The sequence below is a fragment of the Budorcas taxicolor genome, chromosome 3 (assembly GCF_023091745.1).
Source record: "Budorcas taxicolor isolate Tak-1 chromosome 3, Takin1.1, whole genome shotgun sequence".
NCBI lineage: Eukaryota > Metazoa > Chordata > Mammalia > Artiodactyla > Bovidae > Budorcas > Budorcas taxicolor.
The window spans coordinates 64186345-64258433 of record NC_068912.1 but is presented as its reverse complement, the minus strand read 5'-3'; positions in this window follow the sequence as shown (position 1 = coordinate 64258433).

Here is a 72089-nt window from a genome sequence, read left to right as displayed (position 1 = left end):
GGGAGCCTGTTATATTTGGGGAACTGTATTTCCCTTGAGCTATGGTGTCCATGACTGTAGGACGAGTGAACAGCCGTGGATATGTTACTCAAGTGAATTAAATCCTACTTCTCTTTGCACTGAAACTTAACAGATGTCTGCCTTGTAGTGATGACTGTCTTAAATATAAGCTATCAAGCTTGGGATATTTTACTATTGACCACCTCACATGCTCTGACAATGTGTACTGAAAAACTAAGAAATCTAGTTATCTATGTGAAAAAGGAGTTAAATAGAAATAAAAAGAGATATGGAGTAACTTAGAAACATGGCAAACTAAACTATTCCACTACCAACCCTGTCATACAAATACAGAGATATTTTGAATATCTTATACTATTTTGTAAATATTTAACATTAATATTTAACTTACACATAATTATGTGACTTTTGATTCCACTTTTTCTAAATGTAAGTGCTATTTTAGAATATTCTGTAGGAAATCAATATAAATTTTTCTTTAATTATGACAAAATATTGAGACTTTTGCTATAGAAGTCAGGTCAATGCAGAGCAAAAAAAAATGTGGTGAATCTAGAATCACCATGAGGAAGTAAGTTATTATTTACCTACAAACAGGGAAATTAAGAAAATGATCTTTTTATTAGTAGAAGGTATTTCCCTAAACAACAACAACAATAACCAACCAAACAAAAAGCATATTATCATTTTAGTATTGAGTAAGGTCTCCAAAATGAAGGCAGAGAAACCATAATATAAAGTCATGTTCAGCTGCTCGTTAAATCCAAATGAGAAAAATTATGTCCATAGGTTTATGGAAGTAGGCAACAAAATGAAAACTGAGAGGACAGAATAAAAAATGGATTAAGATCTTCAGAGTCAGAAAGAGAAATAGAATTTTAATAGAAGGAAAAACAGTCAGTAGACAGATGATTTGGATAATCTTTACCAATTAGCTAAATTGCCAAAATTTTGTTTAATGAATTTTCTTCCTTTTGATTCACTTAAAATCAACTCATTTAACTATATTTAATCAGCTGTATTTTCATTATTAGAACTGTCTAAATTTAAGAAGATCATACTGTGAATATTCTGATACTACCATACTATAAATACAAATGAAATATGATGGCATATTAGAAAAAATATAAACTTATGAATTTAGCATCAACAAATTTGTACTCAAATTCTAGAGCCAGTATTTCACAGCTTAAGTGAAACTGTAAAATATGCCATCTGCTCAATCTGCATCACATGTTTAAATGCATCATATGAAATTTCTGCAAATGTATAATGCCTGCCATTGACCTATCTATGTTTGAGAGAACAAAGAGAGTTACTACAGCAATAATGATGCCGTAAGAAAATTTACAAAAGAATTATCATGAAGTGTGAATATAAGCAATATTATTTTTCTCTAAGGACACTGGGAATATAGCAGGTGAACAGAGTTAAGACTTTCTGCATCCCAAGAGTTACTGTTAAATTTGCTCTTGGCATTTAAAAAAATATATATACTATCCTTAGGACAGAAAATTGCAGAAAGTTGTCAGTGTTCAAGTTAGAGCTAGTGAGTTCATATTTTCAAGATCTAATCAACATATATCAAATTTACTTACATCTGAAAATCTAGTTTCAAATTTTGAAATATTTTAAATATTTTATTTATCTAAGATAAACATTATATTCTATAAATTAGAATGGCATTGATTTTTTTCCTGTTTTACTCCAAACAAATATACAATAAAATAATACCTTCAGAAACAATAAGCTATTCTTTTATTAATTCAACAAATGTTCCTTGAGCATCTACCATGTGCCAGCCACTATGACACATAATAATTATAGTGCAAGTGTACAATTAAGATCTTTGCTTTTAATTATAGTTGGGGTAGGAAAAGGCTTAGCAAACATTCCATGTCAGGTAGGTGATATGTACAGTGAAGTAAAATAAAACAAAAGATATAGGATAATGAAGTTCAGTTCAGTTCAGTCACTCAGTCATGTCCTACGCTTTGCGAGTCGATGGACCCGAGCACGCCAGGCCACCCTGTCCATCACCAACTCCTGGAGTTTACCTAAACTCATGTCCATCAAGTCAGTGATACCATCCAAACATCTCAACCTCTGTCGTTCCGTTCCTCCCCTGCCGTCAGGCTTTCCCAGGATCAGGGTCTTTTCTTTTTTCTTTTTTTTTTAATCCTTTTTTTTTTTTAATTAATTAATTTATTTATTTTACTTTACAATATTGCATGTGTACACCCATGGTGGATTCAGTGTCTTTTCAAATTAGTTAGCTCTTTGCATCAGGTGACCAAAGTATTGGAGCTTCAGCTACAACATCAGTCCTTCCAATGAACACCCAGGACTGATCTCCTTTAGGATGGACTGGTTGGATCTCCTTGGGAAGTACCATTTTAGATAGTCTGGTGTTGAAAGCCTCTTCTGATTAGGTGATGCTTTGGCAGAAACCTAAATAAAGTGAAAAATGAGGCAAAATAGGTACCTAGGGGAAAAGAAATCTGGATAGAGAGAATCTTCCACAGATATTTACTGAGGCTCAAGTAAGTGTCCTTTCATAGTGTTATGAAAGCAGTGTTTGTAATCTTGTCATCAGCCAGGATATGCATAAAAAGATATTTGCTGTTATAAGTGGCTGGATAAACTCAGTAAAAAAAAATTCACAGACTATGGCATTTCTATAGGACAGAGAAGTCTTTTCTATATTATATATTGCAGAGAAAGTTCTGAACCTTTGAGTAGTTACTATTGAAAGGCAAGTCTTGTTCACTGTCATTTAGTGGATATTTAATATTGGATGGATGGGTGAGAAAAATGTGGCTATATCTTTAAGAAAGCATTGTGTAAGTGGCAAGGAGATAATCAAGTATTTCAGGTAAAGAAACAACATCAAAGGAGTGGAGGGCATATAGCAGGTAGAATTGATGTTATTTGTGTCAGAAGCAGAGAGATAAATTAACAAAAGATTTATTTTAGAACTCAATGATATCCATAATCTAATTTTTAAGTAGTATTAGTAAATGTAGGAATATAATTAGGATCAAAATAAATCTACACAGTTTGAATATTAAGAGTTTTATTGAAACAGAATGCAATAACACTAGGGTAAGTACACTGCTAATTAGTCTAATATATTTTTTAAATAAAGATAATATATGACCTAAGTTGGATGAGATGGTTGGATGGCACACTGACATGGTGGTTATGAATCTGAGTAGGCTCCAGGAGTTGGTGATGGACAGGGAAGCCTGGCATGTGCAGTCCATGGGGTCTCAAAGAGTTGGACATGACTGAGCAACTGAACAGATGACCTAAGTGGTTATTTTTCAGTTCTATTAATCCAATACATTCCCTATATATTCATTTTAATTTGAGTTAAAAATAGTAATGAAGATGAAGAATCCAACCACTCTGCTTGCATTATCATGAACTATTTTAACTACTCCTGACAAAACTCAAATGATTTTGTAAACAATTCATTTTAATTTATAATAAGTTAGAAGTTTTACTTACAGATTATAATACATATTTATAATAGAACTTCAGTCTATGAAGTTCACCTTTCACTAAACTTGTTATCATTGTTTTAGCTTGTACTATACACAGGAATCATTGCAAAATGTATTTCCTTAATTAAGCAAATATCATTTTATTTGCTTTCAGTAAAAACTAATAATTACAAGCAAACAATATTATTTACTGCTGATTTTATGAAATTAATTTTATTTCAAATGAAATATTTTTGAATGATACAAACATCTTCTTATAATGTTTGAAATCAGATTTCTTAACATATTGGCAAAAAGAAAATAAAGCTTATGATGTGCTTTATGTTTTTATTTATGTATGTTTTATGTTTTACTTGCTTTATGTATCATTTATTTTCAGAGCTTGAAAATTTTACCAGCTGTGCTGATGCTCAAAATGTATTCAGTGAACTCATTGTGATTACAATGTTTTAAATTGTTTCTTAAACACTAGATAATAATAATATTAAAGGAAACATTAGCTACTTAGAGTGTTTCCTTACTTAGACATGGGAAATCATCACTGTCCAAATGTCACATAACAGTTTAGAGGTGAGTTCATGTTTGTGAAATTCCCTGGTCACTGTTGTGTAACCAAATAGTTTAGTATTCTAGCTGATTCTAGTTCTGCCTTGCAAACAAGTGCACAGCTGGGAATTGCAGTATATATGGTACTTTGGGGAAATTTCAAGGAAAGTTCTTCCCTATATTTTAACTGACAATAGAAGAGAAAGACTGTCATAGGAATGTCAGGCTGAATTGGAAGTATCTATTGTTCCAAGCACAGACAAGACAAGCTAGTCCTGGTGTTGAAAACACTTCATCTCAGCAGGGAACTCTGTTCTTTTACTTCACATTATATATTCTTTTACATTTTCATATGCAGATGCTGGCATCCATCAGCTCTGAAATGAGCTTCATAAAGAGTACATTATTTTCAGCTAGGACAATCATCAGAGCTTAAGAACTTTGAATAAATGCATACACTGCTGCTATTGTTAAGTCACTTCAAGTCGTGTCCAACTCTGTGTGACCCCATAGATGGCAGCCCACCAGGCTCCCCCGTCCCTGGGATTCTCCAGGCAAGAACACTGGAGTGGGTTGCCATTTCCTTCTCCGATGCATGAAAGTGAAAAGTGAAAGGGAAGTTGCGCAGTCGTGTCCGACTCTTTGCGACCCCATAGACTGCAGCAGACCAGGCTCCTCCATCCATGGGATTTTCCAGGCAAGAGTACTGGAGTGGGGTGCCATTGCCTTCTCTGATAAATGCATATGCTGCTGCTGCTAAGTCGCTTCAGTCGTGTCCGACTCTGTGCGACCCCATAGATGGTAGCCCACCAGACTCCCTGTCCCTGGGATTCTCCAGGCAAGAACACTGGAGTGGGTTGCCAGTTCCTTCTCCAATGCATGAAAGTGAAAAGTGAAAGGGAAGTCACTCAGTCATGTCCGACTCTTCGTGACCCCATGGACTGCAGCCTACGAGGCTCCCCCATCCATGGGATTTTCCAGGCAAGAGTACCGGAGTGGGGTGCCATTGCCTTTTCCAGATGAATGCATATAGTTTCATGCAATTTTGAAAAAGTGTAATTTTAATATAAAATATTTATTTATAAGTAATTTTGACAAGTAAAGCTTTTAAAGTCAGAAATGTTCATCATGGTTTTAAATAAAATTTCTTAGAATATGGTAGTCAAATGACATACATTAATCCTGTTATAATCAGTTTAGTAATATTACAGAAGAGTGATCTAGCAAGTTTATTTGCCAGGAGCAAACAAGGAGCAAACTAAACAAGGAGCAAAATTTAAACGCTGTGGTGCAATCACTGTTTAAAATGAGATATTTTATTTATTTGAGTCTTGCACAATGTAACATGTAAGAACATAAATTATTTTTTAAGGAAAATACAATAAAAGTGCTTACTTCAAAAAAGGTATGATTGAAGAACAGTACATATGCCAAGACATTGACTCTGTATAGGGTTGAAACTGTAAGTCAGATAGACTTTCTTTAAAAACCTACTCAATATATAAAATTGGTATACATAGCACACCCAAAATATAGCTATTAACAGAGAAAAATTATTTATTAAATTTGGAAAATAATATTTATTAACCTTATTTGACCTACGATTACACTACAATTTGAATTTCAAAAAGTCTTTGAATATGAATGATTTAAAATTTAAAAAGGTATAAGATCACATTGCTTTATTCTGAATATTTAAATGTACCTGAATATATCATATTTTATATTAATCAGTTATAAAATGACACAATGCCAAAAATAATAGCAAGAATTGAAATGAAATTGAAACTAGGTACTATTTTTTAATGAATTGAATTAAGTGATTATATTTCCTTTATTGAGTATACAAAAGATTAATTCAGAAACAATATATAAATGCTTGTGATCACAGAAGAGATATGTCAAAATATCACAGGTGCTGAGAAGGTAATGACAGAAGGTTGAAAAAAAGGAACAAATCTCAGTTTTGTTGCTTTACTTGAAAATTGAAATCCTGAAAGTTTTTGTTGAACATGAACCTGCCTCTCACAATTTTTAAAGCATTTGACATTTTCTGTGACTAGAAGTGCATCAACATTTAAAAAAAATATTGCTCCTCAAGCAAATCACATGCATGATGCTTCAAACAACAATAGTTTTGTGGAAGACCTAAACACAGTGCTACATAAACTTGTGAGTAATTAAATACAGAATTAAATGTATAAATTTAATCATAATTAAATTTAATTATACAGAGTTAAATTCTACGATGAAGAAGGTGTAGACAATCAAAGTCCACTTTTACAATATCTAATGTCAAATATTTTTCCTTTATTTTAGAAAGGAGTTCTCTGAATTTTGTAGTTGAAAACTAAGTGATCTAAACTTTACATGTGGCAAACAATAAAGGTGTATTAAGACAGGATGTATTAAATAATGAGGGGTATTTATCTTAGAAATGTTATGTTTGTAGTAGCATATCTAATTTCTAATAGTAATCTCTAATGTCAGCCATTAACAAGCACACAAAAAGGCAGGGAAAAAAAAGACCACCTTTTTCTATTTAGCAAATGTGTTTTATGCAACCATTCTGTTTTCACAAAATCATTTATATGCATAGAATTTAGAAGTTTGACTTTTTCTTTGCAATGTTTTTTTGATGAAATTGCAAAGCCTTGAAGATATTTGTGAAAAAACAATTCAATATACCAGTAGAGATACAAACATCTACATTCTTTAAATTTGGTATATTCAGAAGTTAAAGTGAAAATAAGAGGTTTATTTAGTTTGAATCTTATTTGTATTGATATTGTTCAGTCACTCAGTTGTGTCCGACTCTTTGAGATCCCACGTACTGCAGCACGCCAGGCTTCCCTGTCTATCACCAACTCCCGGAGCTTGTTCAAACTCATGTCCATCGAGTTGGTGATGCCATCCAACCACCTCATCCTCTCTTGTTCCCTACTCCTCCTGCCTTCAATCTTTCCAGGATCAGGGTCTTTTCCAATAAGGCAGTTCTTTGTATCAGGTGTTCATCATCAGTCCTTCCAATGAATATTCAGAACTGATTTCCTTTCGGTTTGACTGATTTTATCTCTTACAGTCCAAGGGACTCTCAAGAGTCTTCTGCAACACCACAGTTCAAAAGCATCAATTCTTTGGCATTCAGCTTTCTTTATATTCCAAATTGTCACATCCATACATGACTACTAGAAAAACCGTTAACTTTGACTAGATGGAACTTTGTCAGCAAAGTAACGTCTATGCTTTTTAATGTGCTATTTAGGATGGTCATAGCTTTTTTTTCCAAGGAGCAAGCTTCTTTTCATTTCATGGCTGCAGTCACTTTCTGCAGTGATTTTGGAACCCCCAAAAATAAAGTCTGTCACTGTTTCCATTGTTTCCCCATCAACTTACCATGAAGTGATAGGACCAGATGCCATGCTCTTAGTTTTTGAATGTTTTATACTATATTAATCCGAATACAAATATGAACAAATTAGAATAGTGGGAAAACTCTTAATTGCCAAGAAAATAATTCACCTTAACCTATGGAATAATCCCACCTAAAGGGAAACATTTATCATAAGAAAAATTACTGCTTATTTCCAGACTAATACCAGCAATAGCAAAACAGACTCTGCTTTATTGAGCTCATTATAGTTTAAAACACACAGTACAGAGTAACTTTTCCCAGTCTCTATAGAAGCAGAGAAAAGAAATAGAAATTTACTTTTTACATTCTGTAGTTAGAAGAACCAGATAACTTTTAATAAGGAAATAAATATTTAAGCTAGTTTCAGGTTAAGAAAAGATATCTACCATATAATCTCTCAGAGACAAACTTTTATTCAATCAGCATAGATTTATTGATCACTTGATATGTTAAAGGCACTGTCCTGTTTCTCAGGATATATCAAGAAATGAAAACAGAATGGATATCCTTGCCACTGTAGTCTGAAGATTATATTCTAGTTAGCTTGTATTACAGACAAAAGAGTATGGCTGACCATGTTCAAAATGACAAATTTTGTCTATTATTAAATATTCTAAAATTATGTTAGAGACTTGGGACAGGAAAAAGATACCCTGGCATAGTGTCTTTTTTTCATAATAATCAGTTATGTTTGCTAAGTTTCTCACAATCTTGAAATAACTACTAAATTGCATGAAATCAATTACCACTTCAGTAATTTCATACCAAGAAAAATCACTTTAAAGCTGCGAAGACACAATTCTCTGAGTTTTATCCCACAAATACCTGCCCCCAACTCTTTTAAACGAGTTTTATTTAGCCCATCAACTTATCAGCAATGTTAGTCAATGTGACTCCACATTTGTAACTTACCTCTGTTTCTACTTAGTGGTTGAGTCATCACCCTAAGACATAAAGAGCCCCCTATTCTGAGCAAATAGAACTAGTGTGGCTATATTAGATGCCCAGTTATGTAAGATTTATGTGCTTACATAGCTAAGTAGGTGATCAGATTTTGATAATTGAACAGAGATATGGTTCATGCATTAGAGGTTAAAACTAAACTATTGCTTTAGAAACCTAGATTTTTTTTTTTAATTGCACTATAAAAGTCCAAAGAACTCATGAAAGCTTCTTTAACTCTGGGCTTTCTTTTCAGAAACAAGGTATGCAAACTGCGGTTACCCTCTAATAGGTTACCCTCCTAATTTTTCTACTCTTAGAGCCCTAAGGTGACAATTATTTCTGAATTCATTAGTAAACGGAAATATAGTATGATGACAAAACCAGAAGAGCTCTATGTGTGTGTTTTTCCTGGCTGCCTGAAGAATCCCTTGTGGCTGATAATAATATATCACCTCTAATCTTATTTCCTATTTCTAAGATGTATTTTCATTAGCACTCATTGTATATGGTATTTTTCATTCCAAAATATGATTTATTTTGTTTTTACAGTAATTTTGAGTGACTTCATTGAAGGCTAAAGTGATGGAATAAATTATCATGTGTGCAAAAATAGAGGGAAAAAAAAGACCCTCAATCAAGACCGTTTAACTGAAAAAAAAGTCATACTCAGCTTTAAGTAAATTTTCTCCAAAATTTACAAAGATACCAGTAAATGTTAGAGGATAAATGACCATGATGTCATGTGATACAGCAATAATTTTATCTAACAAATAAGAAAACCGATGAAGGAAGTGTCCAAGTGTTACTTTCTCCATAGAATGTAAGATTTCAGATAGGCCCTAGAGAAAAAGAAACTGCATAATCTGAAATATTATAGTCTTCCCAGGTGTTGCAGTGGTAAAGAATCCACCTACCAATGCAGGGGCACCAGAGATGTGGGTTTTATCCCTGAGCCCAGAACATCCCCTAGAGTAGGAAACGGCAACCCACTGCAGTGTTCTTGCCTGGAAAATTCCATGGACTGAGGAGCCTGGTGGGCTACAGTCCATGGGTTGCAAAGAGTCAGACATGACTGAGCACAGCATAACAATAATGAAAACATATATATACAAGGAAAGGAAACATAACTAAAGCCTAGTGTCTGTTATTTAATCACATGCATATGCAAGGAAGTGTCAGAAGCAGCACCCAGCTCAGGAAGAAGTCTTAGTGGGGAAGGAAGGTATGTGCCAAAAAAGCCAATTTAAAATCAGCCAGTTTAGGAGAACCTGTCAGTTTGCAAAGGGATATTTTGCATTCCTTGGACAAACAATGCTCTTCTTCTGTTAAAAATAACATTACTTGGCTTGACATAACAAGATGATTTAAACATGGAACTTCGAGGAAGAAGCATTTCTTTAATTAACTTGAAGACATTGAAACAAGGTAAGATGGTTGAAAAGAGGAAAAAAAATAAAACAGACTAGCTCATTGAAGTGAGCAGCAGATTGACATACATAGGAAATGCTGTAATGGAGAAGAGGAGAAATGCTGCTTGTGACTAATAACCTAGTTTGACCTACTGCAGAACCAAGTATAACCATTTATGGTAAAAATAAAATGAAAATAAAAATTGTGGTTGACTAAACCTGACTTATTAAACAGTACTATTTTTAAAAAAAAAACAGAATTATCACATATTCTAAATAATAATGGTTTCATACATCTCATATTTTATTATTTATTGATATCAATAATACCAATAAGTGAAGTGAAGTCGCTCAGTCGTGTCTGACTCTTTGCAACCCCATGGTCTGTAGCCCACCAGGCTCCTCCATCCATGGAATTTTCTAGGCAAGAATAATGGAGTGGGTTGTCATTTCCTTCTCCATGGGATCTTCCCAACCCAGGGATCGAACCCAGGTCTCCCGCATTGCTGGCAGACACTTTACCGTCTGAGCCACCAGGGAATCGTGGCAATAATACCAATAGTGAACATTTATTAAGTTTTGAGCATTGTGCTTAACATGTGTAATTCTCTCAAAACTCATAAAATGGGCACTGAACTCATCTTCATTTTAGAGGTAGGAAATTTAATTCTTACAGAGACTGTCAATTGCCAAAATCACAGAGCTAGCAACTTGATTGGGAAATTGGTGTCAAGACTTCTCACTTTTAACCATCTTCCTGGCAAAAATGGTTGAAACTGTTGGGATGCTTCTCCTCCTTTGTCCTCAACATCATCTAACATATACAAAATAATATTAATGATCATTTTCTTGAAAACTTAATGTTTTAGCCTGATGTAAGCTTTCCCTCAGAGGTTTTCTTATTTTTGCTTCTTTCTTTCTTTCTTTTTTTTTAATGTATCAGTAGACACTTCACATTTTCAAGAAAGAATGTATAGCAATTCACATCTGGGAGATAGTTATGAAGGCCTTTGTCTTCAATGAGGGAAGCTCATGGTGATTCACAATCAGTGGACTTTATTTGCTGCTAAATTGTGGTGGAATTCCTATGGCATCACATATTATATTCACATTAGAGTCAAACGAGCTCATCATGATTAATGTAACTAGAGTGAATGCCAAAGAAATTAATAGTGATTATCTGCTCATTGTAAAGGGTGGCTGATAATTAGTGCTATTACACAAAAAGGTATATTTTAAGCAGTCATCACCACGCAGTCATTTAGTACCATTACAATTCTGATCAGAATGAGTTCATTTGATAATCTTGCAGCCCAAACTCAGAAGCTCTCCGAGGAAATATCCTCAGGTTTGAATAAAGACCAATTCCATCAAGTTTTTTGAATCTTATTTAAATATACAAAACACAGTTTTCTTTTCTGAATATGTCACTTTGTGATGTATGACTGCAAATGATATATCTACTTTGGTCATTTTTTTTTTTAATGCAAGACACTGATACAGCTACAAGGCCACATTCACACATTAAGACTTATGAGCTCAACATACACTCTAAACACTAAGATAATCAAGTGTTTTATTATTAATTGTGCTATATATTCATTCATAATTCTGTGTCATCTTAAACAGCAGTATCTGCTTTAAGGATGATAAAATGTGAGGAGAAATAGGCATTCATGTATAACTCTGGGTACTTTTTAAACAGTGTAGGGAGATGCGTTTGTAATGTTAGGAAGATGGACTCTCTCTTTCTTTTTTCTTTTTTTTAATCAAGATTATAAATTGAATATTTGATTTACTTCTCTGATGCAATGACCCTTTGGACAGACTAATATGATGGTTTTATCCAGCAACCAAAATGTCTCATAAGTAAAGTGATTGTCATCATTCTCTCCAAAATAACAACTTGCAAGGATCGTAAGTATGGCCATCATCTTTTTTTTTTTTTTCAATTCAGTGAATTCTTTAAAATTGTCTTAAAGAATACATAAAATGAAATCGATACCTCAACATATTTTTAAATGTGCACTACAGTGTTGTGAATATACACATATTGTTATACAGCAGATGTCTAAAACTAAAGTAAATTCTCATTTGACAAAAATTGTATATGTTTTTGGTTGCATAAATTATGGCCTTCTCCATTAGGAATTCTGATGTTAGAGAAGCCAGCTAGACTGCAGCTTTTTAATTAATTCAGTCACCTACAAATCATAGTCAAGAAGTGAAGCATGGACATCGTTTAAAGAAGACATACGGATAGCTAACAAACACGTGAAAAGATGCTCAGCATCACTCATTATCAGAGAAGTGCAAATCAAGACCACAATGAGATGCCATTTCACACCAGTCAGAATGGCTGTGATCCAAAAGTCTACAAGCAATAAATGCTGGAGAGGGTGTGGAGAAAAGGGCACCCTCTTACACTGTTGGTGGGAAGGCAAACTAGTACAGCCACTATGGAGAACAGTGTGGAGATTCCTTAAAAAACTGGAAATAGAACTGCCTTATGACCCAGCAATCCCACTGCTGGGCATACACACCGAGGAAACAAGAATTGAAAGAGACACATGTACCCCAATGTTCATTGCAGCACTGTTTATAATAGCCAGGACATGGAAGCAACCTACATGTCCATCAGCAGACGAATGGATAAGAAAGCTGTGGTACATATACACAATGGAGTATTACTCAGCCATTAGAAAGAATACATTGGAATCAGTTCTAACGAGGTGGATGAAACTGGAGCCGATTCTACAGAGTGAAGTAAGCCAGAAAGAAAGACACCAATACAGTATACGAACACATATATATTGAATTTAGAAAGATGGTAACGATAACCCTGTATGCGAGACAGCAAAAGAGACGCAGATGTACAGAACAGACTTTTGGACTCTGTGGGAGAGGGAGAGGGCACGATGATTTGGGAGAATGGCATTGAAACATGTATAATATCGCATAAGAAACACATCGCCAGCCTAGGTTTGATGCAGGATACAGGATGCTTGGGGCTGGTGCACTGGGATAACCCAGATGGATGGTATGGGGAGGGAGGTGGGAGGGGGGTTCAGGAGTGGGAACTTATGTACCCCCCGTGGCGGATTCATGTTGATGTATGGCAAAACCAATACAGTATTTAAAGTAAAATAATAATAATAATAAAAGAGATAATATCCTAAAACTTTCAGAATTTAGCATCTATCCAAAAGTCTATTTCCATGAGCCCTTTTCTCAAGTGAAATTCAGCTGTTTCCTTTGGATTTCCTCAAGTCATTATTGGCAAAGGAAACTATACAGTGGCACCACACAGACCTGTATTTGCTGAGTAAACTGACTCCTCAGGCAGGGTGTTATTTCTGAATGTGACATGATCTTCACTACCTCAGTTTGAAAACTTCTGTCTTTTAAGTGAGAATATTCCTGAGAAAATTCTGTACTTGACTGAAATGCTCTATTTGCCCTCATTTTAAATGATGAATTTTTTCTCGCTCAAGCAGAAGGAAAAAGGTTAATAGTTGTATTACTCATTCCCCTGAAAACGTCATTTGATTAGAAAGAAAGTGAAATAAAGTAGCCCACAGGAAAATCAAATGTTATGTGTTTATGTATTGCAACATCTGCTGCAGAACACACAGTTAACCCTGCAAAATTTTTAGCAAATTTGGGAGGAGGGAAGAGTATAGACTTAAAAAAATTAAATAAATGTACGAATTAATTGTATTTGAAAGTTTCTATTTGAGGGAGTTGAAGGCAGCTTATTAGAACTACATCTTATCTGTCTTCCATTTGAAGAAATATTTAATGGCATATGCAGTATGAAGTTCTGCAGAATTTCAGTTGGAAACTGGGCCCTGGAATCAAGCTGACCAATTCTGAAAACGGATTCTTCCTCTTCTTATAGGACCTGTGGAAAGATACTTAATTACTCTAGCTCTCAGTTTTCTCACTTGCAAAAATGGGCAGAGAATATGATGCTTGTTCCTAAATAAGAGGGTCTTTTGCATGCTGAAATGCAAAGTTCATGGAACAAATCCTAGCACAGACCACTTGGAAAACATGAATGTTAAGCTTATTATTGTATAGTTGTCTAAACCTGAGGTCAGCAAACTATAACCCTTTGACTAAATCCAGCTCATAGCTTCTTTTATTTTTTTTTTCTTAAAGTTTTTCTAGACTTCATGTAAAAAGAGATCATGTAGTATTTGTCTTTCTCTGTCTGACTTATTTCACTCATGTTGCCGTGAGGGCATAATGCCCTTAAGGGTTCATCTATGTCATCACAAATGATAAGATTTCATTCTTTTATATGGCTGAAATATATATATGTGTGCATATATATATATATATATATATATATATATATATATCAGCTTCCCTGGTGGTAAAGAGTCTGCCTGCAATGCAGGAGACCCAGGTTTGATCCCTGGGTCAGGAAGATCCCCTGGAGGACAGCATTGCAACCCACTCTAGTATTCTTCCCTGAAGAATCCCATGGACACAGGAACCTGGCAGGCTAAAGTCTATACCGTCGCAAAGAGTGGGACACAATTGAAGCGACTAAACACACGTGCATGCATATACATATTTTTATACCATATATTCTTTATCAATGGACACTTAGGTTGTTTCCATATCTTGGCTATTATAAATTATGCTTCAATGAATATAAGGGTGCATATATTTTTTAAGGATAGTAGTGTTTGTTTTTTTGGAGAAATACCCAAAAGTAGAATGCTGGATCATATGGTGTTTTTATTTTTAATTTTATGAGCAAATCTCATTATGTTTTCCATAGTGGCTGCACCAAATTGCATTTTCACCAACAGTGCACGAGTGTATTTTTTTTTCTCCACATCTTCCCTGATGCTTGTTATTTCTGTTTTCTTCTTCTTTTTCTAAGTAACAGTCATTCTAAGAACTTTGAGGCTCTATCTCACTATTGTTTTGATTTTCATTTCCCTGATGATTAGTGATCATCTTTTCATGTGATTTTGACTACCTTTGTTTCTTTGGAGATCACCTTTTCAGTTGTCCCTGCAGGTCCAACTGGAAAGCTGATCTTAGACCAAAATCTAGCAAAGGGAAATTAGTGAACCTAATTACTTGACCAACTAAGGTCTGTCTAGTCAAGGCTATGGTTTTTCCTGTGGTCATGTATGGACGTCAGAATTGGACTGTGAAGAAGGCTGAGCGCCAAAGAATTGATGCTTTTGAACTGTGGTGTTGGAGAAGACTCTTGAGAGTCCCTTGGACTTCAAGGAGATAGCCAGTCCAACCTGAAGGAGATCAACCCTGGGATTTCTTTGGAAGGAATGATGCTAAAGCTGAAGCTCCAGTACTTTGGCCACCTCATGCGAAGAGTTGACTCATTGGAAAAGACTCTAATGCTGGGAGGAACTGGGGGCAGGAGGAGAAGGGGACGACAGAGGATGAGATGGCTGGATGGCATCACGGACTCGATGGACGTGAGTCTGAGTGAACTCCGTGAGATGGTGACGGACAAGGAGGACTGGTGTGCTGCGATTCATGGGGTCACAAAGAGTCGGACATGACTGAGTGACTGAACTGAACTGAACTGAAGCCCCTTATGGCAGAAAGTGAAGAGGAACTAAAAGCCTGTTGATGAAAGTGAAAGAGGAGAGTGAAAAAGTTGGCTTAAAGCTCAACATTCAGAAAACTAAGATCATGGCATCTGGTCCCATCACTTCATGGGAAATAGATGGAGAAACAGTGTCAGCCTTTATTTTTGTGGGCTCCAAAATCACTGCAGATGGTGATTGCAGCCATGAAATTAAAAAATGCTTACTCCTTGGAAGGAAAGTTATGACCAACCTAGATAGCATATTGAAAAGCAGAGACATTACTTTGCCAACAAAGGTCCATCTAGTCAAGGCTGTGGTTTTTCCTGTGGTCATGTATGGATGTGAGAGTTGGACTGTGGAGAAAGCTGAGCACCAAAGAATTGATGCTTTTGAACTGTGGTGTTGGAGAAGACTCTTGACAGTCCCTTGGACTGCAAGGAGATCTGACCAGTCCATTCTAAAGGAGATCAGTCCTAGGTGTTCTTTGGAAGAAATGATGCTAAAGCTGAAACTCCAGTACTTTGGCCACCTCATGAGAAGAGTTGACTCATTGGAAAAGACTCTGATACTGGGAAGGATTGGGGGCAGGAGGCGAAGGGAACGACAGAGAATGAGATGGCTGGATGGCATCACCGACTCGATGGACGTGAGTCTGAGTGAACTCCAGGATTCGGTGATGGACAGGGAGGTCTGGCATGCTGCAATTCCTGGGGTCACAAAGAGTTGGACACGACTGAATGACTGAAATGAACTGAACTGAACTGAAGCTATTTTGGAAACCAATGATCCAGGTATAGACAAGTGCAGGTAAGAAGAACCTGAGATGTGAATGTGGCTGGAGTATTACAGGAAGAAAAGGGATACCAGCAGGGTGGGAGCTTAGACAATAAGGGGAAGAATGGGGACAAAATTATCAGAGGATATATTGTTATTTTAAGGCTCCGGGCATTATTCTGAGTGATAATAAAAACCTCTGGAGGGGTTTGAAATTTATTATGCTTGTTGTTGTATGTGCGTGTCCTAAATTTGCTTCTTTCCCCTACCATCTTATATTTTTAGATATGCCTCATGATTCTTCCTAACTGATCTTCAGTATATATGACACAATACATTTGCTTTGGGTTTTCGGCTACTTACTCTTTAAATATTTAATAATCTGTGACAAAGGTCACATTCATAGAAGATAATTTTCCTTTTTCTCCTCACTAAATGATTGCTGTTTTAATATTATCACTCTATATTTCTGATGCTTTATATTTTTACACATCTAATGTTCATATGTAGTCATAGCAAATTTTAAATATTCTGACAATTTTATTTTATTTATTCACATCTTTTTTCTATTCATATAAATAAATATATATGTATTGCTTGTATGTATGACATGTAATATGTTACAATATCACCTCTTTTTCTTTTTCAAAAAATGCCTTCTTAGGTTAATAAGACATTGTTCTAACATTTCAATGAAAAATTGTTTGCCAGGAGTATAATCAATCAATTAATTTTAATTTTATTGAACAAATTTGACATGTAATGTTGTTGAAGTTTAAGAAGTACAGAATGTTACTTTAGTATATTTATTTACTGTAATATGATTCCCATTGTTACAATATTTATCACATTCCATTATTATAGTACAATATTATTGTCTGCATTCATTATATTGTGCATTTAATATGTATATGCATTAGATCTCTACTTGTTGCAGGTTTGTAACCTTAAAAATGGTCACTGTCTCCCACTCCCACACCAGTCCCTTGGTAACCATCATTTTACTCTCTGTTTTTCACACAATTGACTCTTTTGGATTCCACAAGCAAGTGATAACGTACAGTATTTGTCTTTCTCTGCCTGACTTATCTCTTTTATCATACTGTGTTTGAGGTCCATTTATATTGTTGCAATATGGATGCAACAATATATCCTCCTTTCTTATTACAATGGCACAAGGAGCTCTACTCAATACTCTGTAACGACCTATATGGGGAAAGAATCTATAAAATGAATACATGTATGCATATGTATAACTGATTTATATTTCTGTACCGCTGAAACTAATACAACATTGTAAATCAACTATACTCTGATAAAAATTAAAAATAAAAAAAACACAGGCAACAAGTGCTGGCATAGTTGTGAAAAGGGAATCTTTTTACATTGTTGATGGAAATATGAACTTGTTCAGCCACTGAGGAAAACAATATAAAAATTAATCAAAATTGAAAATAGATTTACTAATCCAGCAATCCCTCTTCTGTATATATACCCAAAGGGAAAGAAAGCTAGATTTTAATGAGATATCTGAACTTCAATGCAATTTTTATTAAAACTTTACTCATAATAGACAAGGTATGGAAACAACTCAAATGTCCATCAACAGATGAGTGGATAAAAATAGATGTGATACATGTATACATTTTCTGTATTGTAAATTTATTTTTGTGAAAATCTATGGTACACACTTGGAGAAGGCATTGGCACTCCACGCCAGTACTCGTGCCTGGAAAATCCCATGGATGGAAGAGCCTGGTGGGCTACAGTCCACGGGGTCACTAAGAGTCAGACATGACTGAGAGACTTCACTTTCACTTTTCACTTTCATGCATTGGAGAAGGAAATGGCAACCCACTCCAGTGTTCTTGCCTGGAGAATCCCAGGGACCGTGGAGCCTGGTGGGCTGCCGTCTATGGGGTCGCACAGAGTCAGACACGACTGAAGCGACTTAGCAGCAGCATAGTACACAATATTTGAAAATAAATTGTGGCCGTCATTTAGGATTCAGAAATCTATATGAATATCAGAGAGAGCTTTTCAGTGAGAAAAAAAAAAATTGCTTTCATTAAGAAAATCAAATTTTAACTTTTGATGGCTAGATGAAAGGAAATAAAACAAGAGTTCCAATCTTCCCTAAGTGACCAAGTAATTCTAGTGCGTGACCAAGTGAAAATGTAGTCATTTTGACACAAAAATTTTACACTGTGATATGACAGATTGCTAACTGAAATATTTTATGTGTCTTATGTCATTTCCCTGTTTTTCTCAAAATGATTTCTTCAATCATATTTGGTTCAAAAGTTTAGAATCCTTTTCCCTGATCACATGTTCTGCTTTATAGAATTTTCAATTCTATTGTAAATTAATTATGCCTATATATTTCTGCTTTAATTCTCGTAAAACATTTTAATAATATTTTAATTTAATTGCTCTAGTTCTCATTTTTTCAGTCTGATTTGTTGATCAAAATAAAAATCAATGAACTATTGTTTCAAACCTGTGGAAAAAGTTTGTTGTGTCTAGACGCAAGGCATAGTGAATATTATCAGAACTATCTTATGATTCTTTTATGTATTTTCAGGTTTCCAGCTCAGTTCAGTTCAGTTCAGTCACTCAGTTGTGTACGACTCTTTGTGACCCCGTGAATTGCATCATGCCAGGCCTCCCTGTCCACCATCAAATCCCGGAGTTCACTCAAACTCATGTCCATCAAGTTGGAGATGCCATCCAGCCATCTCATCCTATGTCGTTCCCTTCTCCTCCTGCCCCCAATCCCTCCCAGTATCAGAGTCTTTTCCAATGATTCAACTCTTCATGTGAGGTGCCCAAAGTACTGGAGTTTCAGCTTCAGTATCATTCCTTCCAAAGAATATCCAGGACTGATCTCCTTTAGAATGGACTGGTTGGATCTCCTTGTAGTCCAAGAGACTCTCAAGAGTCTTCAGCTTATGTTAAATAAATTGAACATAGTTATCTTAATATTCAAATGAACACTTTAAAGCAATTTAAATATCAATGATAAAAATTTAAAAATTTCTAGTGAAATTGAATGTTAATCAGTACCAAGCAAACTAAGGTTTCCATCTTACATGGTCATTAAGTTGGTATCAACAATAACATTGATCTCACTGGGTTGCTGTTAGGATTAAATTTAATTCATCTTAATAAATACTTAGAATCAAGCAAGCAAATAGCAGATATTCAGTGACATGTGTTGTGATGAAGAAAAGGAGGAGGATGATGATGGAACACATAACAATAAAAGATGAGAATTCTTCTAAGCAGAAATGGAGTTTTCTGTTATGGTTGTTGCTTGTAAGTTAGTTTTTAAACAACTTTCCTATGAATTTACAATTATTTCATCTGAGTCCTCAGGGTGTTTCTGATAATTTTGTAGGGAGCTGCCAAAAATTAGTTATTGTTCTGTTAATCATTGCTAATAAGAACAGAGAATTTTTATAGTTGTCCCATGAAAATTATACTAATTAGAAATGTCTGAATTTTTGCATCTCCTTGGAGATTAATTTATTCATCATAATCAGTTAATCACTTTTCTTTACATAATTAGACAGCTTCTGGGAAAGAAAAATACCCTTTAGTTTTATGAGAATGAAGAAGGCTATTTTAGCCGACACTAGTGAAACCTGGAAGTCAGCTCAAGACCTTCTTAACATGTAGCATCTATAATTGCATACTGATTAGTGCTGGTACCATTGTTGTCCCAAGTAAGAGAAGGCTCCAGGAAATGTTTAGAAAATTGACTCTGAAAAAGTACAGTGGATTTGTTGATGGGCAATATTTTTTATTTTATGAATTATTCATAAATACCACTAGTAGAGAATCACTTTATAAATAGGATCAGTCTCTACTATTTTCCTCAGTCAGCTTAACAAGCTAGATCCCTCCAAATTATCCCTGAATGAGACACCATTACTATTGTATTATTCTGCTTCTTCAATAGAAAAGGAAGAGTAAAAGGGAGTCACATATTTTAAGGGTGAAAAAAATTAATTGTTTGGGCAATATGGAGTCAAAGAATAAGTATGCACAGGAAGAAGTCAACTGATATTAGCAAATGATCATTATTGTAATAAGATAGCCATTATGTGCATGTTGGAACATTCTCATTTATTTAATCCTAAATTTCTTTTTTAACTTAACCAAAATAATATAAAAATATATATCTCTCAAAATTTCATGAGTAAGCCAGAAAGAAAATCACCAATACAGTATACTAACGCATATATATGGAATTTAGAAATATGGTAACGATAACCCTGTATGCGAGACAGCAAAAGAGACACAGATGTATAGAACAGTCTTTTGGACTCTGTGGGAGAGGGAGAGGGTGGGATGATTTGGGAGAATAGCATTGAAACATGAATAATATCATATAAGAAACGAATCGCCAGTCCAGGTTCGATGCATGATACAGGATGCTCGGTGATGGTGCACTGCGATGACCCAAAGGGATGGTATGCAGAGGGAGGTGGGAGGGGAGTTCAGGATGGGGAACACATGTACACCTGTGGTGGATTCATGTTGATGTACGGCAAAACCAATACAATATTGTAAAGTAAAAAAAATAATAACTAATAAAAGAAAAAAGTCAGTAAAATATACATTTCAGGGGAAAAAGAAACAAATTCAACTCAAAAATTTGTACTGAAGACAGAAAGGACAAGTATTTAAAAGTATGGTAAAATTTGGGTATATCTAACATGCATCTATGGAGAAGGAAATGGCAACCCACTCCAGCGTTCTTACAGAAGAATCCCAGGGACGGTGGAGCCTGGTGGGCTGCCGTCTATGGGGTCGCACAGGGTCGGACACGACTGAAGTGACTTAGCAATATGCATCTATGAAAATAGTTGATAATTCTGGCTAATGTAGGGTATGAAAGCAGTGTGCCACTAAAGAATTGGAAGTTCATAACATGTAAGTTTGGCAAAAAGGAAGTGCTAACAGTTTTAAAGAATTTCAGCTCATTTTATTAGTATTGGAGAAGTGCTGAAACACACAAAATAATTGAATTGATTGCAAATATTTTAATTACCTTACTGATACCTATATACAATTCTAATATTTCCCATTAAGTTAAAACAAGTGCAGTATTAATAAAATATTATTAGTAAAAATGGCATTCCAGGCATTTCTATGCACTAGTAAAATTTGCACATAAATTGAATTTTTAAAATCTAAAAACCACTACTTTCTTTGAAAATATTTATTCTTATATGTGTGTGCTAAGTCACTTCAGTCATGTCCAACTCTACGACCCCATGGACTGCAGCCCACCCAGTTCCTCTGTCCATGGGATTCTCTAGGCAAGGATCCTGGAGACGGTGGCCACGCCCTTCTCCAGTGGATCTTCCTAACCCAGGGATGGAATCCGTATCTGTCTCCTGCATTCGCAGGTGGGTTCTTTACCACTAGTGCCACCTAACAAATGTGTAGAGATAGCATGTGCACTTCTCTTCCTTTGCATTTATAATTGTATGTGTAGTCATCCCTTGTTGTCTCTTGGGGATTAGTTCCAGGACGTACTTTGGATACCAAATACCATGGGTACTCAAGTCCCATAGTCAACCCTCTGTATTTGTGGTTCCATATCAGCAGATTCTGTCGTTTTTGAGATTGCATCCAAATACTGCATATCGGACTCTTCTGTTGACCATGATGGCTACTCCATTTCTTCTGAGGGATTCCTGCCCACAGTAGTAGATGTAATGGTCATCTGAGTTAAATTCACCCATTCCAGTCCATTTTAGTTCGCTGATTCCTAGATTGACGTTCACCCTTGCCATCTCTTGTTTGACCACTTCCAATTTGCCTTGATTCATTGACCTGACATTCCAGATTCCTGTGCAATATTGCTCTTTACAACAGCAGATCTTGCTTCTATCACCAGTCACATCCACAACTGGGTATAGTTTTTGCTGTGGCTCCATCCCTTCATTCTTTCTGGAGTTATTTCTCCACTAATCTCCAGTAGCATTTTGGGCACCTAATGACCTGGGGAGTTCCTCTGTTGATATCATATCATTTTGCCTTTTCCTACTGTTTGTGGGGTTCTCAAGTCAAGAATACTGAAGTGGCTTGCCATTCCCTTCTCCAGTGGACCACATTCAATATCACAGTTATCCAAGTCTATGCCCGAACCAGTAATGCTGAAGAAGCTGAAGTTGAACAGTTCTATGAAGACCTACAAGACCTTGTAGAACTAACACCCAAATAAGATGTCCTTTTCATTATAGGAGACTGGAATGCAAACACCTAGAGTAACAGGCAAATTTGGCCTTGGAATGCGGAATGAAGCAGGGCAAAGACTAATAGACTTTTGCCAAGAAAATGCACTGGTTATAGCACACACCCTCTTCCAACAACACAAGAGAAGACTCTACACATAGACATCACCAGATGGTCAAAACCAAAATCGGATTGACTATATTCTTTGCAGCCAAAGATGGAGGAGCTCTATACAGTCAGCAAAAACAAGAACGGGAGCTGACTGTGGCTCAGATCATGAACTCCTTATTGCCAAATTCAGACTTAAATTGAAAAAGTAGGGAAAACCACTAGACCATTCAGGTATGAACTAAATCAAATCCCTTATGATTATACAGTGGAAGTGAGAAATAGATTTAAAGGCCTAGATCTGATAGATAGAGTGCCTGATGAACTATGGAATGAGGTTCATGACATTGTACAGGAGATAGGGATCAAGACCATCCCCATGGAAAAGAAATGCAAAAAAGCAAAATGGCTGTCTGGGGAGGACTTACAAATAGCTGTCAAAAGAAGAGAGGCGAAAAGCAAAGGAGAAAAGGAAAGATCTAAGCAACTGAATGCAGAGTTCCAGAGAATAGCAAGAAGAGATAAGAAAGCCTTCTACAGTGATCAATGCAAAGAAATAGAGGAAAAGAACAGAATGGGAAAGACTAGAGATCACTTCAAGAAAATTAGAGATACCAAGGGAACATTTCATGCAAAGGTGGGCTTGATAAAGGACAGAAATGGTATGGACCTAACAGTAGCAGAAGATATTAAGAAGAGGTTGCAAGAATACACAGAAGAACTGTACAAAAAAGATTTTCACGACCCAGATAATCACGATGGTGTGATCACTCATCTAGAGCCAGACATCTTGGAATGTGAAGTCAAGTGGGCCTTAGAAAGCATCACTACGAACAAAGCTAGTGGAGGTGATGGAATTCCAGTGGAGCTGTTTCAAATCCTGAAAGATGATGCTGTGAAAGTGCTGCACTCAATATGCAAGCAAGTTTGGAAAACTCAGCAGTGGCCACAGGACTGGAAAAGGTCAGTTTTCATTCCAATCCCAAAGAAAGGCAATGCCAAAGAATGCTCAAACTACCACACAATTGCACTCATCTCACATGCTAGTAAAGTAATGCTCAAAATTCTCCAAGCCACGCTTCAGCAATACGTGAACCATGAACTTCCTGATGTTCAAGCTGGTTTTAGAAAAGGCAGAGGAACCAGAGAGCAAATTGCCAACATATGCTGGATCATGGAAAAAGCAAGAGAGTTCCAGAAAAACATCTATTTCTGCTTTATTGACTATGCCAAAGCCTTTGACCGTGTGGATCACAATAAACTGTGGAAAATTCTGAAAGAGAAGGGAATACCAGACCACCTGACCTGCCTCTTGAGAAATCTGTATGCAGGTCAGGAAGCAACAGTTAGAACTGGACATGGAACAACAGACTGGTTCCAAATAGGAAAAGGAGTACGTCAAGGCTGTATATTGTCACCCTGCTTATTTAACTTCTATGCAGAGTACATCATGAGAAATGCTGGACTGGAAGAAACACAAGCTGGAATCAAGATTGCCGGGAGAAATATCATTCACCTCAGGTATGCAGATGACACCACCCTTATGGCAGAAAGTGAAGAGGAACTAAAAAGCCTCTTGATGAAAGTCAAAGAGGAGAGCAAAAAAGTTGGCTTAAAGCTCAACATTCAGAAAATGAATATTATGGCATCTGGTCCCATCACTTCATGGGATATAGAGGGGGAAACAGTGTCAGACTTTATTTTTTGGGCTCCAAAATCACTGCAGATGGTGATTGCAGCCATGAAATTAAGACACTTACTCCTCGGAAGAAAAGTTATGACGAACCTAGATAGTATATTCAAAAGCAGAGACATTACTTTGCCGTCTAAGGTCCGTCTAGTCAAGGTTATGGTTTTTAAAGTAGTCATGTATGGATGTGAGAGTTGGACTGTGAAGAAGGCTGAGCGCCGAGGAATTAATGCGTTTGAACTGTGGTGTTGAAGAAGACTCTTGAGGGTCCCTTGGACTGCAAGGAGATCCAACCAGTTCATTCTGAAGGAGATCAACCCTGGGATTTCTTTGGAAGGAACGATGCTGAAGCTGAAACTCCAGTACTTTGGCCACCTCATGGGAATAGATGACTCATTGGAAAAGACTCTGATGCTGGGAGGGATTGGGGGTAGGAGGAGAAGGGGACGACCGAGTATGAGATGGCTGAATGGCTTCACAGACTCGATGGACATGAGTCTGAGTGAACTCTGGGAGATGGTGATGGACAGGGAGGCCTGGAGTGCTGCGATTCATGGGGTCACGAAGAGTCGGACACGACTGAGCGACTGAACTGAACTGAACTGATAAGCAGATTCAACCAATTGTAGGTCGTGGAGCACTTTAATTACTAGTGAAAAAAAGATCTGCTTATATATTGACCTGAACAGTTCAAACCCACATTGTTCAAGGGTCTGCTGTCTTTTTCTTGTTTCTTAAGAAAGCTTTAGATCTTTAAAATATATTTCTTTATATTGTGGAAGATTAATTATTTAAATTATATTTAGCAATTATAATTTCATAAGAATCACAAAATTATTATTCTCTCTCACGGCAATGAGGAGGACATATAGGCTGAAATATAATGACTGCTTTTAAATTCAATAGCTGATCATCAGAGTTTTTGATGATCATTTATCAGTCAGGTACTTAATAGTAAACATAATCCTATAAAAGCCACAATATAAAATTTATTCTAACAGTATTTTAAAATATCAATATATTAAATACACTCTGTACATTTATTGTATACATTAATCTGCATAAAACATAACTCTCACAAGGATTACTTTGAAAACTACTCAGATGATTGCACCAAGTTTTGTCAATGACACATGAAATTTCAGTTGTACTGTATGTGTAAAATTTTCATGAAAAGTTGAATAGTTTTCAGATGTGTAAGTCTGCATATTGTCACAATGTGGACAAATCATATTTAAAATGTAGACAAATCAATATTACAAATCATATTTAAAATGATCCATTAAAATATTTGATATTTCAAGTAAATTGTCATTCAGTAAATAGGAAGGCTATAATATGACAACAGTGGATAATGTTAATACTGTGCAAACTGAGGTGAGAAAAAAGTCTGTATAGATTCTTCCATAGGAATTCCTGTTATTTTTGGTCATCTTCACCACAGATTCCTGTACAAAGAAAACTGTGTGTAAAGTTGGAGCAGAGATGGTCCAACTCTATATATATCCAAACACTGACACACCTATCCGATGTTTAGTTTACTCATTAAACATTTATTGAGCACCTACTTTATGATGGAAGGTATAGTACAAGAGAAAGCTAACCTCATCCATGTGGGGATACACAGTGTACTGGCAAGAAGACATGTAAGCACATTTTGTTGGTGCAACAACATATTTTATATATATTTAATGATCACTGCAATGGGGGCCAAAGGATGAGATGTAGTCAATCTGGCATGAAGAAGACTGGGAATCATGGATGTAAGGGATATCAATTTACCTAGATTAAAAAAAGATAGAATATTGCAAGTTGGAGAAGGGGCTAGAAAAGTTAATTATAGGATAACTGTCTCACTCACACACACAGGTCCAGAGACTGTGGTTAAGTAAAGAGTAAGAAGGATAAAAAGTAATCTGCAAACAAATTATACTTGAATGTAGGGTTTATGCATTGTTACTTGGGTAATGATTATCTGCTGAATTGTCTATGCAGAGGCTTTCATCATCAAAATTGTTTTAGAAAGATCACTTTGATAGCATTTAGGATGATGGATTGGAGAGAGAAGAGTGAATACAAGGACCTCACTTCCTCTACTTATTCTATCTCAGTGGATAATATGATTTTCCAGGCTCTTGCTCAAATAGGAAAACTGGTGGACTTTTAGATTCCTTTCTCTCTTTCAATTCATTACCAAATTCTTTCTTATCATTGCATATACATCTAAAACCCTGTAATTCACAGGATCAGTACAATTCAGTTGCTCAGCCATGTCCAATTCTTTGCAACACCATGGACAGCAGCATGCCAGTCTTCCCTGTCCATCACCAACTCCTGAAACTTACTCAAGCTCATGTCCATTGAGTTGGTGATCATCCAACCATCTCATCTTCTGTCATCCCCTTCTTCCTCTGCCTTCAGTCTTTCACAGCATGAGGGTCTTTTTCAATAAGTCAGTTATTCATATCACGTGGCCAAAGTATTGGAGTTTCAGCTTTAGCTTCAGTCCTTCCAAAGAATTTTCAGGACTGATTTCCATTAGGATTGACTAGTTTGATCTCCTTGCAGTCCAAGAGACTCTCAAGAGTCTTCTCCAACACCACAGTTTAAAAACATCAATTCTTCAGTGCTCATCTTTCTTTATAGTCCAACTCTCACACCCGTACATGACTACTGGAAAACTATAGCTTTGACTAGATGGACCTTTGTTGGCAAAGTAATGTCTCTGCTTTTTTAATATGCTGTCTAGGTTGATCATAGCTTGTCTTCCAAGAAGCAAGTGTCTTTTAATTTAATGGCATCAATTTTTACCATTGGCAGTCATTTTGGAGCGCCCCCCCCCCCCAAATAAAGTCTCTCACTGTTTCCATTGTTTCCCCATCTATTTGCCATGAATGATGGGATCAGATGCCATGATCTTAGTTTTCTGAATGTTGAGTTTTAAGCCAACTTTTTCACTCTCCTTTTTCATTTTCATCAAGAGGCTCTTTAGCTCTTCTTTGCTTTCTGCTGTAAGGGTAGTGTCATCTGCAAATGGTGGAGTAGAAGGACATATGTTCATATTCTCCTGTAATAACTCCAAAATTACAACTTCCTGCTGAACAACTGTTAACAAGAGAATGTCAGATACCTCCAAAAAAACATATCCCATGTCCAAGAGCAAAGAAGAAGACTCAAGAAGATGGTAGGAGGGGTGAAATCATGTTTAGAATCAAACCCCATACACTCCAGAGATGCTCACAGGGAACAAATAAAACCTTGTGTGAACCAGGATACCCTACAGACTGAGCCAAAACTGTCTTTGGGTGTTCAGTTCAGTTCAGTCACTCAGTCGTGTCCGACTCTTTGTGACCACAAGAATTGCAGCACGCCAGACCTCCCTGTCCATCACCAACTCCCGGAGTTCACTCAGACTCAAGTCCATCAAGTTCGTGAAGCCATCCAGCAATCTCATCCTCTGTCATCACCTTCTCCTTCTGCTCCCAATCCCTCCCAGCATCAGAGTCTTTTCCAATGAGTCAACTCTTCGCATGAGGTGGCCAAAGCACTGGAGTTTTAGCTTTAGCATCAGTCCTTCCAAAGAAATACCAGGGCTGACCTCCTTCAGAATGGACTAGTTGGATCCCCTTGCAGTCCAAGGAACTCTCAAGAGTCTTCTCCAACACCACAGTTCAAAAGCATCAATTCCTCGGTGCTCAGCCTTCTGCACAGTCCAACTCTCACATCCATACATAACCACTGGAAAAACCATAGCCTTGACTAGATGGACGTTAGTCAGCAAAGTAATGTCTCTGCTTTTGAATATCCTATCTAGGTTGGTCGTAACTTTTCTTCCGAGGAGTAAGGGTCTTTTAATTTCATGGCTGCAATCACCATCTGCAGTGATTTTGGAGCAACCCAAAAGAAAGTCTGACACTGTTTCCACTGTTTCCCCATCTATTTCCCATGAAGTGATGGGACCGGATGCCATGATCTTCGTTTTCTGAATGTTGAGCTTTAAGCCAACATTTTCACTCTCCGCTTTCACTTTCATCAAGAGGCTTTTTAGTTCCTCTTCACTTTCTGCCATAAGGGTGGTGTCATCTGCATATCTGAGGTGATTCATATTTCTCCCAGCAATCTTGATTCCAGCTTGTGTTTCTTCCAGTCCAGCATTTCTCATGATGTACTCTGCATAGAAGTTAAATAAGCAGGGTGACAATATACAGCCTTGACGTACTCCTTTTCCTATTTGGAACCAGTCTGTTGTTCCATGTCCAGTTCTAACTGTTGCTTCCTGACCTGCATACAGATTTCTCAAGAGGCAGGTCAGGTGGTCTGGTATTCCCATCTCTTTCAGAATTTTCCACAGTTTATTGTGATACACAGTCAAAGGCTTGGCATAGTCAAAAAACAGAAATGGATGTTTTTCTGGAACTCTCTTGCTTTTTCCATGATCCAGTGGATGTTGGCAATTTAATCTCTGGTTCCTCTACCTTTTCTAAAACCAGCTTGAACATCAGTGAGTTCACGGTTCACATATTGCTGAAGCCTGGCTTGGAGAATTTTGAACATGACTCTACTAGCATGCGAGATGAGTGCAATTGTGCGGTAGTTTGAGCATTCTTTGGCATTGCCTTTCTTTGGGATTGGAATGAAAACTGACCTTTTCCAGTCCTGTGGCCACTGCTGAGTTTTCCAAACTTGCTTGCATATTGAGTGCAGCACTTTCACAGCATCATCTTTCAGGATTTGAAACAGCTCCACTGGAATTCCATCACCTCCACTAGCTTTGTTCGTAGTGATGCTTTCTAAGGCCCACATGACTTCACATTCCAGAATGTCTGGCTCTAGATGAGTGATCACACCATCGTGATTATCTGGGTCATGAAAATCTGTTTGTACAGTTCTGTGTATTCTTGCCACCTCTTCTTAACATCTTCTGCTACTGTTAGGTCCATACCATTTCTGTCCTTTATCGAGCCCATCTTTGCATGAAATGTTCCCTTGGTATCTCTAATTTTCTTGAAGTGATCTCTAGTCTTTCCCATTCTGTTCTTTTCCTCTATTTCTTTGCATTGATCAATGAAGAAGGCTTTCTTATCTCTTCTTGCTATTCTTTGGAACTCTGCATTCAGATGCTTATATCTTCTTTCCTTTTCGCCTTGCTTTTCACTTCTCTTCTTTTCACAGCTATTTGTAAGTCCTCCCCAGACAGCCATTTTGCTTTTTTGCATTTCTTTTCCATGGGGGTGGTTTTGATCCCTGTCTCCTATATGATGTCATGAACCTCATTCCATAGTTCATCAGGCACTTTATCTATCAGATCTAGGCCTTTAAATCTATTTATCACTTCCACTGTATAATCATAAGGGATTTGATTTAGGTCAAACCTGAATGGTCTATCAGTTTTCCCTACTTTCTTCAATTTAAGTCTGAATTTGGCAATAAGGAGATCATGATCTGAGTCACAGTCTGCTCCCAGTCTTGTTTTTGCTGACTGTATAGAGCTTCTCCATCTTTGGCTGCAAAGAATATAATCAATCTGATTTTGGTGTTGACCATCTGGTGATGTCCATGTGTAGAGTCTTCTCTTGTGTTGTTGGAAGAGGGTGTTTGCTATGATCAGTGCATTTTCCTGGCAAAATTCTATTAGTCTTTGCCCTGCTTCATTCCGCATTCCAAGGCCAAATTTGCCTGTTACTCCAGGTGTTTCTTGACTTCCTACTTTTGCATTCCAGTCCCCTATAATGAAAAGGACATCTTATTTGGGTGTTAGTTCTACAAGGTCTTGTAGGTCTTCATAGAACTCTTCAACTTTAGCTTCTTTAGCGTTACTGGTTGGGGCATTGACTTGGATTACTGTGTTATTGTATGGTTTGACTTGGAAAGGAACAGAGATCATTCTGTCATTTTTGAGACTGCATCCAAGTACTGCATTTTAGACTCTTTTGTTGACCATGATGACTATTCCATTTCTTCTGAGGGATTCCTGCCCACAGTAGTAGATATAATGGTCATCTGAGTTAAGTTCACCCATTCAAGTCCATTTTAGTTCGCTGATTCCTAGAATGTTGACGTTCACTCTTGCCATCTCTTGTTTGACCACTCCCAATTTGCCTTGATTCATGGACCTGACATTTCAGGTTCCTATGCAATATTGCTCTTTACAGCATCGGTTTTGTTTCTATCACCAGTCACATCCACAGCTGGATATTGTTTTTGCTTTGGCTCCATCCCTTCATTCTTTCTGGAGTTATTTCTCCACTGATCTCCAGTAGCATATTGGGCAACTACTGACCTGGGGAGTTCCTCTTTCAGTATCCTATTATTTTGCCTTTTCATACTGTTCATGGGGTTCTCAAGGCAAGAATACTGAGATGGTTTACCATTCCCTTCTCCATATTTGGGTGCTAGAGTGCCTCTTGCAGAGGTGCAGGTCAGCAGTGGCCCGCTGCAGAGGCAGGGGCTCTGAATGCAGCAGTCCTGGGTATGGCATAACCCTCTTGGAGGAGGTTGCCATTAACCCCACCATAGAGCCACCAGAACTTACACAGGACTTGGGAAACAGACTCTTGGAGGGCACAAACAAAACATTTCTGTGTACCAGGACCCAGGAGAAAGGAGTAGCAACCCCATTAAAGACTGACCCATACTTGCCTGTGAGTGTCCAGAAGTCTCTGGTGGAAGCATGGGTCAGTGTTGGCCTGCTGAGGGTCGGGGGCACTGAGTGTGGCAGTGCATGCACAGAACCTTATAAAGGAGGTCCCCATTATCTTCATTACAATAGGGAGGGAACACAGCCCTGCCCATCAACAGAAAATTGGCTTAAAGATTTACTGAGCATGGCCCTGCACATAAGAGCAAGACCCAGTTTCCCCCACAGTCAGTCTCTCCCATCAGGAAACCCCCATAAGCCTCTTATCCTTATCCATCAGAGGGCAGACAGAATGAAAACAACAATCACAGAAAACTAATCAAACTGATCACATGGACCATGGCCCTGTCTAATTCACTGGAACTATGAGCCATGCCATGTAGGGGCACCCAAGACAGACAGGTCATGGTTGAGATTTATGACAAAATGTGGTCCACTGGAGAAGGGAATGGCCAACCGCTTCAGTATTCTAGCCTTGAGAACACCGTGAACAGTATGAAAAGGCAAAAAGATAAGACACTGAAAGATGAACTACCCAGGATGGTAGGTGCCTAATATGCTACTGAAGAATTGTGGAGAAATAACTCTAGAAAGAATGAAGAGATGGGAACCAAAGCAAAAACAATGCCCACTTGTGGATGTGACTGGTGATGGAAGTAAAGCCCAATATTGTAAAGAATGTTGCCTAGGAACCTGGAATGTTAGGTTCATGAATCAAGTGGTCCATGACCACTTCCAATTTGTGGTCAAATAGGATATGGCAAGAGTAAACCTTGACATTTTATGAATCAGTGAACTAAAATAGACTGGAATGGGCAAATTTAACTCTGATGACCATCATATCTACTGCTGTGGGCAAGAATCCCTTAGAAGAAATGGAGTAGCCATCATAGTCAAAAAAGGAGTTCAAAATGCAGTACTTGGATGCAGTCTCAAAACGGACAGAATGATCTCTGTTCATTTCCAAGGCAAACCATTCAATATCATGGTATTCCAAGTCTATTCCCTGACCAGAAATGCTGAAGAAGCTAAAGCTGAATGGTTCTATGAAGACCTACAAGACCTTTTAGAACTAACACCCAAAAGAGATGTCCTTTTATTTATAGGGGAATGGAATGTAAAAGTAGGAAGTCAAGAGATACCTGGAGTAACAGGCAAATTTGCCATTGGAGTACAAATTGAAGCAGGGCAAAGGCTAACAATACGTGAACCGTGAAATCCCTGATGTTCAAGCTGGTTTCAGAAAACGCAGAGGAAGCAGAGATCAAATTGCCAACATCCGCTGGATCATGGAAAAAGCAAGAGAGTTCCAGAAAAACATCTATTTCTGCTTTATTGACTATGCCAAAGCCTTTGACTGTGTGGATCACAATAAACTGTGGAAAATTCTGAAAGAGATGGGAATACCAGACCACCTAACCTGCCTCTTGAGAAACCTGTCTGCAGGTCAGGAAGCAACAGTTAGAACTGGACATGGAACAACAGACTGGCTCCAAATAGGAAAAGGAGAATGTCAAGGCTGTATATTGTCACCCTGCTTATTTAACTCCTATGCAGAGTACATCATGAGAAACGCTGGACTGGAAGAAACACAAGCTGGAATCAAGATTGCCGGGAGAAATATGAATCACCTCAGATATGCAGATGACACCACCCTTATGGCAGAAAGTGAAGAGGAGCTAAAAAGCCTCTTGATGAGAGTGAAAGAGGAGAGTGAAAAGTTGGCTTAAAGCTCAACATTCAGAAAATGAATATTATGGCATCCGCTCCCATCACTTCATGGGAAATAGATGGGGAAACAGTGGAAACAGTGTCAGACTTTATTTTTGGGGTCTCCAAAATCACTGCAGATGGTATGAAATTAAAAGACCCTTACTCCTTGGAAGAAAAGTTATGACAAACCTAGATAGTATATTCAAAAGCAGAGACATTACTTCGCCGACTAAGGTCCGCCTAGTCAAGGCTATGGTTTTTCCAGTGGTCATGTATGGATGTGAGAGTTGGACTGTGAAGAAGGCTGAGCACTGAAGAATTAATGCGTTTGAACTGTGGTGTTGGAGAAGACTCTTGAGGGTCCCTTGGACTGCAAGGAGATCCAACCAGTTCATTCTGAAGGAGATCAACCCTGGGATTTCTTTGGAAGGAATGATGCTAAAGCTGAAATTTTGGACACCTCATGCTAGGAGTTGACTCATTGGAAAAGACTCTGATGCTGGGAGCGATTGGGGGCAGGATGAGAAGGGGACGATCCAGGATGAGATGGCTGGATGGCATCATGAACTCGATGGACGTGAGTCTGGGTGAACTCCGGGAGATGGTAATGGACAAGGAGGTCTGGCGTGCTGTGAATCATGGGGTCGCAAAGAGTCGGACACGACTGAGCGACTGAACTGAACTGAACTGAACTGAACTGAAAGGCTAACAGAGTTTTGCCAAGAGAATGCACTAGTGATAGCAACACCATCTTCTAACAACACAAGAGAGGACTCTACACATGGACATCACCAGGTGGTCAATACCAAAATCAGACTGATTATATTCTTTGCAGCCAAAGATAGAGAATCTCTATACAATCAGCAAAAATAAGACCATGAGCTGACTGGTCATGAACTCCTTATTACCAGATTCATACTTCAATTGAAGAAAGTGGGGAAAACCACTAGACCATTCAGGTATGACCTAAATCAAATCTCTTATGATTATACAGTGGAAGTGACAAATAGATTCAAGGGATTAGATCTGATAGAGTGCCTGAATAATTATGGACAGAAATTCTTGACATTGTACAGGAGGCAGTTATCAAGACCATCCCCAAGAAAAAGAAATGCAACAAGGCAGAATGGTTGTCTGAGGAGGCCTTACAAATAGCGGACAAAAGAAGAGAAGCTAAAGGCAAAGGAGAAAAGGAAAGATATACCCATTTGAATGCAGAGTTCCAAAGAATAGCAAGGAGAGATAAGAAAGCCCTCCTCAGTGATCAATGCAAAGAAATAGATGAAACCTCACAGGATAGATGACAATTTTTTCCACCAAGATAGATTAGTAACAAACTAATTGAGCCTCATATCTTCATTCTCACCTTTGTTTTTCTAACCATTCTTTTATGCAACCATACAGATATTGCTAAAACACAACTTATCTGAAGAAATTCCCTTAATATTTTGTTGCTACACTTAGAAAAAATTCATGAATATATCATCTTTACTATAGCCTAAATTTGCCAAGTATTAGATTGAACATGAATGGCTGTAAAAAGAGTCAGTTCTTAGGTATCATTCTTTGTAACTTGTTGTTCAACTAACAGATAATATAAATAATTATGATGCCCATAATAAATGACATTTACTTTGTACTAAGCTCAGTACTTTATATGTACTCTGCTTGGTCTTTACAATAACTCTAATTTTATTGAGATTTTATAGATCAGGGAATCAAATTGTACTATATTTAATTAAGGGTCAGATCTGGGAAAAGAAATCAAATTTGTCTGACTTCAAGTCCTCTACTCAACCACCAGTTTATGTTGCCTGCTAAATGTAATATGAGAGGGAAGTGATTAAAAATAATAATAATAATACAAGTCTGAGAATAATTCCTAGCTTTAAGTCAAAAGAAAGCCTGGTTCTACCAAAAATATAAATTTGAGACTAAATTGGAAATCAAATGAGAAACCAGGAAACTATGAATAATAGCAAGAAACATATTATTTTAGAGGATTTTTAGCCTCAAATTATACCCTGGTAAGTGTGGGCATCTATTTCTATTCCAGGCATTGTTATCAATCTGATTAATGCCTGTCCAGAGTCTCTTTCTGAGAGAAACTAGCAGTAATATTAACCAGATGCTAAAGATAGTTATCACACTCAGTGGATGCTACCCATGAAAGAAATTCAGAGTACCTATGTAAGATGCATGGGCATCCTTCAGTTCAGTTCAGTCACTCGGTTGTGTCTGACTCTTTGCGATACCATGAGCTGCAGCAGGCCAGGCATCCCTGTCCTTCAACTCCCAGAGCCTGCTCAAACTTATGTCCATTGAGTCACTGATGACATCCAACCATCTTATCCTCTGTCATCCCCTTCTCCTCTTGGAGAAAATGCTGGTTGAAAATATTCTCATTCTGCCATTTACAGTCTAATGCAAATGACTCCTTCTTCTGATGAATTTTCTTATTCAGAGGAGAAATTAGCCCCCCTCCTAAACTAACACACTAAGATAAGGAACTTTCACTGAGTCCCCAATTAATTTATGGTAGATGTGGATGGAGTTCAGTCAGAGCATATGTGCATGCTGTCACTCAGTCGTGTCCGACTCTTTCAACCCCAGTGGGCTGTACCTTGCCAGGCTCCTCTCTTCATGGAATTTTCCAGGGAAGAATACTGGAGTGGGTCAGTCAGCGTATGACTCTTTACGATTTAGTTTTGTTTCATTTTCTGAGATGGGCATTTCGTATTTGTTGCCTCAATAGACAGATATTCCCTCTTCTGGCAACTGAATCTACAGTTTGAGAGTGGAATGTGAGGAGAATGAAACTCCATCTTCACATCAACTCAAGGTCTAGTGGTATTACACTTCCAGACAACTTCCAGGATAAAAAAAAATGTCAGCAGATTGCATTAGAAAGGCCTAATGTGAAACTCAAACTTTGTCAGGTATACAGTGGACAGTTGCAACACTCTTCCACCAGAAATGAACTTATAAGTATATGGTCCCTCAAGCTGCTGATTGCCATCATGGAGCTTGAAGGAGGCAAAGGAAGTAGAACAAAAAGTAGAAAAATCTGGGCCCCTGGATGCCATTTCAAAACTTATCCCCAAATGCTCTGAAGCCTCATCTCTCAAAAGACTATTCAAGATATGTACGTCAGTAAATTCTCTTCCTTTGTTTGTTGTTGTTGTTGCTCAGTTGCCAAGCCATGTCCGACTCTTCACAACCACATGGACTGCAGCAGGACAGCATTCCTTGTCCCTCACCATCTTCCAGAGTGTGCTCAAGTTCATGTCCATTGAATCGGTGATGCCATCCAACCATCTTAACCATTGTTGCCCTCTTTTCCTTCTGCCTTTAATCTTTCCCAAAGTCAGGGTCTTTTCCTTTGCTTTTACATTAGTTTAAGTGAGGCTTCATGCAACTTGCAATGTAAAGCATTCTTAAGGAATGTTAACATTTCCAATTAGGCTTTTAACTGCCTTTCAGATAGTTTTTGTTTGTTTGTTTGTTTTTACCAGTGAATGATTTTCTAAAGATTTCTGCTTTGTTATTCACCCATTCATCCATTCATTCATTTGTTTGCTATGTCATCTTCATCATATCTGTTTTGTACCTATTATTACTTTGGCACTTTTCAAAGCATGGAGGTGGTTTAGTTGCTTCAGTCATGTGGAATCTTTGTGATCCCATGGACTGTGGCCCACCAGGATCGTCTGTCTATGTGATTTTCCAGGCAAGAATACTGGAATGGGCTGCCATTTTCTTCTCTAGGACATTTTCCTGACCCAGGAATTAAACCTGGGTCTCCTGCATTGCATGCAGATTTTTTACCATCTGAGCTACAGGGCACTGGGGAGTTTACAGTAATGCCTGGGCCATCATTTATGTGAAGCATATGATCTTGGAGAGTGAGGGAAAGGTGTATTTTTCACTGCAAAAATATAAGTACGTTCTGGAAAAAATCATTTAAGGAAAATGGAATAAAGAAAACCAGGGATAAGATGGCATTAATATGAACATTAAAGATCAGATATGCTTTCGGTGTGTAAAGTTGTGAGGAAAGGTGCTTCAGGCAGAGAAAACTGTATGAAAAAAAGTTATGTATCAGGAAAAATGGAGTTTGTTGGAGAAAAGCACATCATTTTACTTTGGCTGTCCACAATAACTGAAATTTTATGTCAGTTTAAGGAATCTGTATTATAGCACATCCAGAAAAAGACAAAAGGTTTATCCCCTCCCCTCCTTTGGCATCTCCCCAAGAGCAAGTCTTTAAGTTAAAAAACAAAAACAAAAACAAAAAACTATCTACTGCTTAAAAGTCTCTTGTCTTGAAAACAATTCTGCAATGTGCGCAGATTATCATTCTTTCTTTCCCAAAACAGCAAATTTTGAAAGTGAGAATCTGAACTTTCACAATAGTGGTTTCTTCATTTCTCTGCCAAGTAAGTTTACTTTATACACTTTGAAAGCTATCTCTTCACTCAGTTCATAAGGAATGACATGAAATAACAAGAACATAATCACTATGGCCATTAGGAGCTTGAGTCAGTTTGGAAGTTATTTAAGGTTAACCCCACAGGAAACAACCTTGTATGTGCCATTACACAAGCTCTCAATTTGGATAGCATTGTTGCCATCTTTCTTTCTTACCAGTCACATAAAAAATGTAACATGTCTGGTATCCAGGATGTCACTTTACTAAGGAAAATTCTTTGTAATGGTGGCATTAAAGGTATGTTCAGAGGGTCAGCAAGCCTTGTGGTTGCTGATCTGAAATGTCTAAAATTCACAGTCCCAGTCAGTCACTCAGTCGTGTCCGACTGTTTGCCACCCCATGAATTGCAGCACGCCAGGCCTCCTTGTCCATCACCAACTCCTGGATTTCACTCAGACTCATGTCCATCGAGTCAGAGATGCCATCCAGCCATCTCATCCTCTGTCGTTCCCTTCTCCTCCTGCTCCCAATCCCTCCTAGCATCAGAGTCTTTTCCAATTAGTCAACACTTCGCATGAGGTGGCCAAAGTACTGGAGTTTCAGCTTTAGCATCAGTCATTCCAAAGAACACCCAGGACTGATCTCCTTTAGGATGGACTGGTTGGATCTCCTTGCAATCCAAGGGTCTCACGAGTCTTCTCCAACACCACAGTTCAAAAGCATCAATTTTTCGGTGCTCAGCTTTCTTCACAGTCCAACTCACATCCATACATGACCACTGGAAAAACCATAGCCTTGACTAGACGGACCTTTGATGGCAAAGTAATGTCTCTGCTTTTGAATATGCTATTTAGGTTGGTCATAACTTTCCCTCCAAGGAGTATGCGTCTTTTAATTTCATGGCTGCACTCACCATCTGCAGTGATTTTGGAGCAACCCAAAATAAAGTCTGACACTGTTTCCAGTGTTTCCCCATCTATTTCCCATGAAGTTATGGGACCAGATGCCATGATCTTCTGAATGTTGAGCTTTAAGCCAACTTTTTCACTCTTCTCTTTCACTTTCATCAAGAGGCTTTTGAGTTCCTCTTCACTTTCTGCCATAAGGGTGGTGTCATCTGCATATCTGAGGTTATTGATATTTCTCCCGGCAGTCTTGATTCCAGTTTGTGTTTCCTCCAGCCCAGTGTTTCTCATGTTGTACTCTGAATAGAAGTTAAATAAGCAGGGTGACAGTATACAGCCTTGACATACTCCTTTCCCTATTTGGAACCAGTCTGTTGTTTCATGTCCAGTTCTAACTGTTGCTTCCTGACCTGCATGCAAGTTTCTCAAGAGACGGGTCAGGTGGTCTGGTATTCCCATCTCTTTCAGAATTATCCACAGTTTATTGTGATCCACACAGTCAAAGGCTTTGGCATAGTCAATAAAGCAAAAAGGATGTTTTTGATTTTGGTGTTGACCATCTGGTGATGTCCATGTGTATGTAGAGTCTTCTCTTGTGTTGTTGGAAGAGGGTGTTTGCTATGACCAGTGCATTTTCTTGGCAAAACTCTATTAGCCTTTGCCCTACTTCATTCTGTATTCCAAGGCCAAATTTGCCTGTTACCCCAGGTGTTTCTTGACTTCCTACTTTTTCATTCCAGTCCCCTATAAAGAAAGGACATTTTTGGGGGGTGTTAGTTCTAAAAGGTCTTGGAAGTCTTCACAAAACTATTCAGCTTCAGCTTCTTCAGCGTTACTGATTTGGGCATACGCTTGGATTACTGTGATATTGAATGGTTTGCCGTGGAAATGTGTGGCGATCATTCTGTCGTTTTTGAGAGTGCATCCAAATACTGCATTTTGGTCTCTTTTGATGACCATGATAGCTACTCCATTTCTTCTAAGGGATTCCTGCCCACAGTAGTAGAAATAATGGTCATCTGAGTTAAATTCACCCATTCCAGTCCATTTTAGTTCGCTGATTCCTAGAATGTCGACATCACTCTTGCCATCTCTTGTTTGACCACTTCCAATTTGCCTTGATTCATGGACCTAACATTCCAGGTTCCCATGCAATATTGCTCTTTACAGCATCGGATCTTGCTTCTATCACCAGTCACATCCACAACTGGGTATTGTTTTTGATTTGGCTTCGTCCCTTCATTTTTTCTTGAGTTATTTCTCCACTGATCTCCAGTAGCATATTGGGCACTTACTGATCTGGGGAGTTCCAGGTAGGAGTTTCAGTACTCCACATTCAAGGTCAAGAGGGGCGGCCATGAGGAGATACCCCACGTCCAAGGAAAGAGAAACCCAAGTAAGATGGTAGGTGTTGCAAGAGGGCATCAGAGGGAAGACACACTGAAACCATAATCACAGAAAACTAGTCAATCTAATCACATGGACCATAGCCTTGTCTAACTCAATGAAACTAAGTCATGCCATGTGGGGCCACCCGAGACGGATGGGCCATGGTGGAGAGGTCTGACAGAATGTGATCCGCTCGAGAAGGGAATGGCAAACCACTTCAGCATTCTTGCCTTGAGAACCCCATGAACAGTATGAAAAAACACACAGAAGCAATCTTAAACACCTCATGTGACTTTTGTTTGAATACAAGTGGTAAATTGCTGTCTGATATAATCCAGCTCCAGTATTTGGCCACCTGATGTGAAGAACTGACTCATTGGAAAAGACCCTGATTCTGGGAAAGATTGATGTCAGGAGGAGAAGAGGACGACAGAGGATGAGATGTTTGGATGGCATCACTGACTTGAAGGAGATGAGTTTGAGTTAGCTCCGGGAATTGGTGATGGACAGGGAAGCCTGGCATGCTGCTGTCCGTGGGGTCACGAAGTCAGACATGACTGAGGGACTGAAATGAATTGAACTGATAATCGTCATAGTCACTCACAACTATTGAAAATCAAATTTATATTAATTAAAATGAAAAATTCAGCCCCTTAGCCACATTATTCACTTTTCAAATGTTTCATAATGTGTTTTAGAAACTCGAGATTAGAAGCACAGATAATGTTCTCTTCATTGCAGAAAGTTTTATTTGATAAGGTTCTTTATAGCATCCCACAAGTGCTTTCAGTTAGTACTTCTGTAACATGGTAGTCACCATCCACTGAGCATTGCCTGCATTTGGGGGATGCTGCTTTCACCTATTTCAGAAAGAAAGTATGTCTCATACACGCTTAATACTTTCCATTCCTGATCAGGTTCCTTACAGACATATAAACTGAAACCTTTATAAACCATATAAACAAAATTTTCAGTTTTCAGTACTTTATGAGACCGAATTTAAAGTCTGTAAGAAAATACTTTAGATGTTGAGCATCTCATATTTCTCTAATTCAAGCTTCTTTAGAAACCAAATGCAAGGAAGGGAAGCATAAATAAACAATTCCTGGCAATTTCAGCATCAAAATACAACAGAAATTTAGTAATAATTATCATTGTTTTGGGCTTCCTGGGTGGCTCAGTGGAAAAGAATGCGCTTGTCAATGCAGGAGATGCAAGAGATCTTGGTTTGATCCCTGGAGTCTGGAAGATTCCATACAGAAGGAAATGCCAACGGACTTCAGTATTGTTGCCTGGATAACCCCATGGACAGAGGAGCCTGGCAGGCTACAGTCTATGGGGTCGCAAAAGAGTTGGACAGGACTGAGCATGCAACACTCACTCTTGTCATTGTTTTAACACAATAAACTCCACATGGTTGATGACAAATGCCTTCAAACATAGGCCTTTTTAAACGATTGATTATAAATGTAAAGATAATAGACTATTAAACTGAAATATAATTATGGTTGTTTGCTAAACAAATTTAAAACACTGATAAGCCAGCACATATTTCCATATAAGTGGCTAGGATAATGGACACTCAACAAATGTTGACTGAATTGAGTTAACCTGGTAATAAAGTAATATAAATGGTTGACTGATTACCACTTTGTCTGCATTTAGCATGCTTGGCAATCAAGACAGAGTTTAAATTCAAATTCATAATTCAAATGCATTTAGAGGTGTTCATTAACTTCAAATTGTAAAGGAGTTCTAGAAGTACATTAAAGCAAGCACCGTAAGATAGTGACTTCAACAACCAGATTCAAAAAGAATAATGTGACTTAAGTATCTCACTACAATAAATTGCTATACCTACCATGATTTGTATGCCTGATTAGCACATTACTTTCACTTGACTCAAAAATGAACTTTGAAAATATCTGAATACTTCATAAGCAGTTTTACCATTGGATTTATTTTAAATTTTCAAAAACTAAAATAAAATGTCACTGTGCCTTTCAAGATACACTATTTGGAAACTATTCTTCTGTGGAAAAATAAATTAATAATAAATTTTAAACTATTGTGCTAGGTAAATTTTTATTTGATTGATTGGATTTTGATTCATTTATCTAGATTTCTTTCAGAAAACAAATTACTGAAGAAAAATATATAATTTACAGTGTTATTCAAATATTTTACTTTATACAACTTAGCTAATTAAGATGATAATTAATATGTATAGCTATTTTGCTCTATAGTTTTTCTGTGGAAAAACTTAAAATTTAAAACTTTTAAATGTTAAAAGTTTAATATAACCATTTAAACCATAAGATGATAAGATCTTTCATTGTTTTTAAATGTGTAAATTTTTATCTAAAAGCAAATATTCCACTGGACAATAAGTTCTTGATAAGAAGATGATGCTACAAGCTCCTGACCAGTAGAGTGTAAGATATTCAGTAAACACTTTCTGACTTAATGTGAATTAAACTTTAGAAAACATAATTTTCTGTAGACATATTTTGTCAGGCAAGAAAATGCTATATATATATTCATATGTGTTATAATTAAATATATTTATATTACCAGGAAAAATATCAATAACCTCAGATATGCACCCTTATGGCAGAAAGCAAAGAGGAAGTAACCTGAAAGAGGAGAGTGAAAAAGCTGGCTTAAAACTCAACATTTAAAAAACTAAGATCACAGCATCTGGTCCCATTACTTCCTGGTAAATAGATGGGGAAACAATGGAAACAGTGACAGACTATTTTCTTGGGCTCCAAAATCAACGTGAATGGAGATTGCAGTCATGAAATTAAAAGATGCTTGCTCCTTGAAAGAAAAGCAAGGACAAACCTAGACAGTGTATTAAAAAGTAGAGATACTACTTTACTGACAAAGATTAGTATAGCCAAAGCTATGGTTTTTCCAGTAGTCTTGTATAGATGTAAGACTTGGACCATAAAGAAGACTGAGCACCAAAGAATTGATGCTTTGAACTGTGGTGTTGGAGAAGACTCTTGAGAGCCCCTTGGACTGCAAAAGAGATCAAACTAGTCAATCCTAAAGGAAATCAACTCTGACTATTCATTGGAAGTACTGATGCTGAAGTTGGAACTCCAATACTCTGGCCACCTCATGCAAAGAGCTAACTTATTGAAAAAGACTCATGCTGGGAAAGATTGAAGGCAGGACGAGAAGGGGGAGCCAGAGGATGAGATGGTTGGATGGCATTACCAACTCAATGGACATGAGTTTGAGGAAGATCCAGGAGTTGGTGATGAACAGGGAAGTCTGAAGTGCTGCAGTCCATGGGGTTGCAAAGAGTCGGACACGACTAAGCAACTGAACAGCAATTCGTATATGTGGGCTTCCCTCATGGCTCATATGGTAAAAAAAAATCTGCCTGCAATGCAGGACACACAGGTTCAGTCTCTGGGTCAGAAAGATCTCCTGGAGAAGGGAATGGCTACTCAATCCAGTATTCTTGCCTGGAGAATTCCATGGACAGAACAGCCTGGTGGGCTAAATGGTGCATGGGGTTGCAAAAAGTCAGATATGACTGAGCAACTAACACTTTCAGTTTCATATATATGTATATGCATATTTATATAAAAACATTTTCAAAACATGTTTTTCATTATCAATGTATCATGACTTAAGAAGAAGATTGGTAGTTAAATTAATTCTAAGAACATTTATTCTCACTGACATTAATTGTTAATCACTCTGACAATGAAAGAAATGTCAGTTTCCAAGGTTACTTCTAGAAAACAATACACTTTAGTAATTATTGTTTCAATACCTTAACAGTTTTTATTTTCTTTAGAACATGAACTGCTTAAGAAGATAAAATTGTGGAAAACCATACATGATTTCTGGAGAAGGGAATGACAATACACTCCAGTATTCTTGCCTGGAGAATTCCATGGACAGAGAAGCCTGGCGGTCTATAGTCCATGGGGTTGCAAAAGAGTCAGACATGACTGAGCAACTAACACACAGAAACACTTGATTTCTTACTTGACTAACCATCTTCTCAAAATGACTTTTTCATAATTATACATGCTTTACTTAAAAACAATTTATGATTGAACCCAAGTTCTCTGGTAAAGCCAGATTTTTTCAGTAAAATGTGTGACAAGTTGGAATTGAAAATAATCTCTGTTGTGAAAATATCAATATATTAAAATGACGTTACCACCTCTATTCTTTATAAGACTAAAGCTATAAGTACAGATTCTACTGGCCTTGCACACCGTTAGTTCAGTTCAGGTACTCAGTTGTGTCCAACTCTTTGCAACCCCATGGACTGCAGCATGCCAGGCCTCCCTGTGCTTCACCAACTCAGAGTCTGTTCAAACTCACGTCCGTCAGGTCAGTGATGCCATCCAACCATCTCATCCTTTGTTGTTTCCATTTCCTCCTACCTTCTATCTTTCCCAGCATCAGGGTCTTTTCCAGTGAGTCAGTTACTTCTCTTCAGTAAGCAAAAATATTGGAACTCCCATTTCAGCATCAGTCCTTCCAATGAATATTCAGGACTGATTTCCTTTAGAATTGACTGACTTGATTTCCTTACAGTCCAAGGGACTCTCAAGAGTCTTATCCAACACCGTAGTTCAAAAGCATCAGTTTTTCAGTGCTCAGCTTCTTTATGGTCCAACTCTCACATCTATACATGGGTACTGAAAAGACCATAGTTTTGACTAGATGAATCTTTGTTGGCAATGTAATGTCTCTGCTTTTTAATATGCTGTCTAGGTTTCTCATAGCTTTTATTCCAAGGAACAAACATTTTTTGATTTCATTCCTGCAGTCACCATCTGCAGGGATTTGGGGGCCCAAGAAAATATAGTCTGTCACTGTTTCCATTGTTTTCTCATCTATTTGCCAAGAAGTGATCAGACCGGATGCCATGATCTTAGTTTTTTAATGCTGCATTTGGGGCCAGTTTTTTCACTCTCCTCTTTCACTTTCATCAGGAGGATCCTCAGTTCCTCTTCGCTTTCCACCGTAAGGGTGGTGTCCTCTGCATATCTGAGGTTATTGATATTTCTCCTGGCAATCTTGGTATGTATGTACACCATACAGTCTACAAAATGATGATTTTTTCCTGTGAGTAATAGGGAGCTTTTGAAGGTGATGTATTTACATTTGTAATTTAGTCAATTAATCTGTGATGGTGGTGAACATGAGTGGAGGGAAGAGGAAACATAAGCTCTTAGTCAGGATAGGTAAGAAAGTTAAGAAGACATAAAAAAAGTGTTAAAAATCTGGAAAGGCATGGAGTAGGCAACACTTATGTTTCATTTGCATAACGCTGGCCCACAGGTGTCATTATGAAGTTGTATGCTATGGGAAGAAGTGAAAGTTTGAGAAAAGTATATTTCAATATTTAGCAGGCAGTTAATGAATCCTATAATATCTTTTCAGAGACTTACATTCAACCTGATATCATTTTACTCTCTTAAATTTCCTGAACCTGAGTACCTATGAAAAGCAGTAAGTTTCACCTAAGGTAACATAGGCCCAAGATGGAGAAATGATGGTGTCATCCAAAAAGAAGATTTTTTATCATTTTCTATACCGCCATGAAAAGATCTATTTTATAGCATCTGCCTTTGGTCAGTTTCCTAGATTTACTAAGATATTGATCCCCACATGATCATTATCTGTTGTGTAATGAAGGAAGTATAATTGAACAGAAGGAGGCATTGAACAGCAATTTACAGGCAACAAACTCCTCAGCTCCAAAACTTTCAGAGCCCTTCAAAGTCATCCACCTTTGAGGCAGTGAGGCCACCACATCTTTCACCTCCCTATGACGAATTATTGGATATGTGCCCCTTTCAGAGAAGGATGTATCTTTGGCAGGGCACTTTGGGCCAATTTCCAGGAATCAGCCACCAGCACCTCCCTACCAGGCACAGCCAGGAAATGAGTACATCAGTCCTGAGAGGAAAGACTGGGCAGAATATCATAACATTCACGACACAATCAAAGGTAGAAAGTAATTTAAGAATTTTCAAACTACTTTCAAATATACACACACAGAGAACAAAATCATCAGTGACAAGAAACCAAACCAGAAAGACAGTTAGCTTTATGGGATTTGCTTTCTCTTTTATTTATGTTTATATTACATTTTTGAAAGAGGAAAATAAAGATAAAGGTCATGATAGCTGCATTAGGATGGATTGATCTGGCTCAGTGAACTGAATCTTCTAAATGAGAATTTCTAGAGTAGTTAAAATAGAAAGAACTTTTTAACAGGGACTTTGATTGATGACCATAACCTATACAAGCTTTTGCCTTAGTGATATGGTGAAGATGAAATGCTACAGCTTGTTTGAAATGAGGAATGGTGTTTTTAAAGGATATTTTCTTCTGTTCTTTGGACATTGTAGAGACTTCTGAGTCACAGCAACTTCTAGCTTTTTGGCCTAGAATTACTTTCTGTTTGCTACTGTAACAGTTAAAGTTTCCAGTTGAGGCAAATCTCAACAAAAACTTATTTTCTTCCACATGTTATCAAGTTCAAAATCAAACAAAACTATCCACCTGTTTTATGTTATTAGAAAATTTAACTGACAATTTTTAAGCAGATTTTTTTTACATCCACTCTCTTCTTTATTAAAAAATATTAGATACCTGTGGGTCACTGTATCAGTGTTTTTAACATTTTCATAACACTTCAATCTCTCATAGGTAGAGAGAGAAAATAAATGTAGAAAAATTATAAAAGTAAAGCAATAAATTTGTGTTAGTACTTTGGAATTTCTCTAAAAACGTTAGAAACATGAAGCAATTTAAACCATAAAGGACCAACAAAGTAACAGTTAAAAAATATGTCCTTGAGGGAATGGATGATACAAGCATCTTGAAGTGGAACACATCATCATATTCATAACTATGAACAATCCATGTGATGCTCCTTTGGAAAATAAACCTAGTCAAAAGTAAACTACAAAATAACAGCAATTCTATCTCATACATGGGAAAGATCTATCTCTAACAAAGTGGCATAATTGAGACATGGAGAATAGCTTTTGGCTAAGATAAAACTACATTTTGTTGGCGCTGTAAGGGAACGTAGTTTTCAGACTCCTTCACTTGACAGATAAGAATGTTGAGGCCAACAAAGCGAAGTTTCTCAATTAAGGCAACTGGTATAGAGGTTTCTCTATTCTTGCTCTCGTCTCTGCCCTTCTCTGTGTATCAGAGGACAAGGATGCAATTTCAACATCTAGAACAAACCTTTGGTTGATTCTTCCCCTGAGACTCATGATATATAGTAGATTTCCAAAATTTTGAATAGTAGTTATTCATTTACAGATCTACTTCCCCAACAACATCTCAGTTATTTTAGGAATAAAGCTATCTCTTATTGATTTTACTAATGTCCTTATTGTGTATGCTGAACTTTAATCTCATTTAGTTTTTTTCATTGTCATGATTTTAAAAATGAGAAAAACACAACTGAGTTATAGAGGTTAATTATCTTGTTCAAGGGCACTTAATTTTTCTGAGATAGATATTATGATTCCAAATTTGTTTATTTATTTTTTTAATTTTCAGTGTCTGGAGGAGATTGTGGTACCAAATAGGAACTTAATTTGTGTTTCTAGTTGCTAGGTCAGGTATGACTCTTTGTGACCCCATGGAGTGTAGCCTACCAGGCTCCTCTGTCCATGGGATTTCCCAGGAAAGAATACTGGAATGGGTTGTGACTTCCTTCTTCAGGGAGGAACTCAATAAATGTATGCCAAATGAATCAATAAATGAGTAGTGAGCTAGTGAAGGAGTTGGCCCTAACTCCTAAGGATCTCCTAGAGAATCAACAGCCCTTCTTGTCATTTTCAATTACGTGTTCTTCCTACTAATCATCATTGTTTTCCTCCATCCTACTACCCTATTCAAAATCTGTCTTCTTTTTAACATTCAGATCGAGTAACACCTCCAAGAAATTGTTAATTTAAATGAAGCAAAATGTCTTTACCCCTTTATTTAAATGAGAAATAGAGCAGAACCATGGATGGGGCTTTCCCCCTCCACTCTACGCATAGAGGAAAAGAAAGAAATACTGGTAATCTCCTGGTTTTATAAGAAAACATGACTTTATAGTTTCAGAAAATGAAAATGTCAATTTCGATATTACCAGGGCAACAGATTATTAGGTTACAACCAATCAGAATCACAGCTATTACTGGGGTTAAAGCTTAATTTCAGAGGACACAATAAAAAATTCCCATAGCCTGAGATTCTTGCATGCTGTGTGCTAAGTTGCTTCAGCGGTGTCTGACTCTTCGCAGCCTTTTTGGCTGTAGTCCACCAGCCTCCTCTGTCCACGGGATTCTTCAGGCAAGAATGCTGTAGTAGATTGCCACGTCCTCCTCCAGGGGGTCTTCCTGACACAGGGATTGGATCTGCATCTCTAGCCTCCTGCGCTGGCAGGCGAGTTCTTTACTGCTAGTGCCACCTGACATCTTAAAATAACTCTGCAAAGTCAGTGTATCAAGCAGAATTATAAGTGTTTTTCTACAGTTGTAAGGGAGGAGGAAATATTTTCTCCTTATCTTAATGAGAGCTCTTTCACTGTAGTTCGTAGTTTTCAAGACAAGAGCTAAAATTCCATTAATTAGAAAAGCAGGGTTAAGAAGCTCACAACTCATACCACGTAGGGAAAATGTTACAGAACAAGACTATTAAAAAATAGAACATAGGCAAAGTCATGTTTTGCATCTAAAATTCTTTCCTCCAATATTTTAGTTATACAACTTTTGCTCCATTTTCTGATTATCTTGACTATACCTCCTTATGCCACTATTTAATAATTCATTTTATACTGTCTACTAGTTTATTTTCCATGCCTCCTACTGTAGGAATTATATGAGTTTTCTAGGCCAAGAACCATGAGAAGTATTACACAGTGGCTTCTAACAGCATACAAAATATTGCTCTGTAGGCCTGATCTATCATATTATCTCTTTACACAGAAAAAAAGAGTCAAATATTTAAAATAGGATAAATTGACTGATAATAGTGGTTCAGGAAAAAAAAGTAATTCTTATAGAATACATCTAACTCTTGTGCTCTCCTTTAAAGGAAACTTCCTATTATTTGATAGGAGATCCAACCAGTCCATTCTGAAGGAGATCAGCCCTGGGATTTCTTTGGAACGAATGATGCTGAAGCTGAAACTCCAGTACTTTGGCCACCTCATGTGAAGAGCTGACTCATTGGAAAAGACTCTGATGCTGGGAGGGATTGGGGGCAGGAAAAGAAGGGGACGACCGAGGATGAGATGGCTGGATGGCATCACTGACTCGATGGACATGCAAGCCTGAGTGAACTCCGGTGATGGACAGGGAGGCCTGGCGTGCTGCGATTCATGGGGTCGCAAAGAGTCGGACACGACTGAGTGATTGAACTGACTGACTGACTGACTGAAGATATGTCACTATTGTACCCAATAAAAATTATTATTTATCCTATGATCTATTTCAGAGCTTTTTCAAAGTGCTTTGAAATGTAAAACTTTTCATCATGGAGGTTATCCCTTAAGAAACACTGTTTACCCATGATATATGTTAAAAATTACCTACATAATGGAAGAACAGGAACTGATTAATAAAAATATCAGCAATGAGATATTTCTGACTATTCTTTTTTTAAAAAACTGAGTTGCAATATATAGTCTTTCCAAAGAGTCAGCAGAATGAAAAGAAAATCACTTCTGGATTGACACAAATCTGGCTTCAAATATATATATATTTTTAATCTGCTTACTTGGTAACCTTTGGTAAGCCATAAGTCTTTTCAACTGTTAGATAGAGGGAAACATTTCTTACTTTTCTTAGTCAAAATCAAAAATGTTTTCCAATAAAAGCTTCTAATCAGCATGAATAATTAAGCTTGAATAATTTAAGCGTGAATAAATTTAAGCTTATATTATTATAAAATAATTTCAAGCTTGGTGCAAAGAAAATTCAGATTTTTCAGTTCTTGAAATCTTATTATGGATTACTGTAGAAATCATTATGAATTTTATAATAGTCAGGAGTACATCAAATAGTTCTATAGTTTTGTGGAGCACACATTTCTCTGAGACAGAAAACTTTATACTATTAAAAATTTTATTGGACTAGATTTGATATATAATGCTTTGTTATTAATACTTTCAGGTGTACAGCAAAGTGAATCAGTTATACATACATCCGCTCTTTTAGAATGTTTTCCCATATAGGCCATTACAAAGTATTGAGTAGAGTTCTCTGTGCTATGCAGTAGGGTCTTGTGTCTGTGTGGTCAATCACTCAGTCGTGTTCTGTTCTTTGTGACCCCAAGGACTGCAGCATACCAGGCTCCTCTTTCCATGGGAATTTTCTCAGCAAGAATACTGGAGTGGATTGCCATTTCCTGCTCCAGGAGATCTTCCCAATCTAGGGATCGAACCTTCATCTCCTACATTTGCAGGTAGATTCTTTGCCACTGAGGCACCATGGAAGCCCACGGTATGTTCTTATTAGTTACCTATTTTGCTATATCAGAGTATGGAAACAAAACTAGGTCAACTTAAAGGATATTACATTACACTAAAAATAGGTAACAATTTTTTTTAATTGAAAAACAAAAGTTTAGCCCAAACTGAGATATATTACAAAGATCAGACTAATAAAAATCAGATTTAGTTTATTCTTTCTTTTTCCCCATCCTCTTCCTCACTCATATCCTCCTTTCCTCCTCTTCCATTACCTCCTCCTCCGCCTCTTTCTTCTTCTTTATCATCAGGCTGACAGAAGCTGGGTTGCAGGGCCTGACCTTAGATATGAAGGCCTATTTTTATCCTAGCAATTAATCCCAGAATAAGAAAGAATTGCCCACTTTGAAGGACTTACCATAATTAAAATAAAATGGAGACCAGGCTGGAAAATGCTGCAGGCAGACAAAATCCTTTAAGCCATATCAGGAAAAAAAAAAATCTACCTTTTTTACAAACATTAACAAATCTTAGGTTATTTCTTGTGAATACCTCTGATAATCATAAAAGAAATTTAAATAATCTTTCTACAATATTTTAAGATAATCATTTTTTTGAATTCCCTGTCATTTGGAAATTCTCACTATATTAACTAATCATTGTAAAGATTAAAAAAAATCTTCATTTTCACCTTATAAGTCATCATGTAACAGCATGCTTCTTAACGTCCTACCAGTTTGAGGTATGCAGAATCCTTCTTTGCAGTTTGTTTGCTCAATTAACTATTCATATTGAGTACAGTTCTCTGAATTTTCTTCTAACATCAAGTACAAAATAAACTATGCCAGCAGAAAGGAGCGGCTGAGGTAAGCATGTTTAATTTTCTCTTCCCAATAAGAAAAGACCTTCCAACTTTCCTGCAAAAAATGACCAAAGAGGTGAAAAGAGGAGAGGACCTACAGTAATTGTTCAATGTCTTCTTGAAAACACACAGGGAGTGGGAAAACTCTCATTGTCCATGTTATTTTTATTTAAATGAATATACTCTCATGTATGTGTAATGATGGACAAACCACAAGACAGACTTTTATGACACTATTGTGCTATTACTAATGCAAAATTATCTCTAACTACATTTATAGAAATGGAAATAATCTTTATAAACTGATAATTGACATGACTTAATTCAGTTTTTTTTTAACATTATCTTTGTTTTGAAATTTGTTAAGGTATTAAGAAATATCCTCAGGATGGATTCAACTTCCTTAAGTTATTCACTTCTATTTCAACTAAGTAAATTTCTGAAAGTGGAAGCTTTACTCAAGTACTATAATAAATCTGCCTGAATTTTAATTTGTGGGATAAACATGCACACTATTTCATAAGAATTTATTTCCTTTAAAATAATACAAGTCAAGAAACAAAGTTGTGGCATTTTGTGAACCAAAAACAATTGATCATTCAGAATATTTATGGAATTAAGTTATTTTTCTCTTTGCATTTTGGTTTACTAAATCTTATGAATTAAAATAAATAAATAAAATACAAATGAATAAAATATAAATATATTTATGACACGTTAGAATAAAATAAAATTCACTTGCACCCAAAATATTGCTGAATAGAGGTTAAAAATCATTAAATAATTCCAGGTGAATTTAAAATATGTGTTTTGTCTTTTATAACCACATTTAATGTCATTTTTCATTTTACTGGTAAAAGAGAAAGTTTAAGTAGCATAAAATGTGTTAATTCACTGCTACATAAAATAATTTATTGCATTTAAAAAAAAAACTTAGTTGGAAAAGAAATGGACACAAATTAAGTAATTAAGTAAATCTTTATAAAACTGAAGCCAGAGCTGAGAGTGGATTTGAATTTACCCTATATATTTTCTATACATGATTTCAGTGAAACATGCAGCATTCATTATCTTTAAAATAATATAATTGAGGACAAAAGTGCAAGAAACTGGGACTGACCACGGGACTGGCAGAATAAAAAAAAAAAAAAAAAGTCTTGAGAAACTTTCATTTTTGTTTAGTTGCTAATTCATGTCAGATTTTTTTGGAACACCATGGAATGTAGCTTTCCATGCTCCTCTGTCCATGGGATTTCCCAGGCAAGAATACTGGAGTGGGTTGCCATTTCCTTCTCCAGGGGATCTTCCTGACCTAGAGACTGAATCCAGGTCTCATGCATTGGCAGGTGGGAATCTTTACCTCTGAGCCACCAGGGAAGCTTTTGGGTGCCTGTAAAGAGATGATCAGTAATTTTAAATTAAAATGTATTTCAAAAGGGTCCTATCCATTTTTTTTTTTTTTTCTAAGTTCTTACACAAAAGCTAGCAACTCACACTCTTCTCTTTCTGGCACTGATCAATTATTCAAGCTTTATTCATGTCCAGGATATTTCTGTTAAAAAAAAAAAGAAAAAGGACATATTTTTCCCAGTTAAATGCACTCCACCCACATTGGTTATCAATGCCAACTATAAAGTCTCAGTCAGATCACCTCTACTCCCTGGAATATATGAGGAGTTTGAGTTTTCTGTAAAGAATAAACAGGAAATCAAGAATGTTGGCTTTCATTTTTACTCCCAGTATGCCTGGATGATGATAAAGTTCAGAATACTATAATTATGAAGTCAAAAAGTGCATGACACCAGAAGAATAAGATTCTGGGCAAATGTCCTCTCGGGGCAGAGAACACAGTGGGTAGAAGAAGTTTGACTGTCTGCATATACTCCTGTAGGAATTATGCACCAAACTGAATCATGAGGGGAACAGATCTTCAATAATCTAAACCCCTGGAGAGTAGACTCAAAACACATTTTTTAAATACATAACTCAAATGCTTACTCTCTTATGACTTCATAGTTTATCTGGCGGAAAAATCTTGGCCAAACTTTCCATTCTTTTTGCCAAATTAAAACTAGATAAATATATAACTCCACCTACAGTTATATCTTTTTCTGCAAGTGATTTTTATCAATGTGAAATGATTAACAAGGTCAAATGACAATGATTCAGCTTTAATCAAAATGTTTTTATATTTGATCAAACTCTCATCTTGTCCTTAATTTACCTCAGGTTCACAACCTTTGGTAGTTTAGCCGCTAAGTTGTATCTGACTCTTGTGACCCAATGGTCTGTAGCCCACCAGGCTCCTCTGTCCATAGGACTCCCCAGGCAAGATTATTGGAGTGGGTTGCCATTTCCTTCTCAGGGGATCTTACTGACCCTAGGATTGAACCTGCATCTCCTGCATTGGCAGGCAGATTCTTTACCAACTGAGCCATCAGGGGATCTCATTGCAACCCTAAGTATGCACAGTATTCTTTATTTCTCTTAGCTTTTTTATTTTTCCTTCTACTTACATAAGACCCAAATAGCTTCTACATTTTATTTTTATACTTCAGTAATTTAATTCACTGCTACTAACCTCAACTTTCCTTCCAGTCAATATACCCAACTATGGATGTGCCTTACTGCTTGTTCTCCTGGTGATGATCCTGAGCCTGATACTGGCCCAGTGGTGCAGGCATGTGTTCTCTGGAGACCCCATGTGCATAAGAGTGGCTGCACTGCTGGTGCTCATCATTAACATCATAGCCATCATTTGGAGGCAGCTCTAGAGCCCCACTTATCATTTCAAGGTCGCTGCTTTCCTGTCCTCCTACTAGTGAGCATCTTTGTGAAAGTTTATGATGCAAATGCCCTAGGCCAAATTTGGTATCTGGAATACAATTGGATTTATCATATACTTTGAATATGGAATCTGACACAGCTTCGTGGAGAAAAATAACCAACGGTCACCAAACTCCACTTCTCAGACTTTGGACAAAAACCTCCCTAGGGCTGAATCATCTTAACCACAGGAAATAGATGCTGCATGGGATTCCTCCATGCACTGGACATATATTTTGGGTCAAGTGGCACTGTAAGGCTCTATGGACTGTGAAGTTGGGATGCATTTACAGCCTTGTATACTCATTGCTAGTTGAAAAAATGACTTATATGCTGTATAATTTGTAAGTAAACTTGATTTCAAAGATTGATAGATATATACAGAAAAGTACATACTTCATATCTGGGCATCAGTATATATTTTCACAGATAGTACAAGGTAAGCAGAAATCAGAGAAAAAAGAAAATAACAACCTGCATGTTAAAAAAAAAAAAAAGAAAGAAAGAAAGGAAAATGAAACAGATGCCTTTGGAGCTGTGTGACTTTAATAAGTCATGCTGCCTCTCTGAGCTTCACTTTCTTAACTTTCAAGATGTGAAAACAGACCTACATGTTTTTCTATATCTCATCTAGATCTTAAAGCTATGAATCCAAAGAATGTGTGAAAATGAAAGAGGGATATGCAAGCATTGGCATAGAAAATATAATATGGAAAATATACACTAGGCACCAGCAATAAACAAAATAATAACACTTTCTCTGTTGTTTTACAATGTTTGCTAAAAGCACAGGGGGCTTTTTTCTAAAGTTGGATCATATTTTTATTTACAAGTTGAGATAATGAAAGCACTAGACTGAAAGAGCAAAAGGGCAGCAACATGAAAGGACAGAAGATATGTTTAGTGAAATAAGTCAGCCTGAGAAAGATATACACTGTATGATTTCATTTATATGCAGACTCTGAGAAATAATACAAATAAAGATATATGCAAAGCAGAAACAGTCTCACAGATATAGAAAACAAATTTGCAGTTACCAAAGAGGAGAGGGAACAGGAGGGGAGAGGGGACAGTTAGGGTTATGGGATTAACAAACTACTACACAAAAAACAGTGACAGACTTTATTTGTGTTTTGGGCTCAAAATCACTGCAGATGGTGACTGCAGCCATGAAATTAAAAGATACTTGCTCCTTGGAAGGAAAGTTATGACCAACCTAGACAGCATATTAAAAAGCAGAGACATTACTTTGCCAACAAAGTTCTGTCTAGTCAAGGCTATGGTTTTTCCAGTAGTCATGCATGGATGTGAGAGTTGGACTATAAAGAAATCTGAGCACCGAAGAATTGATGCTTTTGAACTGTGATGTTGGAGAAGACTCTTTCTTGAGAGTTCCTTGGATTGCAAGGAGATCCAACCAGTCCATCCGAAAGGAAATCAGTCCTGAATATTCACTGGAAGGACTGATGCTTAAAATGAAACTCCACTACTTTGGCCACCTGATGTGAAAAATTGACTCACTGGAAAAGACCCTGATGATGGGAAAGATTGAAGGCAAGAAGAGAAGGAGATGGCAGAGGATGAGATGGCTGGACGGCATCACCAACTCAATGGACACGAGTTTGAGTAAACTCCGGAAGTTGGTGATGGACAGGGAGACCAGGCATGCTACAGTCCATGAGGTTGCAAAGAGTCAGACAAGACTGAACGACTGAATTGAACTGACATAAAAAATAAATAAGCATCAAGGTTACATATTGTATCTGAGTCTGAGTCTGAAGTCGCTCAGTCGTGTCTGACTGTTTGTGACCCCATGGAGTGTAGCCTATCAGGCTCCTCCGTCCATGGGATTTCCCAGGCAAGAGTGCTGGACTGGATTGCCATTTCCTTCTCCAGGGGATCTTCCCGACCCAGGAATCGAACCCGGGTCTCCCGCATTGCAGGCAGACGCTTTACTGTCTGAGCCACCAGGGAAGCCCTTACATATTGTATAGCATGGGGAATTATACTTATTTTCTTGTAATAACCTATAATGGACTATAATTTATAAAAATACTGAATCACTATGTTGTACACCAAAAACTTAGACAGTATTATGTCAACTGTATTTGAATTTTAAAAAGAAGAACAAAAGAGAAATCTAGGTATTCTCCTCTGATATATTAAGTTGAACAATAAAATACACACCATGTTACTATGATTATAAATAACTATCATCCTCCTTTCTCTTTATTAAAAAATAAAAAATAAAACCAAATTGTAGTAACACTTGTAACCGAAATAAAGCTTGACACCTTTAAAAAATAAGCCTTTCCACCAAATGTCAAGGATGCTGTGATGAAATGATTTTTACATGAAATGAAATACCAAAAGCTTTGTATTTCTCAAGAGACTGGAACATTTCTAGGAGAAGCTGACTTGCACACACACACACACACACACACACACACACAAACATGAAATCATTAATCAGGAGTGTTTGTACCTCCAAATAATAGGTGTTAGTTTCTAAAATACTTCAGCTGCACATTTCAATGTTGAAGTAATTCTATATGTTATATAATCCTTAGAGAAATAAAGAAATAACTTATGGGAAACAAAATGAGCCTGGAGAGGGGAAATGTCTGGACTATTCTTCTAAAATGCTAATTGTTCCATGCTAGGTGAAACGCCCATTTGGATACTTAAGCGAATTAATATTCACTCCCATTAATCTTTTTGAAAATTGTTTTCCTTCTTGAAATAAAATTTTTTACATTAACCTCCTCTTAGTATTTTCTTCATGACTTTGGGAAAATCATTGAACAGCTACCTGCCTGTATCATCATTTATAACATTAATCTTCATTTGTTTCCTTAAAAAATATCTACTGCTTGCCTTTTACATACAAAGCAAATGGCTTACTGGTATGTCAGATAGGGTGACAAATTTAGACATAAGCCACATTGGAATTATTATCTTTAGAGAGAGAGGAAAATGACATGTATATAAATAATGTGTTCTCAGTGTTATATAAAGAACTATTATACAGGGTTGAAAGTGAAAAATGTCATAAAGAAGTTCAGATAAAGTGCAATGTAAGTTCAGAGCAAGGTAGTATTATTTACCCTAGAGATAAAAGGAAGGATTTTGGATAACTTAAAATTTCATCTGGGCAGAAGAGCACAGGTTGAATTTGAAAATACAGAAATAAGAAAGAAGCATATACCAGGCAGAGGTAGACATCCATCAAGGTGTTCAGTTTTCCTGGAACTTAAGATGAAAACATAACAACCCAAAAAATATAGCAATAATGAAATTTGGACCAAATTGCAAGAAGTATTGATTTTCAGTATTATCCATTCAGATTTAATAAGATCCTGAAATTTTTTAAGGCAGAGACAGAAGAAATTACTCTTTTAGAGAGATTAAATCTGTTATTATATATATAATATTTACATATTTGTACACATATTTTTATATGTGACAGATTATATCTGTATATTTTGTTGTTTAGTCACTAAGTCATGTTGGACTCTTTTGCCACCCCATGGACAGTAGCCCTCCAGGCTCCTCTGTCCATGGGATTTCTCAGGCAAGAAAGAATGGGTTGCCATTTCCTTCTCCAGGAAATTTTTCTGATTCAGGGATTGAACCTTCATCTCTTGCATTGCAAGCAGAATCTTTACCACTTAGCTACCTGAGAATCCCATATATGTATGCATATATACAAATGTGTACACACACACACACACACACATACATTTATATATATATTATATATATATAACAGATTTAATCTTTCTAAAAATGCATCTGTATAGGTATATATATATATATATACACATATATATATATTTCTCTGTGTGTGCATATATATATATATACACATATACAAATTCAGTTCAGTTCAGTCACTCAGTTGTGTCCAACTCTTTGTGACCCCACGGACTGCAGCACACCAGGGCTCCCTTTCCATCACCAACTCCCGGACTTTATTCAAACTCGTATCCATTGTGTCAGTGACGCTATACAACCTCTCATCCTCTGTTGTCCCTTTCTTCCCCTGTGATCAATCTTTCCCAGCATCAAAGTCTTTTCCAACGAGTCAGTTCTTCGCATAAGGTAGCCAAGGTATTGGAGTTTCACCTTCAGCATGAGTCCTTCCAATGAATATTCAGGACTGATTTCCTTTCGGAGAGACTGACTGGATCTCCTTGCAGTCCAAGGGATTCTCAAGAGTCTTCTCCAACACCACAGTTCAAAAGCATCAATTCTTCAGCGCTCAGGTTTTTTTATAGTCCAACTCTCACATCAATATATGAACACTGGAAAAACCATAGCCTTGACTAGACAGACCTTTGTTGGCAAAATAATATCTCTGCTTTTTAGTATGCTGTCTAAGTTGGTCATAACTTTCCTTCCAAGGAGCAAGCATCTTTTAATTTCATGGCTGCAGTCACCATCTGCAGTGATTTTGGAGCCCACAAAAATAAAGTCTGTCACTGTTTTCACTATTTCCCCATTTATCTGTCATGAAGTGGTAGGACCAGATGCCATGATCTTAGTTTTCTGAATGTTGAGCTTTAAGCCAACTTTTTCACTCTCCTCTTTCACTTTCGATAGGCTCTTTAGTTCTTCACTTCTGCCGTACATGTGGTGTCAACTGCATATCTGACGTTATTGATATTTCTCCCAGCAATCTTGATTCCAGCTTGTGTTTCTTCCAGCCCAGCATTTCTCATGATGCACTCTGCAGAGAAGTTAAATAAGCAGGGTGACAATATACAGCCTTGACGTACTCCTTTTCCTATGTTGGTAATTTGATCTCTGATTTCTCTGCCTTTTCTAAAACCCATTTGAACATTTGGAAGTTCACGATTCACATATTTTTGAAGCCTGGCTTGCAGAATTTTGAGCATTACTTTACTAGCGTGTGAGATGAATGCAATTGTGCAGTAGTTTGAGCATTCTTTGGCATTGCCTTTCTTTGGGATCGGAATGAAAACTGACCTTTTCCAGTCCTGTGGCCACTGCTGAGCTTCAAATTTGCTGGCATATATTCACTAACTGGATGTATAAAGGAATTCCCAGAACACTCATTGCAAAGACTTGGAGAGAATCATCTCACTTTTTTCATCAGCAACCTTATGTGCACTGTTCACCTTATCAGTAATAAAAGATAATAAACATAATGAGTTCTATCATAGCTTATTTACCTGAACATCAAAGCAATGCTTGCTGTAATAAACTACTTTACTGAGAAGGACAAGAACAGAAAATAGGTGACAATAGATTTTTCTCAAGTAAATTAGTTACTAAATATATTAATATTAGAAGAAAATTTAATTTTTAAGATTTGAAGCATTGTATCACATGAGAATAAATGATACTAGATTAGAGGAAAACCAAATGGCATAGAGTCCATCTGGGAGTGAGCATTGTCATGTGATTTTCAAGGAGAAAATATATATAAGTACAAACAAGGCCAATTTATCCAGACTCACATCAGCTGAATCTTCCTTTGCAATGTCAGTTGTCCTCTGATTCAGTGTAATGTCTTCACATCTTCCCGTTCATTTCCCCTATGCTTAAATTCCTTCATGCCAGCATCACAAATCTGAAATGTGGCTTGTCAAAATGTTTTTTTTGTGACTTTTCTATAAATTTTCTTTTCTCCAGAAAAACTCACAGAGGCATTTCAGCTCAGGTGTTGATGCTACCTAATTCCATACCCAGCCCATTACCTATGGTCCATCTTTGCTGCTTCAAATGGCATCTCACCATGATGAAATAGCATCTCCCATCTCCCTGTAATCATTTCCACCCATCTTTGCCTTATTTTATTTTGTGGTCTGGGACCATGCATTAAAAATATTTGTGTTTATCTTAACTGTTTACACATGGTACACATTGAAAAAATTAGAAAATAAGTGAGTAAATAAATAAATGGCCCATCTGAGAATAAGTAAAACCTGAGGAAAAAATACTATTTTCCAGTCCTGTCCCAGATGTATTTTGAAATCACACCATCTTCTTATTTTACATTGGAACAAAAGCATTTCCAGTCCTTCATGTGGTTAGAAATCTAAACACTGCCAAAGATACATCTCTCATTTCACACTTCAGCAATGATGCAAAAGATCATTTTATCCCCCTAGGGCTTGAAATAATGGGTAGTCTTTGCATGTGCTCCAGTTGGAAAAGACTACAGATTACCTACTGTTCCTTTTACCCACCCATACTTATTCATTCACCAAATCATCACCACTAAAAGCTTCATTTTTTAACAAGAAGAAAAAACAAAAGTGAGAGCAAAACACTTGTAAATGTGTTAACTGCTAAGTAAATGTTAATTATCCATTCAAAGTGGCAGTCTGTCTCTTTTGTGTATACTAAGTGATTGGAATATGTTGTGTGAGGTTACTCACCTCCAAAGCCAGGCAGATTTTGTAAACTTCTCTTTCAAAGCATATCATGTGCAAGATTTTACACCAGTTCTTCAGAGAGAAGGCACAATATCAATCCAGCAGGTAAATAAATAAATGATGCTTGCGGACAGGGCTCCAGGTAATTTCCTTTTATCTCCTTTTGTTTTTGTTTGAAGTTCAAATATTAGTTGATTTTATCCTTTTGCATACTTTATTAGTGCTGATTAATTTAGATGTGATTTTCTTTTTCAAGTGCAAAAGGTACAATTTTCTGAGTAATGCAATTAACAGTTTACTTACAAAAATTATAATAGTTGAGTCACTAACACAAGTGTTGAATGAACTATATTTAACAGTTTTTGGTGAAATGGGAAGTCAAGGGATTATGTAAGTACTATGTTTACAGACTCAGAAACCATTTACTTGCTTCAGCGACTGTGGGCTGGTTCCTTCCATTATCTAAGCTTTCATGTCTTGTCTATAAAATTCTGATGACAAACCCTAATGCACAGGGATGTCATGAGGATATAACTAAGTTTCCTGTTACATAGTAGTACTCTTCAACTGTTTTATTTTAGCCTAATCTAAATAAAACTGTTTAATGCAAATTAATCAGGTTCATTGTTACAGGGATCCAAATATGCTTTCAATTCAGTTGATTTTTGTTAAGCAAGTCTCCTTATGAAGCCAACAGTGAATTCTATAATTCTATATGGGCTCAATATAATTAGTATCTCCCAAAACTAATTTTCACAAAGCATTATAAATGAACATAATTGGTATTAAGAGAAAACTGTTGATAGTCTGTGTTCACTCATTAAATGAAGATACATATTTAGGTCTTTTCTCTCCCTTAACTGTCAAGCATTCTCTAAGTCAATGATTCACTTCCCTTGCTGCTATATCCAGAACACATGCTCTAACATAGCTACCAACAAATATGTATTTAATTTCAACAAAGTATAAAGATGTTACACAGAAAACACATCCCACACCCACAAAGGGCTCTGTTGATGGCGATACTTACTTGACAATATAACTGAGAGTTTTAGGCAAGAAGGTTGCTGAAATTTCATTGTACATTCTTCTCTACATTTTGATTTTTAAAGTGTATTCATGTGTAATATTTAAAATAACTAAAGAAAAAATATTATGACAGAGATGTTAAACTGGAGTGAGAAAGATATTATGCACATAGGACGCACCCTATCTTTGGCCTGCTGCTCTGCTATAGTCATTTTGAATGTTTTAATAATTGTTGGATAAGGGGTTCTGAATTTCTGTTTTTCACTGAGCCTGCCTATTATATAGATGGACCTTCATATATATAAAGGTGGTATTATAAGGTAGAGTGTGGTAAAAAAAAAAATGAGCAGTACTCAAAGCATTGATAAGATGAAAAGAAAACCAAGTATTGTGTCTAATAGGCTAAAGTAGATGAAACAAACTAACAGGAACAGGTTTTGCAAGGCATGTTCTTACTGCTGCAAATGGTCCAGCCTCTAATGTGTCTTTACTCATTTTCAAATAGGCCAAGCCCTCTATTCCAACCTAAAGATGATTAGAATTCTATGGTTATGAGATTTTTCAACTTTGGAGCACTAACATTTTAAAGTAGCATCTGTTCACTCAGATAGAATAGGTTCTGAAGTGCAAACTAATACCTTTTAGTAATCAAGAGTGTGGATGTTTGATTAACTTTGTGAAAGTTAATTCCCCTCTCCTTTAAATTTAAATGTTCTACCCTTCTAATGTGTGGCTGGCATGCCCTTTTGAAAGACCCCTTTGGGAACTGATCATGTCTATAATTCATGCAATAGGAACAACTCGTTGTCAACTGACTGACAAGATACTGTCAGATGGGTCACTTTGTGACACCTTTGAACTTAATTGGTACAAATTGTCAAAATCTTAGAGTTGCTTCTGAATGCACAAGGTTATTGATCCAAGCCATCAAACTAAGTAACATCAAGAAGATATGCATAAAATCTAACTTCTTGAAAATCATTATGGACTCATGAATGGACTCTTGTAAAACTGGAGAGATTGTTCAGCCCCAATGCCCTCTTTGTTCATATCCCTTTTCTAAATTATACACATACACATACTGATTTGAGCATGTGGACATGATGCATTGTGCCTAGCTTTTCTTAAGAGAGAGACTGAAATTTGGGCCAACTGACTTAGGAAGCCAAGCTATGGCAGCTGATTGCTTCAGCAAACAGATATGTAGAGATGCCACAGTGGCAAATGGCGCTGAAAGGCATGAGAAAAGTGGGACAGGAAAAGTGCTGGGCAACACACAGGATGATTGATGGCATGCCTGTTTTGCTGGGTGCCATCTGTTGAAGAGTACAAGGAAATAAATGGATAGAGTGTAATCTTTAAATAGCTTGTTACTTTTATGAAATCAATCAATGTAATAGAACTTAAAATGTACATGTCTACTTGCCCTCCCAGATTCTAGCCCTTTTCTTCTCCTGTCAGAAATATTTTTCATAAGTGAAAAGAGGTCTGTTGCCATATGTGCTTTAATATGATAATTTTTAAAGCTTATATTTTCTTTTCTTTAACAAGTCAAGAAGAAGAAAAAAATTCAATTGCATAGATTCTATTTCAAAAGTCACTTGAGAAAAGATTTCCAGAAGAAGTTATTTCCCATTTTGCAGTTGATTATTTCATTCACTCACACTCCCTGGTGTTCAAAGCTGTAACTTTAATTTATAGTAGAAAATGAATAGTCAAAATAGACTAATATCACTGTGCATTTTAGACACCAGAATTGTAAAAAACGTTGATTGTACCTGTCATTGATGGGCCCTTAATTTGAGTAAGATTTCTTAATAACTTATATGTTTATTAAAACCTGCTTTAATGCCCAATACTTGCAACCCATCTCTTCTCTCTGCCTAACTCTCCTAGAGAAAATTAAAGGATTTTATATGTACATCAACATCTATTGTTTAAAATTCCTAAAGTCATTTGAATTAACGTGAGAGTATTTTTCAGTGAAATGTCACCAATGCTTTCTATACTGAGTACAGTGGACAAGTCTCATATATTGATGGTAAGGTCCAGCTTATATTTTACACAAAAATATACATCATTATTGATGAAGGGAAACGTGTCTACATTTCCATAAAGAATTTGCATAAATCTCCAGAGCAATAGGACTTTAAAATAGCCTATGAATTTTTTTCTCTTGCAAGTCAAGCTCCTACAATGAAATTAAAATAAGATAGGTTAGGTCTGTGCTATAAAATGAAAACACATATTTTCAACTGCATGTGTTAGAAAACAGATGGAAAGAAAACATTCTATTCTTTCATTCATTCATTCATTTCTTAAGGCTGTTTACACTGATTTCAAATGTTATTACATATCAACACCAGCATTAAGCCAGGATTTAAGCAGGTAATGTGTAAAGATGAGCTCAGTCTTATCAAAAGAAAATAATTTATTAAATTCAATACAACAATTTACAGTGATTATAGGTCTTTGTCGTAAAGCAAAGTTTCATTAACCAGATATTTATTTAGAGAGAAAAAATGCTGTAATATCTTTAATCAAGTTTTAAAGGTACTGCTTTGGGCCTTGAAATAATCGGATGGTAACTTCTGTGAATCTGGTTTTTAAAAAAAATCTAGGATCTCTTTGCTTCCTATCCCCAGTGTCTCACCAATAAAATGGAGTTTCTTTTAGCTCAGTCCTAATGCTCTTATAGCACAGAGAAAAAAAAAATTAAACCATTTGAAATAAGAACTTAGTTATTTCTCCTTCTCTGTCTGATTTACTTAGTATGACACTCTCCAGGGCCATCCATGTTGCTGCAAATGACATTATTTCACTCTTTTTAATGGCTGAGTAATATCCTGTACATATACGTACCACATCTTCTTCATCCATTCCTCTCTTGATGCACAAGGTTATCAACCCAAGCCATCAAACTAAGTTACATCAAGAAGAGATGCACCATAAAATCTAACTTCTTGAAAATCATTATAGACTGTATAGACATATAAACATTTAGGTTGCTTCTGCGTCTTGACTGTTGCAAACAGTGCGGCAATGAACATTGGGATGCATATATATTCAGATCACATTTTTCTCCAAACATATGCACAGGAGTGGAATTGTAGTGTCATGTGGTAACTCTGTTTTTAGTTTTGTAAGGAACCTCCATAGTGTTCTCCATAGTAGCCTTACCAATTTACATACCCATTGACAGTGTAGGACAGTTTCATTTTCTCTGCATCTTCTCCAGCATTTATTGTTTGTGGATTTTTTGATGATAGCCATTCTGGCTCATTTGAGGTGACATTCCATTGTGGTTTTGATTTGCATTTCTCATATAATTAGTGATGTTAAACATCTTTTCATGTGCCTATTGGCCAACTGTTTTTATTCTACAGAAACATGTCTATTTAGGTCTACTCAGGGACGGCGGAGCCTGGTGGGCTGCCGTCTATGGGGTCTCACAGAGTCGGACACGACTGAAGTGACTTAGCTAGAGCAGCAGCAGCCCATTTTTTGAGTGAGTTGTTTGTTTTGATGCTATTTAGCATCATGAGCTGTTTGTAAATTTTGGAGGCTAATCCTTTATTGGTCACATCATTTGCAGATATTTTCTCCCAGTCTGTGGGTTGTCTTTTCATTTTGTTTATTGTTTCCTTTGTTGTGCAAAACCTTTTGAATTTAAGTAGGTCCCATTTATTTTGCTTTTATTTCCAATATTCTGGGAGATAGATCAAAAAATATATTGCTGTGATTTATGTCAGAGTGCTCTGCCTATGTTTTCTAGAGTTTTATAATGTTAGGTCTCACATTTAGGTCTTTAATCCATTTTGAGATTATTTTTGGATGATATCTTTTATATTTGGAATCTATTTTTTTTTTTTAATTATTATTATTATTTTTTTTAATTTTAAAATCTTTAATTCTTACATGTGTTCCCAAACATGAACCCCCCTCCCACCTCCCTCATAAAGAAATGATACAAGTGACCTTACTTACAAAAAGAAACAGGCTCATACATTTTGAGAATGAATTTATGGTTTCTTGACGGATGGGATAGTTAGGGAGTTTGGGAAGGACATATACACACTGCTATATTTAAAATAAATAACCAAAAATGACCTACTGAATAACACATGGAACTCTACTCAATGTTGTGTGGCAGTCTGGATTGGAGGGGAGTTTGAATGAGAATGGATACATGTACAGGTATGGCTGAGTCTGTAGACAGTTCACCTGAAAGTATCGCAACATTCTTTGTTAACCAGCCATATCCCAATACAAAATACAAAGTTAAAAAGAAATAAGAACTTCGTAAAAATTATAAACCTAACTAGATACCAGCAATCTGAGCAGTCAAAAAATATTTCTTCCTAAAAACTCAGTAATTAAATTCAGAAAGATTTTTTAAAAGAAATTTAGCATGTGAACAGAAATCAAGTTCAAAGCTAGTTCCTTCTCCTTCTAATATCAGCTAGAGACTTCCAGAACATGATCCTGTTTTGATTTACTCCAGTATGTTGGGCTGTGCTGAAATCAAGGCAGTTAATAATACATTAATCCAGGCCTCTCCATCAATTCGTTAAATATTTAATATTTATTGAGATCTTACTAGATTCTCTGCTAGGCAATGTATTAGTATTTGGGCTTACAGACATAAAAGATACAATCCATACATACCATTGGAAAGAATTTAAAAAGTAAAGAAAGAAATTAAAATATAAAATGTCATTCCAAACACCTGAAAAGCATTTTCCTAATCTCTACCGTACTGGCTTGTTACTATTATTGTAAATAGACGAGTAAGTAAATAATTGTTATTCAAGTGAGAATAGGGATGACAACCTCATATAGAAAACAAACAAATGTGAGATCAGTTCCAGTGATGTGCACGTGTTTGTGGTTTCACAGCAGGAGTGTTGCTTGAAAGATTTCACGTGTTCCAAATTGCTGAACTGTGTCTGCTTTTTGCTCTAGCCAAAGGAACATGCTGCTTTGGGGCAGGGGTGCTAAATAATAGTGGTTGAACTGGAGAAAGCAGTTGAAAAAAGGAAGAAGTAAGAACAGAGCATAGGAGAAAGAAAGTAGTACAGCTTTCTTACCAAAGTTCAAGGGTGTGGTGGAGGAAGAATATAAAATATATATGGGATTATCCAGTCTTCCCAAGTGGTACTAAAGAACCTGCCTGCAATGCAAGAGCTGCAGAAAATGGAGGTTTGATCCCTGGATCAGGAAGATCCCTGGAGGAGGGCATGGCAACCCACTCCAGTATTCTTACCTGGAGAATCCCATGGATAGACAAACCTGGTGGGCTACAGTCCACAGTGTCTTAAAGAGTTAGACATGACTGAAGAAACCTGGCCAACACAGGAATATTCACACTGTTACAAACTAATAATGAACACATCTATTAAGCGCAGACAACCACCTGGAACAGCAAAGTTGGAAGAACAGGCGGGTTTTTCATCTTGCTATTATCTTGTCCCCTTCTTTAGTGCTTGCAGTGTGCATATATATTCTTATGCATATATGTTATTAATCAAAATTTCCCACACAACCTAATTTTAAGAATGCATATAGGTAGGAAGCATCTGTCTCTCCAGTATCATATCATTTGTAAGTGTCTTGAGCAGTGCCACACCATGATTGTGATATTGTGCTATAAACTCAGGCTGACATTACAGAACAAGGAAGTCAGGAGTGTAAAACAGTTATAAGAACAGTCAAGGATCAGAGCAGAAACACTGATGAGAAGAGAAATAAGAACTTCTCTAACAAGATGAGGTGAAGTTACAGTAATAAATTAAAAAAAAAAAAACATAAATACTGTTGCTGCTGCTGCTGTTAAGTCGCTTCAGTCGTGTCCGACTCTGTGTGACCACATAAATGGAAGCCCACCACTCCTCTGTCCCTGGGATTCTCCAGGCAAGAACACTGGAGTAGGTTGCAATTTCCTTCTCCAATGCATGAAAGTGAAAAGTGAAAGTGAAGTCACTCAGTCGTGTCCGACTCTTCGCAACCCCATGGACTGAAGCCTATCAGGCTCCTCCATCCATGGGATTTTCCAGGCAAGAGTACTGTTAGAGCCCTCCAAACACCTAGTAAAATATCTTATGCCTGGTAGATGCTCCATAAATATTGATACTTGCTATCATGTGGGTCTCAGTGTTGGTCATAGTTCTTCTACTTGACCTCAATATGCCAACCACATTCTCCACCCAGTTCCAACTGAACACAGTATATACTGTGCATATACTACATGAAGAAACAAAGCATATTTTAAAATATTTGACAGGATCCAAAGGCAAAGTAAGTTCTTTCCAAAAAGTAAAGGGGAGACATTTCAACAATGTGTCCAAAAAAGAAAAGACAACCATAAAAGTGTTTGATATGTGTAACTACAAGGTTTTATAAAGCAGAGACATCACTTTGCAGACAAAGGTCCATCTAGTCAAAGCTATGATATTTCCAGTAGTCATGTACAGATATGAGAGCTGGACCATAAAGAAGGTTGCACACTGAACATTGATGCTGGAAAAGTCTCTAGAAAAATCCCTTGGACAGTCAAGGGACAATCTAGGAGATCAAACCAGTCAATCCAAAAGGAAATCAACCCTGAATATTCACTGGAAGGACTGATGCTGAAGCTGAAGCTCCAGTACTTTGGCCACCTGATGCAAAGAGCCAACTCATTGGAAAAGACCCTGATGCCCTGATGCTGGGAAAGATTTAGGGCAGGAGGAGAAGAGAACGACAGAGGATGAGATGGTTGGATGGCATCACTGACTCAATGGACTTGAGTTTCAGCAAACTCTGGGAGATGGTGAAGGATAGGGAAGCCTTGGATGCCACAGTCCTTGGGGTCACAAAGAGTGGGACACAACTTAGCAACTGAACAGCAAAAACAAGGTTTTATGAATAGATGATATCTGCGAACACAGAAAACATTTATTTAAAGGAGTCCAATAACTCAATCTTAAGGCCCATCATTAAGCAAAATGGAGACTAAAGAAGTGCTCTCAAAATGCAAATAGACTTGACTAGTTTAAGGTCCCTCTCTGGAGTCCTAGCCTTTAAGACTTTAAGAATTGAATTGGAAATAAGATTATTGATTATATTCAGTTCAGCTCAGTTCAGTTGCTCAGTCATGTCCGACTGTTTGCGACCCCATAAACCACAGCACACACACACCAGGCTTCCCTGTCTGTCACCAACTCCCGGAGTTTACCCAAATTCATGTCCATTGAGTTGGTGATGCCATCCAACCATCTCATCCTCTTCTGTCCCCTTCTCCTCCTGCCTGCAATCTTTCCCAGCATCAGGATCGTTTCAAATGAGTCAGCTCTTCGCATCAGGTGGCCAAAGTATTGGAGTTTCAGCTTCAACATCAGTCCTTCCAATGAACACCCAGGACTGATCTCCTTTAGGATGGGCTGGTTGGATATCCTTGCAGTCCAAAGGACTCTCAATAATACCAGTTTAAAAAATATGTGTCATTTAAATAAGTAAATCCAGATGACCCAAATTAAATCAATCTAATTTCTATGACACATTCATTTTCTTTCCAGATGTTTCAATTTCCAACTGAATAATTTCTGGCAAGGTAACTGAACTACTGGTGTTATTTATTTATTTGTTAATTCAGTCCTTTGTATATCTAATCATTAGGTTTTTTTGCCATATAGTTGAATAATGAATTTTAACAGTAACTTTTGGCAAGTTATGTAAAAACACTATGGCATATATATTTGTAAATATATATCATCAGATGGTATTGTAGGACTAAGTTGGAATTGACTAAGAAGCTGTGAGTTCATTGTGCCAGCTGAAGCTAAGAGGACAGGTTTTTGCTTTTGTTTTTCAGTTTAAATAAAACCTGAAGATATTGCTGTGGAAACCTGGCTCAAGCTGTCTGGCATTCTGCCTAGAAGAGAATCTTTGACAGTATTCTTCTTTAGGCTACCGTGTTTAATTCTCCATACAATGTAATTCACCAGGATCTTGCAATTGTTTCATCTGCTTCCCTCTTTCCTATCTTTCCTAAAAGTTCATTCAACTCTAGATCCTTACAAAGTTGCAAAATGAATCATCTACACTTTGCTGACAGTTCTTTTTGAATTCAATATGGTATTGTCATTCACAACTGGAAAGTACCACGTGATTCCAGGTTACTACAGAACTCAGAGCTAAGAGTAGTAAATATTCTTAAACCTAATGGCGACATTTAAAAAATGTGCTTCTTAACTTTATTTTCATGTAAGTTTTCACTGGTTGGGGATTATCAGTCAAAGTGAAAGGTGGATTAAGAAGCATTTGTAGCTTCTGATCTGCTTATAACAAAAACAGTCTGCTTTACATCTGCTTTATAGGAAGAAAGTACTCCCTCCACAAAAATGCTTAGAACATATCAAGGGAAAAAGTCACAATCTCAAATGGACTAGCTTTCCACTTCTTGTTTGCTTGGGGCTTTTGGATTTTCATGTCTTGATATTTAATAAAATGATTTTCCCACACCCCATAGTTTCACAATTTCTTGAGAGTTGCCGCTTCTCTTCTTACTGCAATCAACAGCCACCACTTCTACAGTGACTTTATAGAGGGTCAATCACAAATAATAACACATTCCAAAAGCAAAACTGTTGGATTATGTAATCACTTATCTGTGAATATCTTTTGATAATTTCATGAGGTCTTGTGAGTTTCTTAAACAGATCCTTCAGTTATTCAAAACCATCTCAGGTCTTATTATTAATATCTGCTCAATTCCCCTTGGCTTGAATTTAAGACAACTCTGTCACTCCTTTTTTTTTTTTTTAAATAAAGTGTGTTGGGGATAAAAACCATGAGAGTTTATAAAATATTTTATATTTACCATGTACTTTGGGATCTCTTCTAGTTTTGAAAGGAAAATTTCAGTTAAAAATGTAAAATTACCTTCGATTTCTCACCTTTTATTTGAGAGTCTTTGTTTCTGCCCTAAGATTTAGCTTCTTCACCTTTTCTTAACAGAGTAAGCTTTCAATATAAAAACTGCTGATTTATTTCTTATTCCACAATTATTTTTTTCTTCTTAGTATCACATTGCTCAGATTCCCTTTCCTCAGTCAACTTTTCTGGCTTCTTTGAAATTTGTTCAAGGTTTCTGAAGCAAAAGTTTAACTAAGGCTTGCTATGTACAAGATATTATGCTGTGATAGAGGCAGTTTTAGTGACTATGTTCCTTGTTCTTTGCTTTTATGTGAAATAATAACAATGTGAGAGAAGTCAAAGGTTTTCATGTGTTGCTTCACCATTTTCTTTTGTCTTTTTCCTAGAAATGAGAGACCCCTCATATCCTCCTAATCTGAATGGTCAAAGACTATAAATACTCTTTCCAATCAAAAACTTTTTCTTACAAGAAGACAAGCCTTATATATTAAGGTTAAATACGGAATGTTCTTGTAGGTTATAAATATGAGTAACAGATATAACATAGATTTTATTTTCATTTGGCATAAATAAATAGAGTTGTAATTCAGAGTTTAACAATTGAATGAACCAAAATGTTGCAACTGAATTAAAATAAAGGAAAATACTGAAATTTATCTAATAGAATACTGTTATAATCATCATTTTTAATAAGTCTCATGAGATTACCTATCAAAATTTTTAAATGGCAAATATCATAGAGGAGACGGAAATGGCAACCCACTCCAGTACTCTTGCCTGGAGAATCCCATGGACGGAGGAGCCTGGTAGGCTGCAGTCCATGGGGTCGTGAAGAGTCAAACACTACTGAGTGACTTCACTATCATTTTTCACCTTAATGCATTGGAGAAGGAAATGGCAACCCACTCCTGTATTCTTGCCTGGAGAATCCCAGGGACAGAGGAGCCTGGTGGGCTGTCGTCTATGGGGTTGCACAGAGTTGGACAATGACTGAAGCTACTTAGCAGCAGCAGTGGGGAATATCATAGATTGGTTCCTTCAAAAGCATTACTGAAGAAAAGGACTTCAGTGGAAGCATGGCTAAGGAATAAGGCAATGGCAAAACCTTATATTCTATTAATGATACCATCAAGAAAATGAATAGACAATTTACTGCATAGGATAAAATATTTACCAATCACACATCTAATAAAGGATTTTTATCTAGAATATACAAAAAACACATAACTCAATAATAAAAAGACAAGTAACTCAACAAAAAAATGGAAAAAAGTATTTTAAAAGGTACTGCCCCAAAGATAAACAAATTATCAATAAGCACATGAAAAGTGATCAACATAATTAGTCTTCAGCGAAATGCAGTCAAAACCACAATGAGATACCACTTCATACATATTAGAATTGCTATAACCGAAAAAACAGAAAATAAGAAATTTTGGCAAAGATAAAGAGGTATTGACACTCATATGTTGCTGCTGTGCTAAGTCGCTTCAGTCGTGTCTGATTCTCTGTGACCCCATGGACTGTAGCCTGCCAGCCTCCTCTGCCCATGGGTTCTCCAAGCAAGAGTGCTGGAGTGGGTTGCCATTTCCTTCTCCACGTAAGTTGCTTAGGGGCATGCAAAATAGTGCAGCTGGTTTGGAAAACAGTTGGGCCATTCCTCAAAATGTTCATCATAAAGTTCCCAAGTGTACTGTGCTTAGTTGCTCAGTCGTGCCTGATGCTTTGTGACCCCATGAACTGTAAGCCTTCTAGGCTTCTCTGGCCATGGAGATTCTCCAGGAAAGAATACTGGAGTAGGTTGTCATGCCCTCCTCCAAGGAATCTTTCCAGCCCAGTGATCAAACCCAAGTCTCCTGCATTGCAGACAGATTCTTTACCATCTGAACCACCAGGGAACCCCAAGAGTACTGGAGTGGGTAGCCTATCCGTTCTCCAGGGGGATCTTCCCAAAAGTTGCATAAGACAAAGCAATTCTACTCCTATGTATATACCAATGAGCAGTGAAAACATAAATCCACATAAAACCCTATACATAAATATTCACAGAAGCATTATTAACAATAACCAATAACTAGAAACAACTCAAATGTCCATCAACTAATGACTGTATAAATAAAATGTGATCGGTATATCTACATATTGAAATATTATTTAACAATAAAAGAAATGAAGTTATGATGAATACTACAAAATGGTGGAATCTTGAAGACATCACACTCAGTCGAAAAAGCCAGTCATAAAAGGA